The sequence below is a fragment of the Pelophylax lessonae genome (genome assembly GCF_965119305.1).
Source record: "Pelophylax lessonae genome assembly, chromosome: 9".
Lineage (NCBI taxonomy): Eukaryota > Metazoa > Chordata > Amphibia > Anura > Ranidae > Pelophylax > Pelophylax lessonae.
Genome location: NC_138776.1, coordinates 44,601,006 through 44,673,094, shown reverse-complemented (window position 1 = coordinate 44,673,094; position 72,089 = coordinate 44,601,006).

The following is a 72,089-nucleotide window of genomic DNA, read 5'->3' as shown; positions in this document are numbered from 1 at the left end:
CCCTTTGCTCAGTATTTAGTAGAAGCCCCCTTTTGATCTAATACAGCCAGGAGTCTTTTTGGGAAAGATGCAACAAGTCTTTCACATCTGGATTTGGGGATCCTCTGCCATTCCTCCTTGCAGATCCTCTCCAGTTCTGTCAGGTTGGATGGTAAACGTTGGTGGACAGCCATTTTTAGGTCTCTCCAGAGATGCTCAATTGGGTTTAAGTCAGGGCTCTGGCTGGGCCATTCAAGAACAGTCACAGAGTTGTTGTGAAGCCACTCCTTCGTTATTTTAGCTGTGTGCTTAGGGTCATTGTCTTGTTGGAAGGTAAACCTTCGGCCCAGTCTGAGGTCCAGAGCACTCTGGAGAAGGTTTTTTTCCAGGATATCCCTGTACTTGGCCGCATTCATCTTTCCCTCGATTGCAACCAGTCGTCCTGTCCCTGCAGCTGAAAAACACCCCCACAGCATGATGCTGCCACCACCATGCTTCACTGTTGGGACTGTATTGGACAGGTGATGAGCAGTGCCTGGTTTTCTCCACACATACCGCTTAGAATTAAGGCCAAAAAGTTCTATTTTGGTCTCATCAGACCAGAGAATCTTGTTTCTCACCATCTTGGAGTCCTTCAGGTGTTTTTTAGCAAACTCCATGCGGGCTTTCATGTGTCTTACACTGAGGAGAGGCTTCCGTCGGGCCACTCTGCCATAAAGCCCCGACTGGTGGAGGGCTGCAGTGATGGTTGACTTTCTACAACTTTCTCCCATCTCCTGACTGCATCTCTGAAGCTCAGCCACAGTGATCTTTGGGTTCTTCTTTACCTCTCTCACCAAGGCTCTTCTCCCCCGATAGCCCAGTTTGGCCGGACGGCCAGCTCTAGGAAGGGTTCTGGTCGTCCCAAACGTCTTCCATTTAAGGATTATGGAGGCCACTGTGCTCTTAGGAACCTTAAGTGCAGCAGAAATCTTTTTGTAACCTTGGCCAGATCTGTGCCTTGCCACAATTCTGTCTCTGAGCTCTTTTAGGCAGTTCCTTTGACCTCATGATTCTCATTTGCTCTGACATGCATTGTGATCTGGAAGGTCTTATATAGACAGGTGTGTGGCTTTCCTAATCAAGTCCATTCAGTATAATCAAACACAGCTGGACTCAAATGAAGGTGTAGAACCATCTCAAGGATGATCAGAAGAAATGGAAAGCACCTGAGTTAAATATATGAGTGTCACAGCAAAGGGTCTGAATACTTAGGACCATGTGATATTTCAGTTTTTCTTTTTTAATAAATCTGCAACAATGTCAACAATTCTGTGTTTTTCTGTCAGTATGGGGTGCTATGTGTACATTCATGAGGAAGAAGAATGAACTTAAATGATTTTAGCAAATGGCTGCAATATAACAAAGAGTGAAAAATTTAAGGGGGTCTGAATACTTTCCGTACCCACTGTATCGGTCGATCCCTAGTGTCTGGTGTCCGACCTGTGTTGTACATAACATCTCTACATGTTGGATTTTGTTTATGTTGTATTTACAATAAAATTTGACACTTCTTGCTACACTCATTGTAGGTTGCTTTTATATGTTTCTGTAACCATTCCCCGATGGCTGATTAGATTTGGTGCTTTATTAGAGCCGGTCCACACTAGCACGACTTGTCAGGCGACTTGTCAGCCTGACAAGTCGCGCTCCCTCGCGGTCCATTGACCGCTACAGGACCCGTTCTAATAGGAGCGACACAAGTCGCTCCGACTTAGAAAAAGGGTCCTGTACTACTTCGGAGCGACCTCGGAGCGACTTGCATAGACTTCCATTATGTGAAGTCCCTGCAAGTCGCTCCGAAGTCGTGATGCATGGTAATGCACAAGTCGCCCCCGAAGTAGTAAGGAGTCGTGTCGCCATAGTGTGAACCGACTCTTAGGCTACTCTTCCTATTTGCCTAATATTTCTTACAGGCCTGTCATCCCCCTGATCAGCTGGAATCAGCAACAGGCCTCCTCCAAGGGGGTTAAACAGATTTTGCATTCCCATATATATCTATGTGAATGCAAACCCACTTGAGCAGCTCAAATGCAGGACAGAAGGCGGTCAGATGCAAGTCAAATGTCAGTGAACTTTAAATGATCTCAGAATGTCAAACTGATGCCATTAACACAAGCCGAAGCCCACTGACACAGATCCATAAAGTGTTGCAGTTTTGGGGATGAGAGGACTAAGGAAATGCTTTCTGCTGCCTGCAGCAGACTGATGACATCATCTTAGCCTAGGCAAAGTCACTGGACTGGAGTTCAAGAACAAATTTATTGTGATAAAGGGTGGAGGTCTTCTGAAAATGACAATTTTGCTGTGTATTGTGACAAAGTTTATTCTTGGAGATCCGTAAAATTACCCAAAAATCCAATGTGGGCCTCAATCACAGAGGTGCTGAGACCCATAGTCTGTTATTGGGCCATGTTGTTATGCGTCATGGGTCACATCTGCAAGAATACAACCGCTCATCCCAGTATGACAGGCTTGTGGGTGAGCAGCTCTGAATGAAGACCGTGTGCATCCACATCCGCACATCTGTTAAAATTGGGGCTAGCGTCTGTGTTCATGCAGCTGCTGCGCCACCATAGGCTTGAATAGGCTAACTGCATGCAGCACCTGAAGGCTTAAACTGCATAAACATTCCCTACAGGTCTCAGAGTCCATGTGAATGTATCCTGAAGCAGGATGCAGCGAGATAACACTGCTCCAGTGAGAGTTCCCTTTAGAGCAGCCTTTCTTAACCTCTTCAACGTGGAGGAACCCTTGAAATAATTTTCAGGTCCCAGGGAACCCCTGCTAAAAATTACTATATTTCCAACTCATGATACATTGGTGTGATCAGTGGCGGCTGGTACTCCATGGGTCGGGGGGGGGGGCTTTGGGTGGACCACATCATAACCTACCCCCCCCCCCCCGAACCACACCAGCTCGCCAGCTTTAACCTTTAACCCCCCCATCGCCGGCTCACTTACATTACAGCGCCAAAGATGCCTGGCCCTATTAGAAGCCTCCCATCAGCTTCATCTCCGGTGGCGGCGGCCTCCCCTGGCAGCAACGGCGGTGGCTTCCCTGGCGTCTCCTCCCTCCTCCTCCTCATTGGCCAATAGCAAGGCCTCTCCATTTGGCCAATCGGGAAACAGGTCTCTTGACCCGCTTTCTGATTGGCCAGGAGGAGGATCTGTGTGACAATAGCGAGTTTTCATTCGCTAATGTCACACAACTGGGTGGGATCGGGGCGCAGTGCTCTGCTCCCTGGGCCCACCCTTTTTTTAGCCTGTAAAAGCCCCTGGCTCTAATCACATGGTTAAAAAAAAAAAAATCCCCATTGAACTCCATGCGTCCAGCGCCCTGCATGTAGTTTAGGGGGCCGGACGCATTGATAGGGGGGCGGCGCCCCTGCGCCCCACATACACCAGCCGCCACTGAGTGTGATGGTCAGTGGGATGAATGCTCCTTAACTTGTGTGCCTTCTTCCAGAAAGCTAAAAAGATCAATGGTGTCAGGGGGAACTTATCTGAGAGGCACAGATTGCTCATTGCTCACGGAACCCCTAGCAACCTCTGGAGGAAACCTGGTTGAGAACTACTGCTCTAGTGGCTAATTTACATATCTTGTTATTTATTACAATAACAAAATATTAAAGAGCAAATATAAAAAATTAAATTCACATCAAAAACCAATTTAAGGCCTCACACTAAAAAATAATCTACATTTTTCCATTAAGGCGATTCCTTTTGAATTTTTAACCAAGGAATTGGGACAAGTCTGTTGTGACAGTGAGGAATGTTGAGCAATATATTGAGAGCTTACAGAAAAGTCTGTGTAACAGTGTGATTCAAGGCATCAGAAAGTCTCACTGAGTGACTGACACAGAGTGAGTGTGAATCACTGTGTGGCTGAATCCGGGAGGAAGTTGTTCAAAAGCCTTATTTTAGTAAAGCTGAAATCCAGGATAAGGAAATATTGTCTAAATTCATTTGTCACGTGTAATCCTCCTTGAATCTCAGTGTACGTTGTGTATTTCTTCCAGATCTGTGATGTAACCCAGTGTGAGACTTTTCCAGTAATAAAGACCACTCACTGCTGCTTTCTCTGCTTGTGCAGGGTGACTGGTCTTGTCTCCGCCCCCCCCCCTCCCCTGTAAATTTCTTTAAGTAGCCTGTAGTAAGTGGAGCTGCTCTCATCTCTGCACAGCCTGTGTACAGCACAATCATGACGTCGCTGCTACATTTATAAAGGTAATATCTGGATTCGCTGCATACGAAATGGTTTTATATCCTCTGTGGCTATTGAGGAATATGCAATTTATATCCTCCGTGGCTATTGAGAAATATACAGCTGTGGCCAAAAGTTTTGAGAATGACACAAATATTTATTTTCACAAAATCTGCTGCTTCAGTTTTTTTTAATGGCAATTTGCATATCCTTCAGAATGTTAAGAAGAGCAATCAGATGAATTGTAATTAATTGCAAAGTCCCTCTTTGCCATGAAAATTAACTTAATCCCATGAAAAACAGTTCCGCTGCATTTGTGAAGAAGGCTTTCAGGGCGCACAAGAAAGTCCAGCAAGCGCACCACCAATGCAGAGCTTGCTCAGGTATGGCAGCAGGCAGGTGTGAGTACATCTGCACGCACAGTGAGGAGAAGAGTTTCAGAGGATAGCCTGGTGTCAAGAAGGGCAGCAATTTCAAAACTGTAAATACACAAATGACATGATACCAAGTTGTGATCCTAACGGATTACACTGTATCATGCCATTTCACCAAAGGATTTCACCTGGTGACTTTTCCAGTGCCCTGTCTGTGCTTTTCCAGTGCTTTGTGCGTGGAAAATAGAGAACGACCATGGCGTCCCAAAAAGCGTTCCTTTTGCACAAAAGCATTTTAGACGAACTGGAAAATAGCGACAGTGAAACAGAGTTACTTGAAGAACTGAGCGATAGCGATTCGTGCAAAAATTAGTCATCGGGTACGGAAAGTGACGACAGCGACAATTCTGATGTCTCTTTCTGGCACATCGCTCCGTTGGAAATTCTGAAGAATCATTTGATATACTTCCCAAATTTTCTTTAGTTTTGGTGCAGAATGAGTAGTTTGAAAATAATGAAGAATTTGATGAAACTACTCATTCTGCACCAAAACTAAAAAAAATTTGGGAAATATATCAAATGATTCTTCAGAATTTCCAACGGAGCTATGAGCCAGAAAGAGACATCAGAATCGTCGCTGTCGTCACTTTCCGTACCCGAGGATGAATTTTCCCACTAATCGCTATCGCTCAGTTCTTCAAGTAACTCTGTTTTGCTGTCGCTGTTTTCCAGTTCGTCTAAAAGTGCTTTTTTGTAAAAAGAACGCTTTTTGGACGCCATGGTCGTTCTCTATTTTCCAGGCACGAAGAACTGGAAAAGCACAGGCAGGGCACTGGAAAAGTCACCAGTGAAATCCTGTGGTGAAATGGCATGATACAGTGTAATCCGTTCACATCCGGAACCGGATACCGGATACAGTGTAATCCGGATCACAGCTTGGTATCATGTTATTTGTGTATTTACAGTTTTGAAATTGCCGCCGGTTCCAACCCCCCTGCGTCGCAACGCTCGCAGGGAAGGGAACCGGAAGACAGGTGCCCGCGTCGGCCAAGCCCACAGTGGGAGGATGGCTGGAGGACGGCGGGGAGGGCGGCGAGGAGGACGATGGGGGATTGCAGGGAAAGGTGAGTTTTACTGTGGAGTAATCCCGAGTGTGTCTTTTGGTACTCTATATTATTCCCGAGCCACACTCGGGAATACCACTAGGAGGTTATTATAATTTATGATTTCGTGTTTCAAACGTTATCATACCCAGGATGCCTACTAGACTCTTGTTCGGACAGATTTAAGTGAGTTATTCCTAAGAATTACAGGCTTAAAATCTAAAACAACATATTTCAATGCAAAACAATATACTGCTTTTAGCACAAAAATTCTGATATAATCAGACCGCCAGGGAGGTTAAAGGAAAATAATACTTTATATTGGATTTTGAAATTTACAAATGCGGCAATTTAGAAATTGGATGAAAGGTTTAGCACCGGGGAACACTTTTTGAAAGATAAAAAGTGCATTTTATATACAACTATTTGGATCAGATCAACATGAGGGACAAATCAGAGAGAATTTGTTTCAAATAAGGGGCAGTCCCTCTAAATCAGGGACAGTTGGGAGCTATGCCTGAATGTAGTTTGAATTCGAGGACACGCACCCACATTTGTCCAGGCATCCCATATGCCATTGCACGGTGTATGTTTTAAGTGATTTTCAAAAGTTGTAATTTAAAAAAAACAAAACAAACATGGTATACTTACCTGGTCTGTGCAATGATTTTACACATAGCAGCCCCCATTCCTCTTCTTTTTGGGTCCCCCACCGGCAGTCCTGGCTCCTCCCCCTGCTGAGTGCCCACAATAGCAAACCTCCTGGTATGGGGGCATTCGAGCAGGCTCCCCCGCTGGCGCACCTAGGTTTTTCCCCCTTCCGAGTACCCCCCCCCCCCCCAGCAGGCAGCTCGCTAAGAGGGGTACTCATGCGGGCTCACTGCCTGCATATAGTGACACAGACAACGGGGCTTTGCCATGCCCCTTTTCCCTCGTCATAGGAATTCATTGTCAGTAGCAGAAGGCAATGGCTCCTACAGCTATCAATCTGCCCTGTGAGGAGGGAGAGTGCAGAAAGAGCCACTGCTCTCGTGCACAGCTCTGGATTGAGATCAGGCTGAGGTAAGGGGGTAGGGGGTAAGTATACAGGGGGGTGAGGGGGGGATCCTGCAGCACAGAAAGTATTTTTTTCACCTTAATGCAAACAATGCATTAAAGTAGAGTGTGAGGGGCTTGCGCTTAGGAAACCTCGGTTCGGTGAATATAAATAAAAATAAAAATATAAACAATAACTAAGTAATAAATCAATAAATTAAATACATAAGCTGCTGCTAGGTAGAAAAGGTGATACCTTTCAAACAATACTGAAAAACTAAGTACCTGCGCTGCTTAAACCGAAACCATAAACATAAATATCAGTTGTGCTAATATATAAATAACATCATAAAGTGCTCGTGCGAATAACTGTGCAGCTGTGTATATAGATATAGTGTTACACTACATATAACAGCATAAATATTATAAATAAACTCATATGTGTGACATATCATATATCAAAAGTAATTATAAATATAAAGTTCATAACGATAAATATCTTCCAAACTGAATAAAGTGCAAGTCTCTTGTGCTACTATAAGTGCTCCGTGCTCAAGGTATATAAATAAAGTGCCGGTGCTCAGTCCTTGTGAGTTAGTGCTCCCCTCCCGGTCCCACACTCACCAGAAGCAGAGAGTAATATCGCCTTAAAAACTGGTTGTATAAGGTAACCGCCTCTTATGGATCACCAACGGATATAAGCTGTAGATCTCCTGTGCCTCTATATCCAGGTAAATATCCAGGTGATGCTCCCCAGTATCATGAAAAGAAAAGGGCCATCATCGTGCAGTATGTTCTAAAAGGTTTATTTTCCACGCAATAAAAAGATACACTTACAAGACATAAAGAATCAATCCGCCTTTAGCAAACCCACGGGACGCCAAACGAATGGCCGTGCGTTCCACCCGTGTAACCGGAAGCCGGAAGCCGGAAGAGGTTGCAGCCGGAGATGACGTACTACGTGTTCGGACGGCTTCAACACGTAGTACGTCATCTCCGCTAAAGGCGGATTGATTCTTTATGTCTTGTAAGTGTATCTTTTTATTGCGTGGAAAATAAACCTTTTAGAACATACTGCACGATGATGGCCCTTTTCTTTTCATGATACTGGGGAGCATCACCTGGATATTTACCTGGATATAGAGGCACAGGAGATCTACAGCTTATATCCGTTGGTGATCCATAAGAGGCGGTTACCTTATACAACCAGTTTTTAAGGCGATATTACTCTCTGCTTCTGGTGAGTGTGGGACCGAGAGGGGAGCACTAACTCACAAGGACTGAGCACCGGCACTTTATCCATATACCTTGAGCACGGAGCACTTATAGTAGCACAAGAGACTTGCACTTTATTCAGTTTGGAAGATATTTATCGTTATGAACTTTATATTTATAATTACTTTTGATATATGATATGTCACACATATGAGTTTATTTATAATATTTATGCTGTTATATGTAGTGTAACACTATATTTATATACACAGCTGCACAGTTATTCGCACGAGCACTTTATGATGTTATTTATATATTAGCACAACTGATATTTATGTTTATGGTTTCGGTTTAAGCAGCGCAGGTACTTAGTTTTTCAATGCATTAAAGTGGTTGTAAATCTCAGACATGAAATATGAACAAAGCATATATATCTATATATTGTGTACTCGTCTCAATTAAGAGCACTATCCCTAGGTTCACAATGATGGGATGCAGGAAACACATTGCATGCACTGCGTTTCCCGCACTGCATTGAAATCGCACGGTGTTCATGCAATCTGCTGTGGGTGTCAATGTTAAATTAACGATAACCCAAAACAGCTCGTAAATGCAGTGCAATTGCCAAAATCAAATCGCATGGGTGCGACACGATTCAGATGCGGCAAAAAAAAAAAAAAAAGGTTCCGCACCATTTTGGTGTGGATGTGGTGCAACTTGAGCCATACAAAATGAATGGCTAAAATTGCACTGCACGGACATTGCATGTGATTTGCAAAGAAGTGTGGTGTGATTCCTATGCAAATCACATGTGTTGTCCTGCACCGCACATGTGTAAACCCAGGCTTAAGCTGGATACACACTATCCAACCTTTGTTGTCAGATTTCCTGACACGTACGGATTGTCGGCCGTAAATATTCGGCCGACGACCGATCGACCGATTGTAGGCTTGTTAGTATGATGCTTCCGACAGCCGACAGCGCATTTTCGGCCGAACAAAATCTGTCGTGCAGGCATTAAAATTTTTGTTGGCCAACACCAGAACGGCCGATTGTTCGCCAGTCAGTACAAATTTCGGCCGACAGACAGCCGATTAGCAAGACTGGGCATGCTCAGAAAAGAAAAAAAGACAAGGAAAGTTAACCATCACATGACATCACTTCTGCAGTCGGCTGTTGTTGGCCGACAAAATTCGTGTGCAGTCTTTTGCAGTTTTCAACAGACACGACAGCCCTGGACAAAAGACGGCCGATCGTTCGGCCGACGATCGGTACTTGTGTACGGGGCTTAAGAGTCACTTCTGACAAGTTTTCTTGACACCAAGAGAAAAATGGTGACAGGAGAGGGAGTTCCAGCTGATTGACATCCTCAGCTCTGTTCCTGTGTGAAGGGTGGGGGGGGCAGGGCCAAATTAACGTAGGGGCTATTGGAGCTGCAGCTCCAGGCCCCTACCTTTTATATAGGCCCCGGGTTGGCCATATTCACTGTTACCGCTCTTCTGTCACTTGTAAACACAGAAGTCTGGCTTCTATGCTCGCTTCCCCAGGCAGCTCCCTCAGAACCTCCCCACACAGCGCGAAGGCCGGACAAGGAGGGACAGTTGCCGATGCATGGATGTGTTTATGGGCTTCAGAGACAGCATCCCATGTTGAATTAGGCATGCATGGCTGCACCCTTCCTCCTCTGGGTGCATGCCAAGGCACGGCCCTTAAGGCCCTTCAAAATCCTCAGCACCAAGCCCATGATGCTCTTAATCCGGCCCTGTGGGGGGGGGGGGGGTGTCTCTTCACTCTAATCAGCTCTAAGAGCTCTCCTCAGTGAGCTCTGCAGAGTAACTTCAGCTCCTTTTTATCTGAACTCTCAGACAAGCTTTAAAAATGCAGTGCCTTAAATTAATGTAGAGAAGAGAAGACTGCAGATAAACAGGTGCAACTTATATAGGAGACTTTGGTTTCATCTCTGTGTATCACCTGAGGCCAAACATTTCATTGGGTATATGTAAGGGTTTACAATCACTTTAAGGTAAAAAAAAAAAAAAAAAAACGTAAGGGTTTAGAACCACTTTAAGCTGGATATACATGACTAAATTTTCTTTTTTTTCAGATCCTCAGAGAGTTCTTTGCCATGTTGAACCTTCAGTGACCAGTATGAGAGAGTGAGAGTGATAACATCAAATTTAACACACATGCTCCTCATTCACACCTGAGACCTTGTAACACTAACTAGTCACATGACACCGGGGAGGGAAAATGGCTAATTGGGCCCAATTTGGACATTTTCACTTAGGGGTGTACTCACTTTTGTTGCCAGCGGTTTAGACATTAATGGCTGTGTGTTGAGTTATTTTGAGGGGACAGCAAATTTACACTGTTATACAAGCTGTACACTCACTACTTTACATTGTAGCAAAGTGTAATTTCTTCAGTGTTGTTACATGAAAAGATATAATAAAATATTTACAAAAATGTGAGATACTGTATATAGGGCAATGGACAGTGTTAGTAGGGCAGAGGTTGGTGTCAGCAGAGAAGTCGATGGGGTCAGTTGGTGTCAGTAGTTTCTTTTTGTTTTTTTACAATTTTATTTTTATAACTTTTTACAATATTTTATTTCAATAATTTTATTTCTTCTATGGGGGGATTTGGTGAACCATTAGGAGTTTAAAAAGACCCATGATATCTCAGGGAAAGTGACTGAGGACAGAGATAGCCCAGTCTTTTATCTGCAGCCAAGCAGCAGCGGAAATCTGCGCAGCACAGGGTGATTACGGTGTGCCCAGGCACACCTGGCACATCCTGTGCGCACGCCTATGCGTATATATACATGATCTGGCGCACAGGTGCCATCCGGTAGTAGTAGAACTGATATAGAGCGGACCTTATGTGGTTAAAACAAAGCTTTACAAGTTAGCCAAACCAGCCCAGAAATGAGTATGCGCATCCCAGGCTTTGCACAAAAAGAATCTAGAAAATACGAGTAAGGCTTCTTTCACACGGTCCGCCTCCGCAGGCGGATCCGTGTTGCTCAGCGGGGATCGATCCGCGATCCCCGCTGAGCCGGGCGGATGACTTGCAGAGCGGAGAGGTAGGAGTCTCAGCCCCCACTGCCCTCTATGGGGGATCGGAGGAGAGCGGACCGCTTGGCCGCTCTCATCAGATCCGCTCCGCTCCGATTACTGAACGGATGGAAAAATAGGGTTTCTATCCGTCCAGATTTCAGCACAGGATCGGATGCGGATGGCAGCGGGTGTCTGCGGAGGTGACCTCCGCTGACACCCGCTGCCCCATAGAGCTGCATGGAGGATCCGATCAGATCCGCCTAAAAAACTGACAGGCGGATCTGATCGGACCGCCCGTGTGAAAGAGCCCTTAGGGTACAAAGAAATTAGCCCATGCTTAAACAAATTTTTGATGCCGCAATACATACCTGTCGCCTGTGTTTGCATGTTACAAAGCCAAAATCATGTCTCAGTATATGGAATGCTGACGGGTGTGTCACCCTCGAGTCCTGTGTGATCCCATACCATATATGAGAGCGGGATAAGTGCACATTCCAAGGCCGTGACTCTCACTTATTAATACTCTGAGTATCACCGATTGTCACAAATGACTAAACTCAGAAAAATATCTGATAAATTATATTTTTGCATTATGAGACCAAGCCTTTGCAGGCAAAGTTAGGTCACCGAGCACCGTGATAAAATGTAGAAATCCTTTTTGCTTTTCACATTGAAAAGTAACAACAAATGTCAGAAATAGTGCGCAAATTAAATATATTGATCCTGCGAGCTACTATCAATGAAATTAAGTGAATATAAGCTGCTAGCATTGTTCACAATCCCGCTCATGTGCTAACTAAAGCCCCGTACACACGATAAGAAAATCTGAAGGGAAATTTCGTCCAACGACCGATCTGCTGATTTTCGGATTGTTAGTATGGTGCTTTCGACAGCCGACTCTGACTTTTCGGCCAAAAAAATCCTGATGTGCAGGCTATAAAATTTTTATCGTCCGTCAACACAACGTCCGATTTTCGTCTCATTAGTAGTTTTTTCGACGGAAAAAAATCTTAAGAGTTAGGGCTCTTTCACACGGGCGTTCCTTTTTTTTTGCCCGATCAGGTCCTTTTTTTTGTAACGGACACGGATGACACTTGTGTCATCCGGTCCGTATGTCCGTTTTTCATCCCATCTGTTTGCGGATGAAAAACTGACATAATGCATGTCTATGTAAATACGGATGTCTGCAGATGACACCACTGACATCCGTTTTTGCTTCAGTTCCGTTTTTTGAAAGGAAGAAAAAATAGGGTTCTCCTCCGTTCAAAAAAACTGAACTGAACTGAACTGACAAAAAACGGATGTCAGAGGATGATCATCCGATGACATCCGTATTTACATAGAGATACATTATGTCCGTTTTTCATCCGCAAACGGATGGGATGAAAAACGGACATACGGAACGCCCGTGTGAAAGAGCCCTAAGACTAGGCATGCTCAGAGAAGAAAGAACACATACAAAACAATCCAACACATGACATCACTTCTGAAGTTGAATTCTGTTGTACGGGAAAATTCGTATGAAAATAACCTCTTCACTTTCCACATCAGACTAGCATGCCACAAAAAACGGGCGACAGATCGTTCGATAATCTGATCGTGTGTACGGGGCTTAAAGATTGTTGGCCGTAAATTGTTGGCCAACGTCCGATCGGCCGATTGTAGGCTTGTTAGTATGATGCTTCCGACAACCAAGTGCAAATTTTCGGCCGAAAAAAATCTGGTGTGCATGCTATAAATTTTTTGTTGGCCAACAAAGAATGGCCGATTGTTCCTCAGTCAGTACAGATTTCGGCAGACAAAAATCAGATGAGCAAGACTGGGCATGCTCAGAGAAGAAAAAACACACTGAAAGTAAACCAGCACATGACATCACTTCTGAAGTTGGTTTTTGTTGGCCAACAAAAGTCCAGTGCAAGTCTAGAGCACATTTCAACCAACAAACAACACTGGACAAAAGTTGGCAGATCAGTTGGCCAACAATCTGTGCGTGTGTACGGGGCTTTAGGCTCCTTTCACACGGTCTGCTGTCCGGTGGGACCATTCTCTGCTCAGCGGGGATCGATCCGCCGATCCCAGCTGAGCAGATGGATGACAGGTGTCAGAGCCCCGCTGCTCTCTATGGGGGAATCGGATGAGAGCGGACCACCTGTCCACTCTCATTCGATCCGATCCCCTGGACGGATGGAAAATAGGGTTTCCATCTGTCCAGATTTCACAGACAGTATCGGATGCAGATAGCAGCGGACATGTCTCTGCTGACATCCACTGCCCCATAGGGATGCATGGAGGATCTGATCAGGTCCGCCTAAAAAACTGACAGGCGGATCTGATCGGATCGTTCGTGTGTAAGGAGCCTATATCAATACACAATAAATGCTTCGCTATGTGAATACTAAAGGACTGTATAAATCAGAATATAACAATATTAAAATAATAAAAAGTGCATACATATAGTGAAATATCATCCAACATATAGTGAAATATTGTGCAACATAAACGTGTAATCACCAGAAAAACAACAAAAGAGTCCATGCAAATGATTGCTTGCAAGGAAAATATGAAGAAAAAAAAAAAAACACACACACTGCTTGGTCAGCCGCGAAAATCCTTCTCAGTGCAAAAAAACAAAAAAGTGTGCCACCTCAATGTGCTTCCCCCCACCAGGAGTATTCTCACCTGGGGTAATGCGATCACCGCAATTAAGCATCATCCAAACCAGCCTTTTAGCCCACTGTTGGCTATATCCAATTTCTCCAACCTCCTTCTAGGCTCCTCTCATTACAGATTGTAGCATCCCCATATAATGAATGAAAGACAAAAAAAGCCAATAGTGCTTTTACCCTTTTAAAATGAGCATTTATTAAAAAAGATCACAGGGTACTCACTCTTTACAGGTGCTTGCAGCGCACCAAACCAACATAGGCACTCACAATCCAAAAATACATTGTTTTTTGGACAATCAGTGTAAACAGCAGCCTCACAGACAGACGTTGGTTCCTAGTTGTCATCACCGTCCTGGCCCCTCCCGGGCGGTGATCGCATTACCCCAGGTGAGAATACTCCTGGTGGGGGGAGCACATTGAGGTGGCACACTATTGTTTTTTTGCACTGAGAAGGAATTGCACGGCGGATCAAGCAGTGTGTGTTTTTTTTGCTTGATTTTTTTGCTTTATATTTTCTTTGCAAGCAATCATTTGCATTGACTCTTTTATGGTTATATGGTGATTGCACGTTTATGTTGGACAATATTTCACTATATTATTATTATATTATTATACAAGATTTATATAGCGCCAACAGTTTGCGCAGCGCTTTACAATTTGAGGGAAGACAATACAGTTACAGTACAGTTCAAAACAGGAGGAACTAGAGGGCCCTGCTCGTTAGAGCTTACAATCTAGATGTATGCACTTTTTAACCGCTTGCCGACCGCCGCAAGTAGATTTACTGCGGCGGTCAGCCCCTGCCAGGCAGAGTGACGTTAATTAACGTCACTAGCCTGGGAGGGTCTGGGGAGCGAGCACGTGCCCGCGGAGGCGCGCTCCCGCGCGGTCACGGACCCCCCCGCGCGTGTGACTGGCGGACCCGATGTCCGCCAGTCACTCCGCGATCGGCGGGGGAGAGGGAGAAAGTCAGGCGGCTTGTGTAAACAAGCCACCTGTCATTCTCCTCGGTGTAAAGACACTGATCACACGGATCTACTATGTAGATCCGTTTGATCAGTGTCCTTACAGTTCAAGCCACAGCCAATCACAGTAGAAAGCACGCCCCTAGGGACACACACAGCCCCTCCCTCCCAAATAAAGTTAACCCCTTCACTACCAGTGTATTTTTACAGTAACAGTGCATACTGATTACAGAGCACTGATTACTGTAGAAATGTCACTGGTACCCCCAAAAGTGTCAAAAATGTCAGTCAAGGGTCCGATCTGTCCGCCACAATGTCGCAGTACCTCAAAAAAAATCGCAGATCGCCGCCATAAAAAAAAAAACAACAAAAATGACAAAAATCTTTCCCTTTGTTAGTAAACGCGATACCTTTTGCGCAAACCAATAAAAATACGCTTTTTGCGATTTTTTTTTTACCAAACATAGTAAAAAATTTCGATTTTTACATTTTTTTTGGGGAATTTCATATAAAAAAATGTGAAAAATATTGTTATTTTTGCAAAATTTACGCTCTTTTTTTGTTTATAGCGCAAAAAGTAAAAATCGCACAGGTGATCAAATACCACCAAAAGAAAGCTCTGTTTGTGGGAAAAAAAGGACGTCAAATTCGTTTAGGTACAGCGTCGCACGACCGCGCAATTTTCCGTTAAAGTCACGCAGTGCCGAATCGCAAAATACCCCCTGGTCTTTTAGCAGGAAAATCCTCCGGGGCTTAAGTGGTTAATATTTTAACATTGTTATATTCTGATTATACAGTCATTTAATATTCACATAGTGCAGCATTTATTGTGTATTGAAATGTCAGAAATAGTCCTGGTCCTTAAGTGGTTAACCACTTTAGCCCCGGAAAAAGATTTGCCCCCTTTCTGACCAGGCCCTATTTTGCGATTCACCACTGCATTACTTTAATTGACAATTACCAAAACAAAATTTACGTCCTTTTTTTCCCACAATTAGAGCGTTCTTTTGGTGGTATTTGATCACCTGTGCAATTTTTATTTTTTGCTCCATAAACAAAGAAAGAGCGACAATTTTGAAAGCAAAAACAATATTTTTCACATTCTGCTATGACATTCTCCAAAAAAAAATTTTTAAAATCCCACATTTTTTTTAACATTTTAGGCCAATTTGTATTCTGCTACATATTTTTGGTAAAAAAAAAAAAAAAAAAAAATCGCAATGAGCATATTTTGATTGGTTTGCGCAAAATTTATTGCGTCTACTAACTACGGGGAATGGTTTATGTCAATTTTGTTGTTTTTTTTTTTTTACTAGTAATGGCGGCGATCTGTGATTTTTTTTTTGCGGGACTACGACATTGTGACAGACAAATCGGACCCCTAACTGACATTTTTGACACTTTTTGGGGGACCAGTGACATTACTACAGTAATCAGTGCTAAAAATATGCACTGTTACTGTAATAAGGACATTGGCGGTCCATTTCTGGTTCTACGCACCGCTTTGGCGAATGAATACAGTTCCGACCACCTTTCGCTAGTACTGCTGAGTTTCTTGTATTACATTAATTAAGATGAATATGTTGTAGCATACCATTATCTTTATTGGCTAACGAATGTTTATAGACATGTATTTCTGCTCCTATCTCGCTTTGTCATAGATTTGCATGCTCTATGGTGATTTTTGCAGATATTGTGCATTCGATTTACTGATATGTCTCTGTATATGGTATATGGTTTTTGTTTTCTTGTTGTTTACCTGACAAAATTAATAAAAAAGAAGTTTAAAAAAAAAAATGACACTGGCAGGGAAGGGGTTAATACTGGGGGTGATCAAGGGGTTAAATTTGTGCCTAATGCTTACTGACTTGGTTAGGGGGTTCTGTGACAGGCACAGAGATCGCAGTTTCAGCATAGCTGAAACTGCTGATCTGTCAGTGAGAAGACCCGCCTGCTTTGTTTACATAAGCAGGCGGGTCTTCTCTCTGTTTACCGGACGATCTTGGGAGGAAGACGACAATCGCCGCCTCTCCTACCACGGCCAGACTCCTGCTGTGTCTAAACACAGTGGGAGCGTGCTTCCAGCGCCACGCGCACCGCCGAGGACCCTTCCCCTCCAGTCACGTAGTACTACGTGACTGGACCCAGGGGAGCCACAAAGCCACGGTAATATTACTGTGGGCAGTGGTTAAAGAAGCAAAATACATTTAGGTGCTTTAACCCCTTCCCATCCGCGCTGCAGCCGTATATAGGAATATATACGAATTTTCGGGAGGCCGTTTTTAAACGGCCTCCAGTGACACGCCCCCCCGCGCGCTCCTGCGAGCGCGCATCGGGGGGAATCTGTGTCGGCCGTGTCCCTTGGACACGGCCGATCACAGATCGTGGTGAATGGCCAATCACAGCGGCCATTCACCACGTGATCAAGCCGTCCAATGAGAGATGATCTCATATGTAAACATATGAGATCATCTCTCATCGCCGGCGCTCCTTCCTCACACAGACACTGCAGTGTGAGGAAGGAGGGGGAGCCGACAGCCGCTGGGGACACAGACAAATGTAATCAGGGCACTGATCACCAGTGCCCTGATTACTGAAGGTAAAAAAACACACACACTGCCCCCACCATCAGTGCCCACAGTGCCCGCCATCAGTGCCCCCATCAATGCCCACAATCAGTGCCCATAGTGCTGCCAGTCAGTGCCCATCAGTGCCTGCTCATCTAGGCACTGATGAGCACTGACTGGCAGCACTATGGGCACTGAGTGTGGGCACTGATGGTGCTGCCCATCAGTGCTCATCAGTGCCGCCCGTCAGTGCTCATCACTGTCACCCGTCAGTGTCCATCAGTGCCATCCGCCAGTGCCCATCAGTGCCGCCTATCAGTGCCGCCCGTCAGTGCCGCCTCTCAGTGCCCAGCAGTGCCACCTCTCAGTGCCCAGCAGTGCCACCTCTCAGTGCCCAGCAGTGCCATCTCTCAGTGCCCAGCAGTGCCACCTCTCAGTGCCCAGCAGTGCCACCTCTCAGTGCCCAGCAGTGCCGCCTATCAGTGCCGCCTATCAGTGCCGCCTATCAGTGCTCATCAGTGCGGCATATTAGTACCTCCTCATCAGTGCCCATAAGTACCACCTCATCAGTGCCCATAAGTGCCACCTCATCAGTGCCCATCAGTGCAGCCTATCAGTGCCCATCAGTGCCGCCTCATCAGCGCACATCAGTGAGGGAGAAAAATTTATTTTCAAAATTTACTCGCAGAAAATAAGAAAAACTTTTTTTTTTTTTCAAAATTTTCTATCTTTTTTCTTTTTTTTTGTAAAAAATAAAAAACCCAGAGATGATTAAATACCACCAAAAGAAAGCTCTGTTTGTGTGAAAAAAATGATAAAAATTTCATATGGGTACAGTGTAGCATGACCGCGCAATTGTCATTCAAAGTGTGAGAGCGCTGAAAGCTGAAAATTGGCCTGGATGGGAAGGGTGTTTAAGTGCACAGTAGGCAAGTGGTTAAAAGAAAAGGAGTGCAAAGTCTTACAGTTTATTTTCTTTAGAAAGCAGCCACAGCGAGAGTAGAAAAGCCCGCCAGCCTGCTGCAGTGAAGGATGCTTGCTCTCTGAGAGGAAGCAGTGGTCTCTGTGCAGAGGTCCAACACCCTCCTGCTGAGTCAGAGCTAGAGATTTAGCTTGAGGCTAGGTTCGTATTTGTGCATCCACGTTACCAGACCTGCAATGGTGGCATTAATTCTTTATGGCTCCTCCACACATCTGCTAATGCATGTGTTTCTGCGCGTGCCAAAAACATGGTGACGCTGCACCATGTTTTTCCACGCGGCACAATTTTGCAAAAAGGTCAAGGACTTCTTTTGTGTGTGTTTATTGTACATATGACAGTCTATTGAAATGGATAGGTTGCCTTTACACGCACCGCGCGGGAACGCGCACGTGCGCTCTGTTGTACCTACACGGAGCCTGAAATGACATTAACAAGTTAAAGGTTCTATGAGATTTTATTGATTTTTTTTACATACACTTTAGAAAGATTGTACTTTCACTAAAAATCTCTCATTTCAGATATAATACCTGCAGAATGTGACACTGCAAGTTGTACAAATTGTTCTGCAGCACAGTGCTGCGGTGACTCAGTGTATGAACGCCATGTGACATGTACACGACTGAGAGGAACAAAAAAACCTCAAGAACTTTCTATAAGTAGAGAGATAATCTCCAGATCACGTTGTTTTTTAAAGAAGTAGAAATATAATGCAAGTATTAGGGAGAACTCCAGATAAAACTCGCTGCTGACTCAAAAGTATGTCAAGAAATATATATTTTCCCATTTACTTCATTTTAGTTTGTTTAGTTGAATCGCCGCATAAATTAGTAACGAATTTTGTTGAAATTTGTTTAATTTCGTTTCATATACTAGTTTTCTAACTAATTCCTACGTTTTGGAACGATTTGAATTCGGGGCATGCGGGGTCGATGATGTCGCAGGGGGCAGGGCTGCCCAGCAATGTTGCTGGGTGGCCCCGCCCCTTAGCTATTTAAGAATTGTCAGGCGGCGAAGCAGGCACATGACAGAGGCCTTAGTCGGGACCTAAGATTTTATTTTTTTTGTTTTTTTCGGGTCAGCGGTGTAGCAGGCGTTGTGATTGACAATAAATCTACATTGGAGGACTTTTGTTTTTGCTTGATTTTTTATTACACTTTTTTGGTGAATGAGTTGGGGTACAATGTACCTCATACGCATATACATATGGGGGGCTGGGATCTGGAGGCCCCCTTATTAAAGGGGGCTTCCAGATTCCGATAAGCCCCCCACCTGCAGACCCCTACACCACCGGACAGGGTTGTGGGGAAGAGACCTTTATCCCCTTTAACACAAGATAAGTTGCCCCAAATCACCCCCCCATGTTGGGGTGCTCGCTTGTCTCTCAGCTTTCCTGGCATGCCAGGCTGCATGCTTGGATAAGGGTCTGGTATGGATTTTAGGTGGGACCCAAGGCTGTTTTTTTTGTATTACATTTCGGCATGGGGGATGTCCCCTCCAAAACCATGCTAGACCTGAAGGGCCTGGTGTGCATTGGGGAGGGGGGTTGGGGGACCAAAAACAGATTTTTTTTTTCTGACTTTTTTCATTGCTGGCATTCTTTTGTTTACATTTCAGCTGTCAGTGGGGAAGCCCGCTGACACCTGATGAGTCATTGGTTATTAAGGATGCATCCCAGCCTGCTCCTTAACCAGCTATTCTTTAAACAGAATTGGCTCAATGGCCCAAATCATTTGGTGGAGGGGGGATTATGGTGTGGGGTTGTTTTTGTTGGGCTTGGCCCCTTAGTTCCAGTAAAGGGACCCTCTTAAGGCGTCAGCATAGCAAGACATTTTGGACAATTTCATGTTCCAAAGTTTGTGGGAACAGTTTGGGGATGACCCCTTCCTGTTCCCACATCACTTGAGGAACTCAACTGGCCTGACCTCAACCTGATAAAACATCTTTGGGATGAATTAGAGTGGAGACTGCGAGCCAGGCCTTCTCTCCAACATCAGTGCCTGACCTCACAAATGTGCTTCTGGAAGAATGATCAAACATTCCCATAGACTTAAGGGCCATACACACTATAAGATTTTCTGAAGACTTTTTCCTTCAGATTTACCTTTTCTATGTAATGCAAGGGCCTGCCAGATTGCATACAAATTGAAAGTGTTTAGGTTTGACCTCATATTATATGGTTTTGGTAAATTTGAAGGAAAAGGTCTTCAGAAAATCTTATAGTGTGTATGGCCCTACACTCCTAAACCTTGGGGACAGCCTTCCCAGAAGAGTTGAAGCTGTTATAGCTGCAAAGGGTGGGTCAACTCAATATTGAACCCTGGATACACACTATACAACTTTTGTTGGTTGATTTCCTTTAGATTTACCTTCAACTATGTAGTGCAAGGGCCTGCCAGATTGCATACAAATTGAAAGTGTTTAGGTGTGACCTCATATTATATGGTTTTGGTAAATCTAAAGAGAAAAATCTAAAGAAAATGGTATACAGTAAACCCCCCTCCATTGCGGGGGTTACGTTCCGGACCCACCCGTGAAAAGTGAAAATTTGCGAAATAGAAAAACCCTATTAAAATACACTGTAGGCATGTTTTATTTTACTATCACTGTACTTTTAAAAGCATGTTAAGGTCTTTAAACACACTTTTAAAACAATAGAAACTCATTTAAACACATAAAAGATACTGAGAGACAGAGCAAGAGCTATGAAAAACACAAAAATATTTCATTTTTAATGATTTAATTAGTAAAATAACATTACAGAAAAAAAATACAATATACTGGGACGGCAAAAACTGAACCGCGATGGAGTGGGGGTTTACTGTAGTGTGTATCCAACTTAAGACTGGGATGCCATTAACCACTTAAGCCCCGGAAGATTTTACCCCCTTCCTGACCAGGGCCTATTTTGCGATTCGGCACTGCATGACTTTAACGGACAATTGCGCGGTCCTGCGACACTGTACCCAAACAAATTTGACGTCCTTTTTTTCCCCACAAACAGAGCTTTCTTTTGGTGGTATTTGATCACCTGTGCGATTTTTTTGATCATGCGCTATAAACAAAAAAAGAGCGTAAATTTTGCAAAAATAGCAATATTTTTCACTTTTTTTATATGAAATTCCCCCAAAAAAATGTAAAAATCAATATTTTTTAACATTTTCGGCCAATTTGTTTTATGCTACATATGTTTGGTAAAAAAAAATCGCAAAAAGCATATTTTGATTGGTTTGCGCAAAAGTTATCGCGTTTACTAACAAAGGGAAAGATTTTTGTAATTTTTGTTGTTTTTTTTTTTTTTAACGCGAAATGGCGGCAATCTGCAATTATTTTTTTTTTGCGGTACTGTGAAATTGTGGCGGACAGATCGGACTCTTGACTGACATTTTTGACACTTTTGGGGTTACCAGTGACATTTCTACAGTAATCAGTGCTATACATATGCACGGTTACTGTAAAATTACACTGGTAGTGAAGGGGTTAACTTTATTAGAGGGGGAGGGGCTGTGTGTGTCCCTAGGGGCGTGATTCTAACTGTGATTGGCTGTGGCTTGAGCTGTAGGAACAGTGATCAACGGTCCTACATAGTAGAACCGTATGATCACTGTTTCTACACAGGGGAGAATGACAGGCGGCTTGTTTACATCAGTCGCCTGACTTTCTCCCTCTGCACCGACGATCGCCAAGTGACCGGCGGACATCGGGCCCGCCGGTCACACGCGCGGGGGGGGGTCCATGACCACGCGGGAGCGCGCCTTCGGGGGCGCGCGCTCGCTCCCTAGACCCTCACAGGCTAGCGACGTAGATCTACGTCACTTTGCCTGTGAGGGGCTGACTGCCGACGTAAATAGTTGTGCGGCATTTGGCAAGTGGTTAAAGTTCATGTGCGTGTAAAGGCAGGCGTCCCAATACTTTTGGTAAAATATTGTACAGTCAAGTAATGATTTTTCAATAGTGCCTTTCAAACTGAGTGTTTATCTGGGTTTAGATGTAGTTGATTTTGCTGCATTTAGAGAAAATAGAATTCTGCATGTCAAGGATCTGATTGGAAACTCTAAACACAGGTAAAAGCAATTAATTGCGGCCTGTTTTAAATCAGGAGCATCAAAATGTAGGAAAAGATGATCTTAGGTTAATATAAAAGCTGTATATACTTCCCAGAGTGTTTAGAAAAGTGAAGTGTGGGGGTGTCAATGTAAATGAGGTCTTAAAAAAAAAAAAAAAAAATATATATATATATATATATATATATATGAAAATATGACTCACTGCAAGTTGTGTTGCTCTCAAGAAGATTGTTGTGTTAATAGATAATTCTTATCTGCCTGACTGAATCTCTCTTGCTTTTCTGAGTGATTCATCACATTATCAGTGATCAGAAGTATCCCTGCTGATAGACATTTTTCTGATCTTTGGCGTGCTGACAATGACGCCATTCTTAGAGATGTGCATTCCTGTGTTATCTTGTCCTTTGTGTCGCATTATGCTGTGCATTAGTTATGACACACTGACACTTGGGGTCCCAAAACAGTGAAACGAAATGAAATTACACTGACGTCGAAGAAAAATAAAATACAGACACTTGGGAGTGGGGGCACTAGACAATAACCCTGATATTTGGAGTCCTAGAATGACGACTCAATTACATTTGGGTGTCCAGAACTGACACATGGGGGGGGGGGGGGGGTCATTGAACAATGACCTAACCTACCCTTTGGTCCCCTAGTGCAATGACATACTGACATTTGGGGGTTTCATAACAGTGGCACACTGACACTTGGGGATTATAGGACAATGACCCACTGAGATTTGAGGGAGGGGGTCACAGAACAATGACAGTTGGGTGTCCAGAATAATGACACAATGATACTTAGGGCTTACAGGACATTCTGGGGGAGGCGATGGAAAATAACACACTGATGTTTGGGGTTCTAGAACAATGACTCAAAAACATTTGGGTGTCTAGAACTGACAGTTGTGATGGGGGGGGGGGGGGGATACCAGAAAAATGACCCGTCTTACTTTTTGGCAACCCAGTGCTTTGACATACTGATACTTGGGGTCCTAGAACAATGACACACTGATACTTGGGGGTTACAGGAAAATGACACACTGAAATTTGTACTGGTGGTCCCAGTAGGATGACTCACTGACAGTTGGGTGTCTATAATAATGACACACTGACACTTGGGGATTCCAGAACTATGACACACTGACAATAGGGGTCCTACAACAATGACACACTGACGCTTGAAGGTGGGGGGTCCCAGTACAATGCCACACTCACAGTTGGATGTCCAGAATAAGAGCACACTGATACTTGGGGGTTACAGGAAAATGACACACTGACAACTTGGTTTCTGAGAACAATGATATACTGACATTTGGGGGTTTCATAACAGTGACACATTGACACTTGGGGATTATAGGACAATGACACACCGAAATTTGGGGTGGGGGCCTAGAACAATGACACACAGACAGTTGGGTGTCCAGCATATTGACACACTGACACTTAGGTCTTACAGGACAATGGCGTTCTGACATTTAGGGGCAGTAGAAAATAACACACTGATGTTTGGGGTTCCAGAACAGAGACTCAAAAACATTTGGGGGTCCAGAACTGACTGTTGGGATGTAGGGGGGGGGGGGGGGTACAAGACCAACAAACCAACTTACACTTTGGTCTTCGAATGCTTTGACATACTAGAACTTGGGGTCCTAGAACAATGACACAGTGACACTTGGGGGTTACAGGAAAATGACACTGAAATTTGTAGTACGTGTGTGTGACAGTTGGGTGTCCATAATAATGACACACTGACACTTGGGGGTTTCACAACTATGACATACTGACACTAGGGGTCCTACAACAATGACACACTGACAGTTGGATGTCCAGAATAATGACACACTGATACATGGGGGTTACAGGACAACGGCACACTGATACTTTGGCATACTGAATTGTGCGGGTTACAGAACTAAAGCCAATGTGTACGAGGCTTTATTGTTCTAGGAAACCAAAGCCTTGTTGTTCTGGACACCCAACTAGCAGAGTGGCCCAGTTCTGGAACCTCCAAATGTCAGTGTGTCATTGATTTGGGACCCCCCGGTGCCAGTTTGTCATTGTTCTGGGCACCCTAATGTCAATGTGTCATTGCTCTAGGACAATGGTTCTCAACTCCAGTCCTCAGGACCCACTAACAGGCCAGGTTTGCAAGATACCTGAAATACATCACAGGTGATATAATTTGCTGCTCAGTGATTGCAGTACTCTAGACTGCATCTCCCCAAGGTAATACTTAAAATCTGGCCTGTTAGTGGGTCCTGAGGACTGGAGTTTTGAACCACTGCTCTAGGACCTCAAGTATCAGGGTGTCATTGATCAGGGCCTCCCCTCCGCTGTAGTACCCCCCCCCCCCCCATGTGAATGAAGCCCAACACCTTTACACATGGAGGTCACAGAACAATGACACATTGATATCTGGGGGACACTCTGAGGTCCAAGAAGACTGACACTTGGGGTCCAACAACAATAACACACTGACACTTGGAGGTCACAGAACAATTACATACTACAATTTGGGTGTCTAAAAATGTCACACTGACACCTGGAGGTTACAGGGCAGTGACATAGTGACACTCTGAGGTCCGAGAACACTGATACATAGACACTTGGGGGTTACAGAACAATAACACATTGTCCAGAAAAATGTCATAATGACATAAAAAATGACTTAGTAAGAACACAATGGCATTTTGCACTGGTGTTGTCATACAGTGTGGCAGATATAGGGTGTATGGATGGAAGCTGACTAGCGGAAGCCTTATTTTAGACCTTAGCCGCTCAATGTTTACTTCTCCAGCAAAGTCTTGCACATTGATTGACAGGTTGGCATTACATTACTTTTGCACACTGGGATTTCAGATCGAGCAGAATTTATAAATAGTCAGGCACAGTCGGCTGCATGGCTTGTCTCAGCGATCCCCGAGCGCTCTTCCTCTGCAGAGATGAGTGAGTCACAGGTTACTGGGAATTTCACTGTCAGCCACCATAATCCCACACATCCCTGCCTGATGTACAGAGCTCTGAAAACACCTCCAACTTCATCAAATCTTCCAGAGATCAGGCTAATGTATCAGAGGCTTCATTCTCCTTCAATAGATAGCATCATTCCCAGCAACAACGGATCCAACCCAATGTTCTTCTGTTGTAGGAAATGGAAAAATTGACTGATTTCAGGGCAATGCGACTGTTGTTCCTTCATGCCATATTTTTCATAAACTACCCCTTAATGGTAAATAGAAGTTATGTAGGGGTCTTAAGCTGGCCATACACTAGGCAAAAAATCATTCAAACTGATTTTCGAAAAAACGAAACATTGGCCCCAAGAGCAGACGATCTTACCATCATGTAATGACTGAATTTCGAACGATAAATTATTCAATGGACGTTTTTCGCTCAGTTTGTCACATATGCCTAGTGCAAACATTTCGGCCAAGAAACACATTAACCTTTCAATTTATCGTTCGTTCGGGAGAATTTTCCAAAATGTTCCTTTGATTTTTCGGCTCTGAAAAGTTAAAAACTATTTTCTATTTGTGCCCATTAACTGGTCGAAAAAAGAATGAACGGACCAAATGACAGATTTTCGAACGATTTTTTGGGTAGTGTATGGCCAGCATTAGTATAAGGGTAGGGCGTGTGTTACAGTAGTCAGATGACACCTCCTTCATATGTTCCCCATTAACTCCTTGGGTGCCAAGTGTGGGTCTCATAGAAGGCCTACTCCGAGTGGGTTCTTCTGGGCTATGCCAGACCATGAAATGGGTCATTTTCTATAGCACAGGGTTACACCTTGCCCAAAGGCATGTTCATCAATGCCGACACCAGGCGAGGACCAAGGTCATGTGAAAGTCAAACAGTAACCCTTTCATGTCTAAAAATAACCTCCATTAGTGGTGTCTGTGTGAGTATAAAAAGGCTCATCGCTTGTGCTCTGTTGAGTTTGGTTGGACACAGTGGCGTAATCACCAGGGTCGCAAATGTACTTTTGACCAGGCTCTGGTGGGGGGGAGGGGCCAAGACAACAGAAGGAGGACCGCTGTAGAACATGTGACAGAGTTCTGCTACAGGAGTGAAAAGCCCCGGGAACACTGGGAAAGGCCCCAGGCTCAGAGGGAAGGGCCCCAGGGTTGGAGGGAAGGACCCTGGGACCCGAGCAGAGAGAACCAAGGATCAGTGGAAAGGGCACTGGTATTGGGTAAGGAGGGCCCTTCATGTTTTTTTTTTTTGCATCGGGGCCCTGAAGGTTCAAGTTACGCCTTTGGTTGGACAGAAACTATGCTGCCAATGTTGGATGGTGGACTGCAGAGTATTTCAGCCCTACCATTCTGCGACAGTATCCTGGATCCTGTGGGACAGTGTCCAAAATCTCAGGGCTATCCAACCGGATCCGAGACACTTGGCAACTATTCTATAACATGCAATACTGTAGCCATTTAAGCTCCAGTTCACACAGCCGTGACTTGTCCTGCGACATGAGAGTTAAAAGTCGCATTCAATTAACGGCAATGAAACCATTCTAATCAACGCAACTCAAATCGTTCTGACCTAGAAAAAGGTTCCTGCACTACTTATAGAAACATAGAATGTGTCGGCAGATAAGAACCATTTGGCCCATCTAGTCTGCCCAATATATCTGAAACCTATGAATAGTCCCTGGCCCTATCTTATATGAAGGATAGCCTTATGCCTATCCCATGCATGCTTAAACTCCTTCACTGTATTTGCAGCTACCACTTCTGCAGGAAGGTTATTCCATGCATCCACTACTCTCTCAGTAAAGTAATACTTCCTCATATTACTTTTAAACCTTTGCCCCTCTAATTTAAAACTGTGTCCTCTTGTGGTAGTTTTTCTTCTTTTAAATATGCTCTCCAGGGGGGGGCGTGGCGACCGCTGGCTAAGATGGCCGCTTAGACCTTGAGCTCCGGCGTGTACCCGCTCTATTCAATCTCCACAGCCTACTACAGAGACGATCGCAGCCCATCTGCACCATTTTCGGGCGTCCGAAGTCCCGCTGCATCCACCGATCATGGCAAGGAGGAAGCTGGAGCAGCCTGTCGTGCGCAAATTATCGGAGTTTTTCAAGCCGGCCACCGCCGGTCTTCAACAAAATGGCGCCGGCACCTCTCCTCTGCCTCAGCGCGTCCGCCTTCTTGCGGCGGCGCGCACCGATGACGCGGCTCCTCCTACGGCTCCAGGGCTCTCCACCCAGCCGAATCCAATGCGGCCATCTCGCTCCTCGGACTCCTCGCCCTCTACACCCTCCACACAAAGCCCGGCTAAGTCCCGACCGAGGTGGGAGGAAGCTCTGCCGGCCCTGGAACACCCGGACATGGAGGTGAGCGCTGCTGCCAGCCACACTACCCACGCTGAGGCCTATACCCCCTCACCTGATCCCTTTGCATCCCTGGTGACCACAGGCAAACCTATTACGGACACAGCCTTAAAAGACATGATGTCTATGTTCCATGCTTCCCTGCAAGCCAATATCTCTGCCTCCATAGCATACTGCCAAAGAGAACTGCATGGGATGGGAGATAGAGTACATACCATTGAGGAGAAAATGGGAGAATTTACAGCGTCTTATAATACCCTTGTAGACTCCCACACAGCTCAACAAACTGACATTCGCCACATCCAAGCCAAACTAGCGGACCTTGAAGACCGTTCACGGCGAAATAACTTGAAGATTCGCGGTATTCCGGAGTCTGTTCTCCCTAACCAATTGCCTACCTATGTGAGAGATCTTTTCCAGAAATCGGTACCTGAGCTTACTAATGCGGACTTGACAATTGACAGAATCCATCGCATCCCCAAGCCCTCCTTCCTCCCACAAGAAGTTCCCCGGGATGTTTTGCTTAGGATACACTTTTTTCAGGCAAAGGAAAAGATTCTTGAGACTTTCCGACGCAGGGACCGCCTGCCTGAACACGCCGCTACTCTCCAGGTACTCCCTGATTATTCCCAATATACGCTACAGCAACGACGTAACCTTAACTCTGTGACTAAAGCCCTCAGGAATCACAAAATCATATATAAATGGAAGTATCCAGCCAAACTTTGCATCACCTACCAAGGATCGACGTCCCAAATAACTACGATTGACCAAGGGATACGCCTGCTACAGCAATGGGGTATAGTCCCTGAGCCTCCAGACCATTCTCCAAGCAGCAGCGCCCCACTTTTGCTACTCACGTCCAACCGGATTGGCAACTCGCATCCAGATCGTCCAGATCATCTAACCGTCACAAGTGAATTCACCACATATCATCCTGACGGGTACGCCCGGCTCCGCTGTCTCTGATGGACACCCAACACCGTGTCCATGAACCCCGCAATCTCCGCAATACAGATTGCTCACCTGGTCCCCATGGGCCAAGTTCTTTTTACCTCCCCCTCCCTCCTTGTTTGTCGTGTCTTTTGTCCTATGTTTTGTCTATCCCCTTTTTTTTCTCTCTCTCCACAACTCCAGGTAGAGACTCCGGTTTTGCATCCATCCGCTACACACGCAGCTGGACTTCGCTCACTATCTCGATTCAACTCTGTTCTTGTCACGGCTTTAATTCCTCTGCTGAGTTCTTCATCGCCTGCAATCGATCTTCAATGACCGTCTCCTACTCAGGTACTTTTTTCCACGGTGCTGCTCATATCCCTGTTGGATTATGGCCTTGCCCCTTGTCCCTCACTTTCTATCCACCACTGATGGACTTGCCTCTATGCCCAGAAGGACTGCCTCTCTTCACTGACCCCGGCACCTCTGTGTCCCCTTATCCACCCCCATGACGCCCTTGCACTTCCTCTCACTGAACGTTAAGGGTCTCAACCACCCGGCTAAGCGCTACTCCTTGTGGCAAGAAGCACTTTCTTCCAAGGCGGACATTCTTGCAGTCCAAGAGACTCACTTCAAGCTGGGATCTACCCCCAAATGTTCCCATCAGGAATTCCCACACGTCTTTCTAGCATCATCCAACGAAAAGAAGAGGGGGGTGTTGATAGCTGTCCGTACCTCGGTGTCCTTCGCTTACTCCAGGGTGGTGCAGGACACGGAGGGACGGTACCTCATTGTTAATTGTACTTTGGATGGCTGCCATTACACGTTAGTTAATGTATATGCGCCTAACACTCACCAATTACGTTTTCTACGTAAATTATATGCTAAGGTTAAAAAATTAACGGTGGGCAAATTGATCATCTGTGGGGACTTCAATTTGGTGCCAGACCGCGTCATGGACTCCTCCTCCAATCCTAAATCGAAGTTGCCTTCACTAGCTGCTTTAACACATGACGAAGGACTCCATGACGTGTGGAGGTACCAACACGCGGAAGAAAGAGGTTATACTTATTTCTCACCCTGTCACAACACTTACTCCAGGATCGACTTGTTCTTGGTAGATTCTGCCACTCTGCCCCTAGTAGTTGACACTGACCTTTCCCCTATCACGTGGTCCGACCATGCGGCAATACACATGACCATTTCCACCGGCCCTGCAAACCCATCCTCCTATATTTGGCGTTGTAACAACTCCATCTTATCTGACCCTGACTCCCTTAAACATTTGCAATCACAAATGAGAGAATTCTTTGAGACCAATGACACACCAGATGTCAGCCCAACCACCCTCTGGAACACCCACAAGGCGTTCGTCAGGGGAATCCTCATTCAGCTGGGCTCTCGCCTAAAAAAGAGATATCAACAGAAGTTAAAGGACCTCACTGCAGAAATTCACTCACTGGACACTATCAATGCCACCGCACCCTCCCCCGCTAATGCATCCAAACTCACATCCTTGAGATTAGACCTCCGGCGTCTCCTTATTGACCATCACGATAAAATGTTGGCCCGACTGCGTTTACAGTATTACTCGTCCCACAATAAGGCAGGCAAATTCCTGGCCTCTCGGCTACGTGCCAAACGAATAAAATCCAGGATAGACTCTATTACCCACCCACACACTGGCGAAAAATTAACCCACCCCCAAAAAATTGCTGATGCCTTCGCAGACTACTACGGATCCCTATATAACCTGCGTGATGACAAAGACACCCCCCAGCCCAGCGCCTGTGACATAAAATCATTCCTTGACCGCCTTGATCTACCAACACTCTCTACAGACTCCCTTGCCTACCTGAACCGCCCTTTCTCAACCCAAGAATTGGCCAAAACTCTTAAAGCCCTTCCCCTCCGTAAATCCCCAGGTCCGGACGGCCTGACAAATGAGTATTATCACACCATGCAAGACACCCTAATTCCCCACATGCTCCCTTTATTTTCCACGGCCATCCAAACCGGTACTCTTCCGTCAGAAATGCTCCTAGCTAATATCACCACCCTCCCCAAACCCGGTAAACCACCATCCACACCCGCGAATTTCAGGCCCATTTCGCTATTAAACACTGATGTAAAAGTCTATGCCAAATTGATAGCCAATAGACTAGCAACAATTCTCCCCACACTAGTAGGCATGGATCAGATGGGTTTTGTAAAGGGAAGACAAGCTCCGGACGCTACCAGAAGAGTAGTCAACCTGATCCACCACGCAGAGCGCTCTAGAACGCCTTCTCTGCTCCTCTCTATAGACGCAGAGAAGGCGTTCGATCGAGTCCACTGGGGGTACATGGAATTGGTGCTGCAGAAGTTCGGCTTCTCGGGCCCGATCATGTCCGCTATACTCTCCCTTTACTCTTCACCATCGGCTAAAGTCCTATCAGCAGGAGTCCTGTCTAAACCATTTTTTATAACAAATGGCACCCGTCAAGGATGCCCCTTATCTCCTCTTGTCTTCAACCTGATCATTGAACCACTAGCAGCCTCCTTTAGACAAAACTCCCTGGTCTCCGGCTTTAAAATCAACCGCTCGGAACATGTCATTACACTATTCGCTGACGATGTGATTCTTAGTCTCACAAACCCTATAGTATCCCTCCCGGCGGCCCACGACATACTACAAAATTTCAGTCATCTCTCATATTACAAAGTCAACTTTAGTAAGTCCGTTATTCTCAATATGGGCGTACACAATACAACGCGTACTCATCTACAAACCACTCTCCCTTACACATGGTCTACGTCACCGCTCCGCTATTTAGGCATTAACCTCACGTTTCCCTCGGCCAACTTAGTCACCTCCAATATCAAACCTCTGATCTCGACTATCTCCGCAGACATAGCCAAACTCACGTCGGCAGATCTTTCATGGACTGGCAGGATTGCTGCATTTAAGATGGTCTGCTTACCCAAAATTTTGTATCTCTTTCGTACTCTCCCAGTCTACATTCCCCAGAAGCTCATCAAACCCCTTTCGTCGCTCCTCCGCGTTTTTGTTTGGCAAAAAAAGAGGGCCAGATGCTCTTATGCCCATTCGACTCGCCACAAATCGGTTGGAGGCATTGGTATGCCAGACCTTCTGGATTACCATTCTGCGGCCCATCTCACCGCCCTTCGCCAATGGTTTTCCGAACGCTCTGACCTCCCGTGGGTTCCCATAGAAAAAGCGCTCTCTAATGTACATGCCCTTAGCGATCTGCTATTAGCAGATAGCTGGAAACAGGTACCCCTCCACACGCTCCCCCTACCGACTCAGGCTCCCCTATTGTCATGGAGAATGTTATCCCACCACCTTCCAGGTTCTGCGACACCTGTCAAACTACCAATCCCCATTGCCACTTTGAATGTCCTCCTCCCTTATGTTAACCTCTCCAAATTCCACGCAGCTGGCATCACCTTCGTATCACAGCTCTACCAGGGTGACACCCTTAAACCGTTCGCAAAGCTTGCCAGTGAATTTTCCCTCCCAGTACAAGCTACCCTTGCATACAACAGCATCTCCAGTTTCCTGCGTAAATACCCTCCACCGGTGATCCTGGTATCCCCTCAATTATGGCAATTCTTCACTAACCCCTTATGCTCTACAAAAGGTATATCCCTATTCTACAATACCATCAAGCATAAAAATACGTTCCGCAAGTCCCCACATATGATTTCCTGGGAAGGTGAACTCAAGCAAACCTTCTCAGATGCTCAATGGCAAACGGCCTTCCGTGCTACTTATAGAGCCTCCAAATGTGTATCCCATTGGGAACAGGCGCAAAAAGTGTTGACTCGCTGGTATCTAACCCCGTACCGACTTTCCAAAATTTTCGATACCCAAAGCCCCCTCTGCTGGCGTAATTGTGACCAGGTGGGCACAATTCTTCACATCTTTTGGCAATGTAGAAGTCTGACCAGTTTTTGGGGAAAGATGTTCGAAATCATATCAGATGTCACTGGCATATTAAGAAGCACAGACCCGGCCTTAGCACTCCTCTCCTTGGGCATAGACTCATTTCCACCCGCCATGCATACTGTTATTACCCATATACTAATTGCAGCAAGGACGATTATAGCCAGATGTTGGAGGCAGCCAATCGCTCCTTCACACTTTGAGGTCATTAGACAGATTAACCTCCAATTCTCTTTGGAGAAAGCTTATGCCTATGCTGTTCTTCAAAGCCCTAGGTTCCACAAACACTGGTCATTCTGGATGCAAAGCAAATACTTCACCAACCCTTGTTGACAGTTCGTACTTACATGACAGGAATTACCTAGTTCTGTTGTTCCATTTACCTCTACACCAGTTGTTATACTCTCGCATTGTTCGTATTGTATAATCTTTGTTAAACCTACTGATTGTACCAAGATTGATGCAAACCTACAGTGGGTACGGAAAGTATTCAGACCCCCTTAAATTTTTCACTCTTTGTTATATTGCAGCCATTTGCTAAAATCATTTAAGTTCATTCTTCTTCCTCATGAATGTACACATAGCACCCCATACTGAATGAAAAACACAGAATTGTTGACATTGTTGCAGATTTATTAAAAAAGAAAAACTGAAATATCACATGGTCCTAAGTATTCAGACCCTTTGCTGTGACACTCATATATTTAACTCAGGTGCTTTCCATTTCTTCTGATCATCCTTGAGATGGTTCTACACCTTCATTTGAGTCCAGCTGTGTTTGATTATACTGATTGGACTTGATTAGGAAAGCCACACACCTGTCTATATAAGACCTTCCAGATCACAATGCATGTCAGAGCAAATGAGAATCATGAGGTCAAAGGAACTGCCTGAAGAGCTCAGAGACAGAATTGTGGCAAGGCACAGATCTGGCCAAGGTTACAAAAAGATTTCTGCTGCACTTAAGGTTCCTAAGAGCACAGTGGCCTCCATAATCCTCAAATGGAAGACGTTTGGGACGACCAGAACCCTTCCTAGAGCTGGCCGTCCGGCCAAACTGAGCTATCGGGGGAGAAGAGCCTTGGTGAGAGAGGTAAAGAAGAACCCAAAGATCACTGTGGCTGAGCTCCAGAGATGCAGTCAGGAGATGGGAGAAAGTTGTAGAAAGTCAACCATCACTGCAGCCCTCCACCAGTCGGGGCTTTATGGCAGAGTGGCCCGACGGAAGCCTCTCCTCAGTGTAAGACACATGAAAGCCCGCATGGAGTTTGCTAAAAAACACCTGAAGGACTCCAAGATGGTGAGAAATAAGATTCTCTGGTCTGATGAGACCAAAATAGAACTTTTTGGCCTTAATTCTAAGCGGTATGTGTGGAGAAAACCAGGCACTGCTCATCACCTGTCCAATACAGTCCCAACAGTGAAGCATGGTGGTGGCAGCATCATGCTGTGGGGGTGTTTTTCAGCTGCAGGGACAGGACGACTGGTTGCAATCAAGGGAAAGATGAATGCGGCCAAGTACAGGGATAGCCTGGACAAAAACCTTCTCCAGAGTGCTCTGGACCTCAGACTGGGCCGAAGATTTACCTTCCAACAAGACAATGACCCTAAGCACACAGCTAAAATAACGAAGGAGTGGCTTCACAACAACTCCGTGACTGTTCTTGAATGGCCCAGCCAGAGCCCTGACTTAAACCCAATTGAGCATCTCTGGAGAGACCTAAAAATGGCTGTCCACCAACGTTTACCATCCAACCTGACAGAACTGGAGAGGATCTGCAAGGAGGAATGGCAGAGGATCCCCAAATCCAGGTGTGAAAGACTTGTTGCATCTTTCCCAAAAAGACTCCTGGCTGTATTAGATCAAAAGGGGGCTTCTACTAAATACTGAGCAAAGGGTCTGAATACTTAGGACCATGTGATATTTCAGTTTTTCTTTTTTAATAAATCTGCAACAATGTCAACAATTCTGTGTTTTTCTGTCAGTATGGGGTGCTATGTGTACATTCATGAGGAAGAAGAATGAACTTAAATGATTTTAGCAAATGGCTGCAATATAACAAAGAGTGAAAAATTTAAGGGGGTCTGAATACTTTCCGTACCCACTGTATGTACTATGTAATGTACATCGCACCCTTCCCCTCCCCCCCCCTTTTTTTCTTTGTTCCCCCCCCCCCCCCCCCGTGTACTTTGTTATGTTTTACTTGTTTTTCTGAAATTTCAATAAAAACCATTGAAAGTAAATATGCTCTCCTCCTTTACCGAGTTGATTCCCTTTATGTATTTAAAAGTTTCTATCATATCCCCTCTGTCTCTTCTTTCTTCCAAGCTATACATGTTAAGGTCCTTTATCCTTTCCTGGTAAGTTTTTTCCTGCAATCCATGTACTAGTTTAGTAGCTCTTCTCTGAACTCTCTCTAGAGTATCTATATCCTTCTGGAGATATGGCCTCCAGTACTGCGCACAATACTCCAAGTGAGGTCTCACCAGTGTTCTGTACAGCGGCATAAGCACTTCTCTCTTTCTACTGCTTATACCTCTCCCTATACATCCAAGCATTCTGCTGGCATTTCGTGCTGCTCTATTACATTGTCTTCCCACCTTTAAGTCTTCTGAAATAATTACTCCTAAATCCCTTTCCTCAGATACTGAGGTTAGGACTGTGTCAAATATTCTATATTCTGCCCTTGGGTTTTTACGCCCCAGGTGCATTATCTTGCACTTATCCACATTAAATTTCAGTTGCCAGAGTTCTGACCATTCTTCTAGTTTTCCTAAATCCTTTTCCATTTGGCGTTTCCCTCCAGGAACATCAACCCTGTTACATATCTTTGTGTCATCAGCAGAAAGACAAACCTTACCATCAAAGCCTTTTGCAATATCACTTATGAAGATATTTAACAAAATTGGTCCCAGTACAGATCCCTTAGGTACCCCACTGGTAACATGACCTTGTTCTGAATGTTCTCCATTGACTACAAGCCTCTGTTGTCTGTCACTCAGCCACTGCCTAATCCACTCAACAATATGGGAGTCCATGCTCAATGACTGCAGTTTATTGATAAGTCTTCTATGTGGGACAGTGTCAAAAGCCTTACTAAAATCTAGATATGCAATGTCTACTGCACCTCCACCGTCTATTATTTTAGTCACCCAGTCAAAAAAATCTATTATGGTGAGATTTCAACATGACTTGCATTGACTTCTGTTAAAGAAGTTGTATGCAGGCTGCGATAAAGTCGTGAAGGGATGTCAGATTCAAAGTCACGTAAAAATTTGCGTGACTTTGAAGCTGCGGCAGTGAGAACAAGGGCTAAATGTCACCCAGATAGGGTTTACTATGTATCAATTTAGGAATATTTATATGTACAAACTATTCATTGTAGGAAAATTATTCAGGAACAGGTGAGCCAATGTCTTGTTTTCAAAGGTCTAGGTGACCTCCAAGCTATCATTGTCTCTGCAATGTGATATCACAGCTCTAAAAGCTTAAGAGGGTAGCACAAAGCTGTGAAGGATGGAGCAGCTCGGGGAGGACTCAGCGGTGACTAAGGCCATGGCACTGGAAACAGTGACGTCATCGGTACAGAAGGGACAGCAGATGACACAATCTTAGCTTTTTAGATGGAAAATATTTAACATCCCCATGTGATGGCAACGTACGTTACCCTACAAGATACCAGAGTGCCAGCTGAACAAACAGCAAACTCTTCATTGTAGATTGCAGCTACCTGTGCCCTGTTGTGCATCACTTTCTGTCTCGGGAACAATGATGAATAACGCAATAAAATGAAATTAACTAGGTGAACTCCAAATTTAACAAAGGTTAGGATTATAGTTTTTGTCGCAACATACTGGGAAGCCTTTCAGGATCGCTGGCATAATAAACTTTTGTGTAATGAAGGGATGAGGATGCTGATCAGTGGGGATCCAAAAGCAGTTTTAATTTGTCATAACAAGGAAAAAAACAAGGATTCACACCAAGGGTGCCGGGATAAGGATAGAGGGGCAGGAGGGCATGCGCCACGGGGTGCAGTGTTTCCATGAAGGGGGAGTGTATTCCTGTGGCTAGCTGTGCAATTTGGCATGTTCACCCTGGGCACTGGATGACCTTATTCCAACACTGTTGACATCACATTTCAGGGGGTTATACCCCCCTTTACCCTTCATCAGGGGTTAGTGAAACACATTTAAAGTGATTGTAAAGGTTATTTTTGTTCTTTTTTTTTTTTAAATAACAGTCATGTTATACTTACCTGCTCTGTGCAAGGGTTTTGCACAGAGCAGCCCCGATCCTCCTTTTCTGGGTTGCCCTGGCGGCGCTTCTGCCGGCGCTTTTGGCTCCTCCTCTTCATCGGATGACCCTATGGAGAGCCGCTTTCCATGGGGGGGAACCCGTGCGGCGCGCTCACGAGTCCCGCTGCTGCGTCCATTGACATAGACAGCAGGACTTGGCCCCGCCCCCACTCCTGTGTCACTGGATTTGATTGACAGCAGCAGGAGCCAATGGGTCATTCTGCTATCAATCTATTCAATGAGGACTCGAGACAAGGCTGGGCTCGTGCTCGTCGCTGGAATGATCTGGTTCGGGTAAGAAAAAAGGGGGGACTGGGAGGCAGCTGAAGCACAGAAGGTTTTTTCATCTTAATGCATAGAATGCATTAAAGCGGAGTTCCGGCCACAAAATCATGCCTGTAGATTTCTTATCCTTACCTGAGCAATAATTGGATATTTTTTTTTGCTTACTTACCTTATTAGAGAGGATAATATACTCACCTTACCATCCACTTCCTCCTTCCTCGGCCCGCGCCGTCACTTCCGCTTTGCAATGATTCCTGGGAGCTGAAGGTCATCGCTCCCAGGAATCAATGCGCCTGCACCGGCCCCGACGTCAGTTCCGGTGTAGGCGCGTCATACCTTGCTAAACAGCTTCTGGGCATGCCCAGAAGCTATGCAGGGATGACGCTGCAGACCTGGAAGTGACGGCAGAGCCGGCACAGTGCATCGTGGGATCGAAGAGGACGGAAAAGGACGCAGAAGAGGATCGCGCTGGCTTCAAGCTGCCCACACCTGAGATGGCAGCGCTGGAGAAGAAATTTTAAAAGTAAGTATTTCTTCTAAAAGGTAAGTGTGAACCGGGACAGATCAGAGGCTATCCATTGTGGAATGTACTAGCCCTGACTGTCCGGGGGGTATGTTCATTGAAATTTTTTTTCTTAGGCCGGAACTCCGCTTTAAGGTGAAAAACCATGAGTATTTACAACACTTTTAAGTTTGCTCTTTTAGATTTTCTGGCAGCCATTAAAAACCTGACAGATGATTCAGCACTAACTACAAAAGCAAAAAAAAAATAAAAGTTTTGACCTACATACAGGTACATCTCATAAAATTAGAATATCATCAGAAAATAATTTATTTCAGTGATTCAATTCAAAAAGTGAAACTCATATATTTTCTACAGATGCAATACACACAGAGTGATATATTTCAAGCATTTGTTTCTTTTCATTTTGATGAATATGGCTTACAGCTAGTGAAAACCCAAAATTCTGTATCTCAGAATATTAGAATATTACATGATTAGGGTATAACCGAGGCCCACTCTTGATTTAAAATGAACCCACTGCCCATTCTCTTAAACTCTAAACAAAATGCTAGTGACAACAGACTTGGAGAAAAATTGTGGCCTAGTAGGCCATTTTATTAACACATAACCAAAATAACATTTCTTACAACAGAAACCATAAATAATCAGTATCACATAAAAGGGTTGTTGGTCTTGGGAGGCACCAAAAAATTCCAATTAAAACGGTATCAGCATCAAAAATCCAACGGTCCCCAGCCGCGCAACACCAGCTCGGGAACAAACACACTTCACCACTGATACCTCCTTGTTACCACTTCCCGGTTAATCCACTACTAACCGGGATACACTAGAGGGCTCCATACCTTAGATGGGTCACCCTATGCACTGTACCAAAAGCTGTTAAACGCCTCCAAAGACCCCCAACCGCCACAGCGCACAGGTGTGAAGCCTTACACCTGTGAGCCCCGCCACACTCGCAGAGCCTGTTGAATACCATCCTGAATACCAAGGGCCCACAAGTCGGTCCCTACAGCATTCAGGTACACCCCGTCACTCCGCAGGTAACGCCACGTGTCCACCCAATTTCTGACCAAATGACGATCATGTCGGGAAAGGAGGTGCGCAGCCGAAGAAAATCAAATTTGATATCCCGGATGAGATGGCGCATGGACCAGATTCCCAGGTCGATGCCTCCAGCGTGCAGCACCAAGATGCCCGGCGCTCTATCCAACCGAGCAAAACGGTGCACTTCCGGCAGGACCTTGCACCACAGCAAGCCCGGCACACCTATCCATCTGACAGTGGCCTCCGCCCTAGAGAAACCCAATTGGCGCCCATTGGGCCGCACCTCCGCCCACCTGGCCCCTCAAAACACATACGAATGTCCCAAGATCCATATAAGGCAGGCAGCTCCCTCTGTAACGAAAACAGCAAGAAAACATGACAAACAAACCAATCACAGCACAGTCCCCCCAAAAACCCCTTACCACCTACAGCAAATGAGGACAAACGTACAGCTTAAAACGGTTAGATTCCCACCTGCCAATACGTTTTAAAACCGATTCATCCACTCCCCACCTGGCGGCCTCGGTAGCCGCCACGATGCGGAAGGAGTGCGAAGAGTAATTGCCGGCCTCGTAACCCAGAACGGAGAGACAACGCCGAAACACTGACCCAAACTGAAACCTGGATAAGGACGAGCCGTCCAGATGCACCAGGAAAGAACCCCCAACAGGCGGGCGTGCCCCCAGAAACTTTTGCACCACGGATACCGGGCAAAGGGGGGAACCCCCCACCCGGTACAGGCGCACATACGTACCTCTGCCGGCTTGGCCGGTTTTGGAACGCTTAAGGAAAATCACCACAGAAGAGTCAGAACAACTTACCTCCCCGGCCAGCAGGCCACCAGGAACCTTTTTGGCAGGGCTGACCAATTCCCCTATACGGAACGCCCCAAAAAAGGCCAAAACAAAGGCTGTCATGAACAATAAGGCCTCATACCCAGAAGAGCACGTGCGACGCACCTGACCTACCAACTCCCCCAGCATACCAAACTAGATAGGTCGACGGCCGTCAGGCCGACGAGAACCCCACCGATAACCCTTCAAGGCCTGCCGAATCACAAAGTTCTTCGTAAAATCAGGAAAACCCCACATTTTGAACAAGAAGGCCAAACCCGCCAGCTTACGGCTGATGGCCGATGTCGACACCCCTTGCTCAAAATTCAAACAAAGGAAATACAGCAAAAGGGATGGATAGTCCATACTCACCATACCTACTCCGACCTGCTCCAGGAGGCCCGCCCATACCTTGGAATACGCAGTCCACGTGGCCTCACTCAGCGACCGTCTGACCAAACCAGAGGCGATCCCAACGCAATGCGCCACAGTTCCGGCGGACAAGGCTCCCCCTGTTGCTCTGCAGCCGGCGCCAAACTCCCGGAACCTGTCCAGCTGAAACCGAGACAAAGAATCAGCCACCGAGTTAGACACTCCAGGCAAATGAACAGCATACAAGAAAATATTCAACTGCAAGCAACGTAAAACCAAGTGACGTAACAACCTGATAACCGGCGGGGATGAACCAGAAAGCCGATTGATAACCTGTACCACGCCCATGTTGTCACAGTTCAGACGCACCTTTTTGTCACCGAATTCCACCCCCCACAGCTCAACCGCAACCACCACGCGAAAAAGTTCCAACAGAACCAGATTCCGCAAGAACCCAGCCTCCCGCCACGCCACCGGCCAACACTCCGCACACCACCGTCCCCCGAGGTAAGCGCCAAAGCCAGTGGAGCCCGCAGCATCCGTGTACATCTCAAGATCACAGCTACTAACCGGGCCCCTCTGCCAAAGCGAACGACCGTTATAGGACGTCAAGAACACATGCCAGACCCGCAAATCTTCGGCATGCTCCGCAGTCAGCGTAACATAGTGATGAGGCGACCGGACACCGGCCGTAGCAGCCGACAAGCGGCGGCTGAACACCCGGCCAATCGGCATAACGCGGCATGCAAAGGCGAGCTTGCAGAGGAGAGACTGCAACCGCCGAAGTGGCACTTTACGCTTACCCACCAGCAGGCAAATCTCCGCTTTAAGGTCGAGCAGTTTGTCCTCAGGCAAGCGACATTCCATGGCCACCGAATCAATAATTATCCCCAAAAAACTGATCTCCTCCTTCGGGCCCTCCGTCTTGTCCGCAGCCAATGAAATGCCAAAACGGTCCGCCACATGCTGGATAGTGGACCGCAAAATGCCGCACAATTTGGACGATGGAGGGCCAACACACAGAAAATCATCCAAATAGTGTATGACCGAATTGACCCCGGCCACCTCCCGCACCACCCATTCCACAAAGGAGCTGAACTTCTCAAAAAACGCACAAGAGATCGAACAACCCATGGGCAAGCATCTGTCAACATAAAATGAACCCAACCACTTGCAGCCCAACAGGTGAAAACTGTGAGGATGGACGGGAAGCAACCGAAAAGCAGCCTCGATGTCCGTCTTCGCGAGCAGCGCGCCCTGCCCGTAATGACGCACCCAAAATATGGCCGCATCGAAGGAAGTGTAAGACACCGCACAGGCCCCCGGATCAATGCCATCGTTGACTGAACCCCCTTTGGGAAAGGACAGGTGATGAATCAGTCGAAACTTGCGCGGTTCCTTTTTAGGCACCAAACCCAAAGGAGAGACCACCAAGTCGGCCAAGGAGGGCTGGGAAAAAGGCCCAGCCATGCGACCCAACGCAACCTCCTTCGCCAACTTGTCCGACACCACCCCTGGATTGAGCTTCGTCGACCGCAAGTTGTCCCCCACAGGGGGAATACGGGTAAGAGAGCACGGAATAAGAAAGCCAACCGAAAATCCAGACTCCAACAAACGAGCAGCCGCCCGATCAGGATACTTACTTAGAAAAGGGCACATACTTTCCACTTTGACCGGCGTCCTCCCTCTTGTGCTGAGCGTCTCCGGAAAGGTTCTTGCCCTGCTTGAAACAGGAGAGGGGGTGCGCACCTCCACAGCCTGAGCACTCATGCTTGAAGCGGCACGAGGACCCAAACTTGCACGTTCCCTCATTAATTGCCAACAGAAACCCCGTCGCTTAGCGGCCGGCTGTCCAGGGGAGCTCTGACCACCGGCCGTGCATGGAAAAAAGGACGACGACGCCCGCGCTGACGTCATAAGGCGCATCCACAGACTGATGTCCTTATGATCCCAGCGCAATGAAGGGCGAACAGCCTTGCGCTGGCGGAATTGCTCGAAGCCAAGCAACTCCACCGTAAACCCTGTGCGCCTCCCCAATCGCATCGAGATAGCAAAACAAGGCAGAGCAATGCTCCGGATGTTTTTCACCCACCACACTCGCAAAGATGGCAAAGGCCTGTAACCAATTACCAAAAGTGCGCGGAATCAGCCTGAACCGCCGCCGCTCCTCATCCTCCTTTTTGGATTCCTCCGGTTTCAACCGATCCAGGTTAAACTTCTCCAAGGGAAGCAACGTAAAGATTTCAACATATTCGTCCTTACAAATTTTTTCCCGGACCTCAGACTTGAGGTGCGCCCCAAGGGGCCCTCAAAGCAGACATACACCTCACATTTTGCCGCATCCGCGATCCGAACAGTGTCCGCATCCTTACCTGCAGTCTTAGGATCCGCAGCCTTGTCCCCCGCCGTCGGCGCAGGCGACGCCACCCCCGGCGACAGCCCCTTGGTCCCAGCAGCATCAGGCACCGACCCAGGCCCCACCGGCACCGCACTAGCAGTCGCCGACCTGGGGGGCGTCCCTTGCCCCCAAGCCGCTATCGGCGCCCCGCTGCCAGCTCCCCCCCCCCATCAAATCGCTGCACCAAGGACCGCAGACCCGCCAGCAATTCCCCATGGCCCGCAGCCGCACCTGACGCAGCGGGCCCTCGGCCAGCTATGTGGGGAGCAGGGAGCACCCCCGACCCACCAATCAGACCCCCAGACCCCCCGGCTAGGCCCCGACTCTAACATCCCAGACAAAGCATGTAAAGCAGACTGCAAAGAAGAAGAAGAAACAGTGAATGACTCACCAGGCTGAGCAGGGCAAGGCCCCACCGCCGCAGATCCGGCATCCCCGCTGGCGAAGGTCCAGAAGCTCCTCCCTCCTCCGAACCGGACAGCTCTCCCTCCGATCGGTCGTCCGACCCCTCTGGATCCACATCTGGAATGGGGCTGGAAGGCACCGAGGGGCCTGGCCGATTGCCTTTCCCCCCCTGCCACCGACATGCAGACGATCCTCCTTCTGCTCGCCTGGGCCTCTTCCTACTACTTTTCCTCCGTCCACTGCAGATACCGCCGAAGCCGTCACCGCACTGGGCATGCGCAGGATGGAGTCGCCGGCCGCTCTCTCCGACTGGCCGGAACCCGCAAGCAGCCGTCTCCCACGCCAAGCCGCCCCGACCGAACGTCCCTCACAGTCCGGAGCGGCCGCAGATCCTGGAACCATCCGACGATCAGGCGGGGGCCCAGGGGAGAGGTGTGGGCGGGGCCCCGCCTGGAAGAGCTCCGCCGTAGATGGGGATTCCTCCCAGAGGCCCTGCCGGCTGCAGCAGGAGATCGCTGGGACGGCGAGCCTGGAGGGTCCACAAATGGGCTCCCTAATCGGCGCTCAGCCCTGGGGGACACAGGAGGGCTGTAACGCTCCGGCGTCCGTGACCGCCGAGCGCGGGAATGCCGGTCCCCCCCCCCCGCGGAGGTCTCCCCCTCGAGCAGCGAGGAGACCTGAGCCTGCAGCCCAGACGAACCTCGCGAAGAGGCGGCCTCCCGGAGCCGGCTAAACAGTAAGTCCAAGTCCTCCATCACAGATGGCTGCCGGGCCAGAAATCAGGCGATACAGTAGGGATTCTTAATTCTCCAACGGTCCACGCGGTACTGCTGTGAAACTACAAGCCCCCCCCCCCCCAGTGTTACTGTGCCTGTAACCCCACCTACCCTGAATTGCCCAATCCCCACACTTGACCTCTGGCTGCTCCCCCAATAGTTAACCCTTCCTGTTAGTGTCCCCTGTCCACCCCATCATGAGGCCCTGCGCTTATTTTTTATTTTTTTTGCTTCGGGCCTGTCTTAGGACCAATAAAAAAAAAAAAAAAGGATTTTTAATACAGAAATGTTGGCTTACTGAAAAGTATGTCCTTGTACAGTATAGTATGCACTCAATACTTGGTCGGGGCTCCTTTTGCATGAATTACTGCATCAATGCGGCGTGGCATGGAGGCGATCAGCCTGTGGCACTGCTGAGGTGTTATGAAAGGCCAGTTTGCTTTGATAGCGGCCTTCAACTCATCTGCATTGTTGGGTCTGGTGTCTCTCATCTTCCTCTTGACAATACTCCACAGATTCTCTATGGGCTTTAGGTCAGACGAGTTTGCTGGGCAACCAGGCACAGTGATACCATGATCAATTAAACCAGGTATTGGTAGTTTTGGCAATGTGGGCAGGTGCCAAGTCCTGCTGGAAAATGAAATCAGCATCTCCATAAAGCTGGTCAGCAGAGGGAAGCATGAAGTGCTCTAGAATTACCTGGTAGGTAGTACATTGGACTTGATAAAACACAATGGACCAACTCCAACAGATGACATGGCTCCTCAAATCATCACAAACTGTTGAAAATTTTGCATTTTATTTGGAAATCAAGATCCCAGAGTCTGGAGGAAGAGTGGAGAGGTACAGAATCCAAGTTGCATGAGGCCCAGTGTGAAGTTTCCACAGCCAGTGATTATTTGGGGAGCCATGTCATCTGCTGGTGTTGGTCCATTGTGTTTTATCAAATCCAAAGTAAGCACGGCTCTCTACCATGAAAACTTTAGAGTACTTCATGCTTCCCTGTGCTGACTGGGGGCCCTTTTGTTAAAGGCAGCTTCCAGATTCTGATAAGCTCCCAGCCTGCAGACCCTCACAACCACTCATCAGGTTGTGTGGAAAAAGGTCCTTATCCCCATCAACATGGGGACAAGGTGCTTTGGGGGGGGGGGGCAGAGCCTCCCCCCCCCCCCCAACCCCAAAGCACCTTCCCATTTTGAGGACATGTGGCCTGGTATGGTACAGGAAAGAGGGGGGCACTCGCTCGTCTCCTCCCTTTCCTGACCTGCCAGGCTGCATGCTCGGATAAGGGTCTGGAATAGATCTTAGGGGGGACCCCACGTCATTTAAAAATAAAAATAAATGTTGGTGTGGGGGTTTCCTTCAAAATCCATACCAGATCTGGAGGGCCTGGTATGGATTTGGGACCCCATTCCATTTTGTTCACATGTTTTCATTGCCAACAATTGTTTTTTTTACTTTCAGCTGTCAGCAGGGAACCCCGCTGACACCTGCCAGCTCCCTAACAACCATGTTGTTTAGTGGTTGTTAAAGTGATTGTAAAGGTTTTTTTTTTTTTTTTTTTGGGCTCCTGCTGCTATCAATCTATTCAATGAGGACCTGAGACAGTGGCTGGCGCTGCTGGGCTCATGCTCATCGCTGGAACGTTCAGGTTCAGGTAAGAATAACGGGCGGACTGGGGGGCAGCTGCAACCTAGAAGGTTTTTCACCTTAATGCATAGAATGCATTAAGGTGAAAAACCTTGAGACTTTACAACTCCTTTAAGGACGCCAAGTGATAAATTACTACAATACTGCATGACTTTATAAAATAACATATGCAACATTTTAGTAGCGTTTTTTCATGGATGCCAAAAAACTTTTTGAAAAACGCTGTGCGGTATCTTACCGTATACTCGGATGCAGTAAGATACTGTTTTGTGAATGGAGCCTAATGTCACACTTACCTCTTCTAGGGTCCAGCGCTGGGTCTCCTCTACAACGCGTTTCACCTGGAGCATCAGCGCCATGACCACTCAGAGTCAGGGGAGATGTCTCTTGATTGGCCATAACACTGATCAGGAGAGCTGCTTTCTTATTGGCTGCAAAAACACAAGGAGAAAGTTGGCATTGGATTATAATTTTCTAATGGCGCTTTGACACTGCATGGAACCGTAACGGTTCGGCACGCTTTTGTGATTTTCCACTGCTGGTACCGCATGGTATAGTGTCTGAACGGTTCGGTACGGTACGGTATAGGTTTGCTTTTCCACTGCATGGAACCGAACGGTACGGTACGGCTCTGAAAAAACAGTACCTACTCGATTGTGGTTCCAACAGGTACCAAACTGGTACCATATCCCACAATCCTTTGCATGCAGTCACTACTAGCCACTGATTGGTCAGAGAATCCCACCCACCCCGTTGTTATCCCACCCACTTAACTTTAGTACTACTTTAGTGGAAAAGCAAACCAAACCGTTCCAACACCGTACCATGCGGTACGAGCAGTGGAAAAGCAAACCGGGCCAAGCAGGGCCGAGTAGAGCCGAGTCGGTACGAGCCGGTACTTGCAGTGGAAAAGTGCCATAAGAGTCACTGAAACTGTCACTGGGCACACTGGTTTCAGTTCAGCAGCAAATGGGGACTCCCCTCAGCAAAAGGGAAAGGACCCAGAGTTGAGAATCCACACCTTTACATTCCTAAGAGAGTGCAAAACAAACGTCCAAGATTCCCGGGTAATGATAAAATTGATTCATATCATAATAAAGCCAATGTGTTTCGGGGGGCTAAGCATATTCTCTCTTCGTCAGGGCATAGAAACTTTGACAGTGCTTAAATGGACTCAGGTACATAAATCTGCACTGTGATTTACTGCTTGGAAAGTTTCATCGGGGCAGGTTACACCAGTGTTAGTGAATGCAACAAGGAACCTGATTGGTTGCGGCCTTGGCGCTCTCAGTAAATTGCAGAAGTACCGGTAGCCACGTGTTGGAGAGGAGGCCCAGCACTGGATCCAAGGAGAGGTACGTGTGACAGATGACAAGTATAAAGTCTAATAATGAAAGCATTATTCAGTAAGAGAATTCCACCATCCTCATCTCCTGCCTGCCATAGTCGCTGTCTGCTTATGCCTGAGTAATGTGATCAGAAATATGTTACCTCCTACGTGTGACCGGTATTTAATGAGACACTCATTTCCTCCAGCTGATCCAGACTGAGGAATTTAAATGTTATGGATTATATTTACCAGTATATAGTGGTTGGAACCTAGAGGCCAGAGCCTAGCAGAAATTGGGAGGACATACAAACTCCATGCAGGCAGTGTTTCTGAAAAGATTAAAAATAGTCAATAGAGTGCATGTAGACAAGTGATCGGCATCACTGAGATTCAACAAAGGACAGAAAAAGATAAAAAAAAAAAACAGGTATTTTATTTTTAAAAAGAATGACAGCTGTCTATAATATACAAAGCTTCAAAAACGAAATATCACTAAGTGTACATATACTTTAACCACTTTAGCCCTGGAAGGTTTTACCCCCTTAATGACCAGGCCATTTTTTGCGATTCGGCACTGCGTTGCTTTAACTGACAATTGCACGGTCGTGCAACGCTGTGCAACGCTGTACCCAAATAAAATTGATGTCCTTTTTCCCCCCAGAAATAGAGCTTTCTTTTGGTGGTAATTGATCACCTCTGCGGTTTTTCGTGCACTATAAACAAAAAAAAAAAGCGTAAATTTTGAAAAAACACCAATATTTTCTACTTTCTGCTAAAAAACATTCCGAATAAAAAAAATTTAATAAATCTAAATTTTTTATCAATTTAGGCCAACTTGTATTCTGCTACATATTTTTGGTAAAAAAAAAACCCACAAAAAGCGTATAATTGGTTTGCGCAAAAGTAATAGCATTTACAAACTACGGGATAGATTTATGGAGTTTTTATTTTTTTTATTAGCAATGGCGGCGATCAGCGATTTTTGTCGGGACTGCGACATTGCGGCGCAGTTGGTTTTCTTTCTAAAGTAGCCACAGCCTGTGTAATGAAGCCTGTCCCCTCCCAAACAGCTGCAGAGTAGGACCCTTGCTCTGTATGTGAAAGCAGTGGTCTCTCTGCAGAGGTCTGACACACCCCCTGTGGAGTCAAAGCCAACTTTGCTGATTGCACAGATATTGGTCTGACTTATGGGCCATACACACTATAAGATTTTCTGAAGACTTTTCCTTTAGACTTACCAAAACCATATAATATGAGGTCAAACCTAAACACTTTCAATTTGTATGCAATCTGGCAGGCCCTTGCACTACATAGAAAAGGTAAATCTGAAGGAAATCTAACCACAAAAGTTGGATAGTGTGTATCCAGCTTTAGTAGAGGGTGTCTTGGACATCTCTAGAGAGTACATGAAACGCTTTCCTTCTTAGGCTTAAAGTAGAACTAATGGCATTTTTGTTTTCATTTTGGAGAGCAAGGGAGGGCTATGACCCCTGTCAGCATAGGCGTGCGCACGGGGTGTGCCTGGGCACACCCTAATGCCCAGGCACATCCGGCCACCCCAGGGCTTTTTTGCTGGCCGAATGTGTGGGATCTCCATTTCAGCACCTCTGCTAATGGATAATTGCAGCGCTGGGAGTGGGACTATTATTCAGTTGGCTGTGTAACTTATCTGAATGCACCCACTGGCCGCGGAGTAAGCAGGCAGGCGGCGGCATTTTCCAATGCTACCGCTATAGTTCTGGCTACAGCATTCCTGACAGAAGAATATCACTCCTCCACCTGCTGTCAGGGGTGCGGTAGCTGGAACTATAGAGGCAGACCCCTGTGTCTTTATCTTCTAAGGTTCCTGCCCACTGCCACAACAGGGCCGCCACTGGTTGCCAAAGCCCACCACTGCCCTGGGTCCACCGCTGAGAAAAGTATTGGTGGCTAGGAACGCCCCAGGCAGTGGAGGAGGATGTACCTTTCTCCTCTCTGCTCCGCCTTCGAGTGCTCTGCTTCCCGGCTTCCGCCCTGCAGACAATAGAACCAACTGAGGTAAGGGGGACCCCGGTACTAGGATGTGTCACTAGTAAGGAGAGAGTGGGGGCACAGACTCTGGCAGTGGCAGGATCGGTACAGCACTGCAGCAGGCAGGGATAGAGAGTGTCCAACTCCTCATTCTTAAGCCCCGTACACACGTAGCGATTGTCGGACGTAAAGATTCGGCCGCCGACCGATCGGCCAATTGTAGGCTTGTTAGTATGATGCTTCCGACAGCCGACAGCGCATTTTCGGCCGAACAGAATCTGTCGTGCAGACTTTAAAATATTGTTGGCCGTCACCAGAACGGCCGATTGTTCGCCAGTCAGTACAGATTTCGGCCGACAGACAGCAGATTAGCAAGACTGGGCATGCTCAGAAAAAAAAAAGTCAAGGAAAGTTAACCATCACATGACATCACTTCTGCAGTCGGTTGTTGTTGGCCGACAAAATTTGTGTGCAGTATTTTGCAGTTTTCAACCGACAGGACAGCAACGGACAAAAGACGGCCGATCGTTCGGCCGACGATCAGTACGCGTGTACGGGGCTTTAGTCACACTGTATGTGGGGCACTGGAGAGCAGCTGAGAAATTGGAGCCCAGCCTGCTATGCTGGGATTTGTAGTCCCAAGGGGGGGGGACAAAGGTCACACATACTGGGGGGGGGGTGCGTAGGTGCTGCTGGTCATATAAAGTAAAAGGCTCTGTGCTGTGAGGGGGCTGCTTTGCCTGACCTGACCCCCCTTTTACAAATACTTATTGTCTGCCACACTGGTTTAAAGGTGAACTCTGCAGACTCTGGGATAAATGAGTCCCCCCTTACAGTGTATTGACTTTGGTGTAAGGGGAAATGCTGTAGACTCTGATGTAAAGGAGGACTCAGAGGGGGACACTGTGGACAGTGTGGAATTTTGTAGGGCCTCATTCACAAATGCTTTATTTTCTGAAGAGTGATCCACAAACAGATCGCTCTTTAGAAAGCATTTAAGAGGTGGTGAAGAGGCATTGTATCACCTCAACACCACCTGCTTTAACCCATTGAACTCCACACTGCACATGGTTGTGGGGCGCTTGCAGATTGCCACCATTCACTTGAATGGGTCACAGTCAGTGGGTGCAACACCTGCTGAAAGCAACAGGGGGGTATAATTGCAGCTGTTGCGTGTGAACATGCCCAGCCGCTGCCTCTACAGCTAAAAGGTGATAGCAATTGAGGGGCGGTAAAAGAACAGTTTTACTACCCCTCAACCACTAGTGTAAACAATTAAATGTTTAATTAAAAAAATAAAGTGTTTTAATTAATATTTTTTTTAACACTGAATAGTGTTAAAAAATGTTTTAATACATTTTGAAATGTTTTTTCACATTTATTTATAAGGGTGTGTGTGTATAAATATATATATATATATATTATATTCACATACACGCCCGCATGTGTGTTTGAGCTTTGGGGTGCACACCCTAATGCAAAAGGCTGCGCACGCCTATGCCTGTCAGATTTTTTGTTCGCCATCTGTGTCCCCATTACAGAGATTTCCCTTCACTTTCTGTCCCATAGCCAAACAATGTGCAGGGAATTCCTCTCAGTTCCTAAGGGAATTCCTTGGGGACCCCCAGGTCAACAGAACGAGTGCCCCCATTAGAAGATTTGCCCTCTATTACTTTTATGAGGACAACCCATAATTTGGGATTTTCTTTTACTTTCACTTTCAATGATAATGGTAAACAGGACAAATAGAGAGGATGAATCTCCCTAACAGGGGATGTAGACATTGATAAAAACTGACAGGTGTTCTATCCCAATCCACTCTATCCATAACGTAAAATAAAGTTTTGCCTTTAGTTATACTTTAAACTTCTTGCACACTTTTTGCTTTGATGTAGCTGGAATGTAATTAGCTGGTTTAAACTGAAAGTTCAATTGACCTTTAAAATTGAAAGCCAGAGATGAAAGTTTCCCACAACATATGTTCATTCATATAATGTTTTAGTTTTACAGCCTACAAATATATACCGATATAAATATACTAATGGGGGTGTGCTCTCACTGTGTCCCTAAATCTGAGTGCCACATCCCGATATGAGAAGCATATTTGAGGATTCCCCTTGGGGTGGGACTTTGAAGGTCACTCAAAAGATATACAAAAAATTGTATTAAATATATATTGGTTTTATTACAAAAATAGTAAAAAGTAAACATACACAAATGACATTGAAAACTAATAAAATTATTGGCAAAACTGATATTGATATGAAGGTGTGCAAATCACTCAACCAATTATTCCAAGCAAGATCCGACGTTTCAAGGTAAGAACCTCTTCTTCAGGGATTTTTTGGGGAATAATTTTATCTGTAAGTATTGAAGAAATATATCAAAGCAAACAAGCAATTGTTGATAATATAAAATATAACAACAAAATATTAATATGAACATGTTTTTGAGTATAGGCATACACTCATTATAGAACAACATTGTAAGTAAAAAAACGTTGTATACACTTACATGGTTGAAGGATGCATGAACACCACAATTGTTTTGCCATAGATTAAAAACATGGAACATTAGCAACACCCACAGAGATCATCGTCAGCCTTGTCTATGAAAGGGAGGTTTGGTATTTGGAGTAGGTCCAAGAAGGAATATAGCATATGATAGAAAGTGTGCAGACCAGAGGGGGCCCAAATTGCTCCAGCTGGAGTCCAAATTGGCTCAACCAAGGGGGCGGGGGTCAGTCACAGTAATGCTGTAAATAGCAAGGAAATACAATGAATAAGAAGTAAAAAATAAAAAAAAAATAAATAAAAATAAAATACAAAAATGTTTGTTTTATCTGGGTGCAATGTACAGAGAGTACAATGATGCGACAAAACCAAAAATATGCACGTATATACAAATACTACATATATATATAAAGGCAATAGCCCGATAGATATGTGTCTAATGAATGCACATGTAGCATCTTACTAGGATCAGGCATGGTTGATAGCACTGCTAAAAAAAGAAGCTAGTGCATAGAGTCAATTGGAGCCTATGCTCTAGCAATTTTATGACTATAGAGGATAGCCAGTGAAACTGGATATGTAGAGATGAAATATAGTCATGACATAGGCTAAATGTGCATATTTATATATGAGTAAAGGTAGGTAAATCCCTTTAAAATAATGAGAACTGACCTTAAGACAGCAGACTCCAAGGCAAACTTCCTCCCAGCAGTGGATGTACTCAGTACTCCATGCTGGGAGTGGTGCCTAAATAGGAGCGCAGTCCGATGAGAGCAATCAAGCTGATTGCATCTCCGCCCCCTGGTGGCCCTGGGCTCCCTGAGCGGCGCTCGCCAGACCCGCCCATAACCACGCCCCGATGACCACAGGAAGTGCGTCACCGGAACGAAAGGCCAGAGGCGTAGCCGGCGGGCGTCTCCCACCGGCACGGGATGTGACGTCGCTGAGGCGCACGAATGCGTGCAGCGGCGTGTCCCGGAAGTGGAGAGGACATCCGGAGATGTCAGCAGGGAAGGTCCCCACCGCCAGGAATCTCTGGGTCTTGTATAACAGACCCGGACCCCGTGCCGGGTTAGAGCAAAGGGTCCCCGAGGATGCACGAACATATCTATATGAAAAAATGTCAATCAAACAGATGCATGTACTATATATAATACATGCAAGTATTAGAAACAGAGATGCCTACATGTTGTAACCATAATAACACCAACTATTATGATCTTGGGCTATTTTGTGCTGTAGTGGTGCCAATTGGCCACTTGTTGATAGGTAGCCAAGCATATATTCAGCTGCTCTAGTGACCAAAAAGAATATATATAATACATATTAGTATCAAGGCTGAATCAAAGAGGCTGTAGGTGGTGTCAGTTCCATGTCCTTTTACAAAATATTTCAAATAAATCCATTGCATTGCATAGACAGAAAGATGTGGGTAGTCAGGTGAATATACAGAGTATCCAAGCAGCTTGGTAGGGAGAGCGTACTGTGTGAGAAACTCTGGGAGGAGGAAGATGTCATCTCTCCATACCTCCAGAGGCAAACCCCTCCAAAAAGGGTCTAAACTACACCATGTCGTTAAGGCCTGGGGGTTCCGTTGCCCTTAGCGAATGGATCCATCTCAGCTCCATTTGGAGGAGGCGCTTGTTCCAGTCGCCTCCTCTGGGGCTGGGATGGATCCGGTCGAGGGCCAAAAACTTGATCTTAGGGAATTTGCCCCCATGTGCACTGGACACATGGCGGCCCAAAGGCAAATCGGGGTCACGTTTACGCATACTTCTGATATGCTTGTACATGCGTTTCCAAAATTCTAATTTAGTTTTTCCAACATAAAAACAATTATTGTTTTTAATATATGCTTGGCTACCTATCAACAAGTGGCCAATTGGCACCACTACAGCACAAAACAGCCCAAGATCATAATAGTTGGTGTTATTATGGTTACAACATGTAGGCATCTCTGTTTCTAATACTTGCATGTATTATATATAGTACATGCATCTGTTTGATTGACATTTTTTCATATAGATATGTTCGTGCATCCTCGGGGACCCTTTGCTCTAACCCGGCACGGGGTCCGGGTCTGTTATACAAGACCCAGAGATTCCTGGCGGTGGGGACCTTCCCTGCTGACATCTCCGGATGTCCTCTCCACTTCCGGGACACGCCGCTGCACGCATTCGTGCGCCTCAGCGACGTCACATCCCGTGCCGGTGGGAGACGCCCGCCGGCTACGCCTCTGGCCTTTCGTTCCGGTGACGCACTTCCTGTGGTCATCGGGGCGTGGTTATGGGCGGGTCTGGCGAGCGCCGCTCAGGGAGCCCAGGGCCACCAGGAGGCGGAGATGCAATCAGCTTGATTGCTCTCATCGGACTGCGCTCCTATTTAGGCACCACTCCCAGCATGGAGTACTGAGTACATCCACTGCTGGGAGGAAGTTTGCCTTGGAGTCTGCTGTCTTAAGGTCAGTTCTCATTATTTTAAAGGGATTTACCTACCTTTACTCATATATAAATATGCACATTTAGCCTATGTCATGACTATATTTCATCTCTACATATCCAGTTTCACTGGCTATCCTCTATAGTCATAAAATTGCTAGAGCATAGGCTCCAATTGACTCTATGCACTAGCTTCTTTTTTTAGCAGTGCTATCAACCATGCCTGATCCTAGTAAGATGCTACATGTGCATTCATTAGACACATATCTATCGGGCTATTGCCTTTATATATATATGTAGTATTTGTATATACGTGCATATTTTTGGTTTTGTCGCGTCATTGTACTCTCTGTACATTGCACCCAGATAAAACAAACATTTTTGTATTTTATTTTTATTTATTTTTTTTTTATTTTTTACTTCTTATTCATTGTATTTCCTTGCTATTTACAGCATTACTGTGACTGACCCCCGCCCCCTTGGTTGAGCCAATTTGGACTCCAGCTGGAGCAATTTGGGCCCCCTCTGGTCTGCACACTTTCTATCATATGCTATATTCCTTCTTGGACCTACTCCAAATACCAAACCTCCCTTTCATAGACAAGGCTGACGATGATCTCTGTGGGTGTTGCTAATGTTCCATGTTTTTAATCTATGGCAAAACAATTGTGGTGTTCATGCATCCTTCAACCATGTAAGTGTATACAACGTTTTTTTACTTACAATGTTGTTCTATAATGAGTGTATGCCTATACTCAAAAACATGTTCATATTAATATTTTGTTGTTATATTTTATATTATCAACAATTGCTTGTTTGCTTTGATATATTTCTTCAATATTTACAGATAAAATTATTCCCCAAAAAATCCCTGAAGAAGAGGTTCTTACCTTGAAACGTCGGATCTTGCTTGGAATAATTGGTTGAGTGATTTGCACACCTTCATATCAATATCAGTTTTGCCAATAATTTTATTAGTTTTCAATGTCATTTGTGTATGTTTACTTTTTACTATTTTTGTAATAAAACCAATATATATTTAATACAATTTTTTGTATATCTTTTGAGTGACCTTCAAAGTCCCACCCCAAGGGGAATCCTCAAATATGATATAAATATACTGCTCAAAAAACTTAAAGGAACACTTTATAAACACATTAGATCTCAAAAGGGAAAAATCTCACGCTGGATATCTATACTGGTATGGACTGGGTAATGTGTTAGGATCTATACTGGTATGGACTGGGTAATGTGTTAGGATCTATACTGGTATGGACTGGGTAATGTGTTAGGATCTATACTGGTATGGACTGGGTAATGTGTTAGGATCTATACTGGTATGGACTGGGTAATGTGTTAGGATCTATACTGGTATGGACTGGGTAATGTGTTAGGATCTATACTGGTATGGACTGGGTAATGTGTTAGGATCTATACTGGTATGGACTGGGTAATGTGTTAGGATCTATACTGGTATGGACTGGGTAATGTGTTAGGATCTATACTGGTATGGACTGGGCAATGTGTTAGGAATGAAAGGATGACACATCGTTTGATGGAAATGAAAATTATCAACCTACAGAGGGCTGAATTCAAAGACACCCCGAAAATCAAAGATGCAGCAGGTTAGTCCATTTTGCTGAAATTTAATTGCAGCCACTCAAAATTGTACTCAGTAGTTTGTATGGTCCCCAACGTGCTTGTATGCATGCCTGACAACGTCGTGGGATGCTCCGAATGAGACGAGGGATGGTGTCCTGGGGCATTGCCTACCAGATCTGGACCAGGGCATCACTGAGCTTCTGAACAGACTGAGATGCAACCTGGTGGTGTTGGATGGACTGAAACATAATGTCCCAGAGGTGTTCTATTGGATTTATGTCAGACGAGCATGGGGGGCCATTCAATGGTAGCAATTCCTTCATCCTCCAGGAACAGGTATACTGTTGCCGTATGAGGCCGGGCAATGTCGTGTACGCATAATAAACAAGCAAAAAATTGGGGGAGCAAACCCTGAACATGTATATCTAAAGCCGGTGCAGCATTGGACCAAGCAACATGTATATTAAAAAAGAATAGCGCAACCATGCAAAAGAAATGACTATCAAATATGGAGACAATCCATAAATAAAAATGGTGATTTAGTTCCACCATATGGCCATATCGTGCTCAAGCCCACCACTGCGTCAAAGTACCCCATTATCAGTGGGTCCTACACTATCCATAAAAAAGGGGTGAATCCAGCCTCTCCAACCCTTGGAGACAACACTCCTTGCTGGGAAGGTGTGCTAATGCACTGCAGGGGACTCCTCCTATATCTACTGTATCTATTGGTGTCCTCTATCAAGTAGATATAGGAGGAGTCCCCTGCAGTGCATTAAAATTTTGTTTTATTTTATTTTTTTTAAATAAATTACACTGTTTCTTTTTTTAAAATTGAATCTCTTTTATTGCTATCAGAAGAGATGAACAACATCCCTTGTAATAGCATGGGCCATAACAGATCTCTCTCATCTGCCCTCCAAAGCATCTGATCAAACCAAGATTGGTTTGATCAGATGCTTGTTAAATCCGGTAACGGCTTGCTCACATGACACAGAAACCTGAAATTAAGAAATCCTAGTTGCTTCAGTTTGCTGACTTTACACAGTGGGAGGAACGACATGAGTATCTCTCCCTGTGCCCCAGGAACCTCCTTCCGCCACCTGTAAAAGTAATCCAGTGGCTTTTTAGCCGCTAGTATTACTTTTACATTGAAGGGAATTACTGGCCCTAAAAAATTATATCTCCATCATCGCTTGCAGCGATGACCGAGATATCACCCTTCCAATCCAGCGACGTACCGACAGCAAGTGGTTATACCTTTGCAGGTTCAAAATGATCGAGTATATTAGACTATAGCAAATCTAAACCTATTTTTTTTTACTAAACCCAGGAGCCTGCAGTCACTATATCTGGTCTCCCACGGGACACAGAACATGAAAATGCTATTCTTTTAGTAAATATAAACTGCTGAATACCTTTTTTAACCAGAAGTATATAGCAGTCTTGTGACTTCTACCAGTTTCTGGTTAAAGCTTGCTGGAGGAGTTTTCATTCTCCTGTCCTATGAGGCTGCATTACCCCTGACCCTCTTTCTGGGCAGTGCTGATTGGCCCTGTGCTGATCACATGCACCTTCCCAGAAAAAAAAAATCTCTAGCAATACACATCAAACTGAGCATGTGCAGAGTGCCCCCGAAGATCTGTTCTATCCGGAGATGGATTGGGGACAGTGGAAGAAGAGCAGGATCAGAGAAGACAGGATCAAACCGCCTTTTTTACACAATGCAGAGGATTAACCCCTTAGGTTCCACAGTGAGTTTAACAAACATGCTTTACTGCATATACAGACTAAATTTACTGTTGTGGATTTAGTAAGGCTCCATTTACACCTGAGCATATCAATTTACTGGCGTTTTTAGGGCATTTTTGCAAACTTTCTTTGCAGTTTTTACAAGCTTTTTTGTAAAGCATTTCAGAAGTGTATTACAAGCGTTTTACAGCTTCAGGAATTTTAGCCAATAGAAAGCACTAGGGGGAGGAGAGGGAGAGGAAAATAGGGGTGGAAAGCTGCTATTTGAGTATTTTATGAGAGTTTTACAAGCGTTTTTCTGTTTAAGTCAGGCTTTTCATTTGAAGTCTACAGGGCCAAAACCGCTTGTAATCTGCCAAAAAGAACTCATGGACTTGTTTGAGCTTCAGGCAACAGAAATGCTCAGATGTGAACAGGGGCCTTTGAAATTAATAGAATTTTGCTTGTTGTTCGTTGTGGAGCTTTAGAACTGAGCATTTTTACAAGCTGAAATATGCTCGGGTCTGAACAGGGCCTAACACTTTAATGCAAATATGTAGGACATTAAAGAGTTTTATTCCACTGTAAAAAATTATATATACAAAAATTGCACATAGTCGTAATAAATTTTCACGTGTGCCCGCAGCCTCGTCCAACCCGCCGACAAAAGATATTTGGATAGTCATCCAGGGCCAGAAAAGCCCTTCCACCTGTTTTATGCCTCCTCTTCTGTCTGTGATCCTTGTGCGTTTTTTGTTTGACAACCAGCCCCATGAGCCTTATCCCTCGTCATCTCTGCTAGTCAGGAGAAAGGGTGACTACATCCACTGCCGTCATTGTGACCCAAATTCCTGCTCTGACCCCCTCCCATCCACCGGAGCAAGCACACACGCAGAACAAAAGCCAGATCTGGCTAATGTAATGAGTATACTTCTTATTTTATACATTAAAAGCCCACCTCCTCCGCAATCCTGCGGGCTTGCTTTGTGTAAGTGCGCCGTAGATGCTTGTTCATGCTTAATACATCCCTTTTACTGCAAATAATGACTTTCTGGAATTATACGTTACTTCCAAGGGAGGACTTAAAGAGGACCTGTCACATGTGAGGACACAGCGCAGTGCGGGGAGGCAGGCTGAAAGGGGACCTGTCACAATGACTTTTTCATGGCACTGTCAAGGCCTTTTTTCCCCAGATGTTGACAAAGCTGGGAATCACAGGATGGCAATCCAGAGAACGTCTGTCATGCGAATATTATGGAGTGCGAGTCCCCAGAGAGGCAAGGCTCTCGTGGACATTGCTGGATCGAGAGGGGGCTCGACTAAGTATTACAGGGGGGTGGGGGGTGCTGCCGCACACAGAACGTTTTTTATCTTTATGCATAGAATGCATGAAGGTGACAAACCTTGTGCCTTTATGTAGTATACCACTTTTTGTGACTTTTAACTACAGGTAAGCCTATAATAAGGCTTAACTGTAGGTACAATTAATATCTCCTAAACTGGCACGGTTTAGGAGATGTTTGCATTGCATGCAGCCGCTAACGCGAGCGGCGCATGCGCTCTGAAGGTCCTTCAGAGTTCCTTGCCGGGAAGTGCCGGAAAATGACGTCATCGCGGCTCCAGCCACTCACAGCGCCGGAGCCGCCGAACCCGGAAGAGACGCCGATGGATCATGTCAGCTCCCACCGGGGGTCCGTGTCGGGGCTTTATTCTAAGGTAAGTATTTCATAATGAGCTAGTATGCGATGCATACTAGCTCATTATGCCTTTGTCTTTCAGGGTTTTTTTTTTTTTTAAGAATACTACCGCTTTAAGGTAGATAAAAACCCAATCACTAAAATCTCATAGAAGCTTTAGCCTGGGTTCACAAATGTGTGGTGCGGGACACGGCATGTGATTCAGGTATCATACCGCATTCCTATTTATATCACATGCGATTCTTTTCAATGTGATTTGAGCCCATTCATTTTGTATGAGAGACACTCTGAGACACTCTGGAGGAATGAGAACAGGAGTCACAGCAGCATTGTTAGTTTAGGGGGTTGAATTAGCGTTAAAGGGATTTTAAAGTCTGAAGGTTTTTTTTTTTATCTTAATGCATTCTATGCATTAAGATAAAAAAAACCTTCTGTGCGCAGCAGCCTCCCCTGCACCCCCTAATACTTACCTGAGCCCCATCTTTATCCAGCGATGTTGCAGGACTGTCTTAGCTGCCCGGGACTCCCCTCCAAATTGGCTAAGACAGCAGCACGGTGCGATTGGCTCCGGCTGCTGTCAATCAAAGTGAGTCAGCCAATCAGGAGAGAGAGGGGGGCGGTGTCAGGTCACGGCTCCGTGTCTGAATGGACATAAGGAGCTGTGACTTGGCTCAAGCTGCTTGCTGTGGGGGGCACTCAACAGGAGGGAGGGGCCAGGAGCACCGAAGAGGGACCCGAGAAGAGGAGGATCCGGGCTGCCCTGTACAAAACCAACTGCATAGAGGAGGTAAGTATAACAAGTTTGTTATTTAAAAAAAAAACAAAAAACAAAAAAAAACAAAAAAAGAAGACTTTACAATCACTTTATTTGTATTAATAGATTTAGATACACTAACATATTAGCTAAGCTAACTAAGCAAATCATTTTTTCCTTTTGGGATAAAGGTTTTGCATGAATAAATAAAAGCTGATCATTTTATTCACCCCTGCTGGTGGTTTGTCTCATCCATGTAAACTAATACATTCTGTTGGAGAGCTTGTTGCTTTTGAAAAACAACAGACTTACTGTCTGGATCACCAGAAAAAGAAGAAAGAAAAGCCTATAAAATAAAACCAATGCAGCCATCACACCTAACAATTCTGTAAGTTGCAATATAATAAATGTTTGCTTCTGGGTTTAATACTGCTTTAACAAACAAAACAATTCATAGAGAAGATAACAAGAATAGCACTTTAGAGGCACCCACACAAAACATCATCACGACATTGACATTTCTTATTATCACATTAATCATTTTTACATTCAATCACTTACAGCTAAAGTGGTTGTAAACCCTTCCATATACCCAATAAAGTGACTATTCTCAAATGATACAGAGAGATGAAACATATCCTCCTACATTTACCATCCACTTACAATCAGATCATAAAGAGCACAGGAAAAGTAAAAGTAAAAAAATGTCTGGACATCCATTCTTACTGCGATTATCTCCAGATTTTACAATATTAATGAGCTACCCTGAAAAAACAACAGCCCATCTCTCAAGATTGCTAACCAATAGATCAATAATTTTAACCACTTGAAGATCAGGTCTGTTTCTGACATTTGTTGCTTACCACCTAAAATCAGTAATTTTTGCTAGAAAATTACTTAGAACCCCTAAGCATTAAATATATATATATATATATATATATATATATATATATATATATATATATATATATTCTTTTTTTTTAGCAGAGATCCTAGAGAATAGAATGGTGGTTGTTGCAATATTTTATGTCACACTGTATTTGCGCAGCGGTTTTCCAAACGCAATTTTTTTAAAAAAAAAATACACTTCAGTTAATTACAGTAAAAAAACTAAATGGTAAAGTTAGCCCAATTTTTTTGTAAAATGTGAAAGGTTATGCCAAGTAAACAGATACCTAACATATCACGCTTTAAAATTGCGCACACTCATGGAATGGCGACAAACTTCAGGACTTGAAAATCTCCATAGGCAGTGCTTTAAAAAAAATGTAACGGTTACCAGTTTAGATTTACAGAGGAGGTCTTGCACTAGAATTATTGCTCCCATGCTAACGATCACGGCGTCACCTCACATCTGTGGTTTAAACACTGTTTACATTTGCGGGCGCAACTTACGTACGCGTTTGCTTTGGCGAGCAAGCATAGAAGGATGGGGTGCTTTAAAAATACATTTCTATTTCTTATTTATTTATTTATTTATTTTACACTATCCCCTTAACAAAACAAAATTCTGATCACTTTTGTTGCTGTGATATCCCTTGTGACAGTAATAGGCAGTGAAAGGTACTCTTTATGGAGGGATCTGGGGTCTAAAAGACCCCAAACCCTTCCTCTGCACTTGAAACTATTAAAAAAACGCCAAGAACGGCATTTTTGAATACTTTGGATTTTTTTAAAACTGGCGCCATTGGCTGCTGAGTTAACCCGGAAGGGACTTTGTGACATCACTTCCGGGTTACAACATCAGAGACCCGATCAAAGTCGATTCCAATTTTGTTTGGGTCTCCGGCCAGCCAGCGGGGTGCCAGCTGGTGGCTTGGGTCTCATGGCTGGACAGGAGGGCCTGGCAGAGCCGCGGGAGGGGGGTTGGGGGGGGGGAAAGTCCCTTCCAGCTGCCTGTAGGAACAGCCAAGCCTTAGCCGCATTGGTTGTTATTACAAGAAAGCTGACCGTCGGCTCTAAAAACCGGTACCGGGGTACCAGCTGCAGGCATCACTCTGGGATAACCATTTACAGGTACGTGATTTTGTGGCAAGTAGTTAATATATAGCAAAAACAAATATACCATGCCTGCCCAATAAATAACATGACAACTGTTGGATCCAAAGATGGGGGTCTTTGGTGTCTGCTAGAAATGCACCGATACCGTTTTTCTACCGGTGAGTACGAGTACCGATACTTACAGTCAAGGACTCGCCGATAATGATACCTTTGCGGTGCGATTTGAGCCCATACAAAATAAATAGGCTCAAATCCCACTACAATGACTTGCATTTGAACATTCCTGTTCAAATTGCATGCGATTCTTTGCAGTGAGATTTTAACCCATTTGTTTAGTTTGGGCTCAAATTGCACTGCAAAGAGAGTGGTTTCAGGCATCGGAGCATTTGCATGAGTACCAGTACTCCGATACCAGTATCCGTATTGGTACAGGCGCAACCCTAGTGCCTGCTAATCTAAGGGTTAAACGTGATCCAATTCAGTCCTCAGCTTCACCCCACTGGCTCCAGGGCAGCTCCAAATTGACCACTTTCTTGATCAGAAAATTGTAGAAAAAATACAGCTTTCGAAGTAATCATACGATAATCTGCACAAATTAAATATTGATCCTGCGAGCTACTATCTATGAAATTAAGTGAATTTAAGCTGCTAGCATTGTTACAATCCCACTCATTTTCTAACTAAATCAATACACAATAAATGCTGCTGCGTTTCGTGAATGCTAAATGACTGAACAATCAGAATATACCAATATTAAAATAATAATAAAAAGTGCATAAATATAGTGAAAAATTGTCCAACATATAATGAAATATTGTCAAACAAAAACGTGCAATCGCCATATAACAACGAAAGAGTCCATGCAAATGATTGCTTGCAACGAAAATATAAAGCAAAAATCAAGAAACACACAGTGCTTGATCCGCTATGCAATTCCTTCTCAGCAGTGGTGGCTGGTGTATGATAATTTGGGCGGGTGGTAAATCCACCACCACCAACACCCCCAGCGGGACGGTAGGACGGCCGGCCGGTAGGTAGACAGGCAAATACACCACTTCCCCCCCAGCAGGGCAGAAGGCCGGCCAGCGGGCAGGCAAATACACCACACCCCCACCCCAGCGGGACAGCCAGTGTCTTGTCGGATAGTGCCTTCCGTCGGATAGTGCATCCGACGGACTGCTCATGCGGTAAATGACGTCACTCCAGCTGACTGCTCTGCTCAGCTGGGGTTGACGTCATTATTGCGCTTGCGCAGTCCCCGTCAGATGCATTTTTCGACGGGAGAAGGATTATAAGACATAGCAGCGAACAGCTAACTGAGAGGAGGCGGGGCTGCGGGACGGAGTAATCGAGGAGGTGGGACGGAGGACGGAGTACTGTATATTAAATAATAGTAATAAAAAATAAATGAAGAACACCGGCCATGCGTCTCCTCCCTCTTCATGGCCAATGGGCAATAAAATCGCTTCTCTTTTCAGCCAATCAGGAAAGGGGTCTCATGACCCGCTTCCTGATTGGCTGGGAGGAGAATCAGTGTGATAATAGCGAATATACATTCGCTATTGTCATACAACTGGGTGGGCTCAGTGCACCCCGAGCCCACTGTTTTTTTAAGCCTCTGGCTCTAATCAGATGCTTCCTAGCCTCCAGGGGTGGGGCCAGGATGGTGACGACACCTAGGAACCAAGGTGGAGCTGGAGGCTTTTATTTTGTTTTTTCAATAAAAGATCACATTACCCCAGGTGAGATAGGAAATGACTAGAAAGAGGCTGCAGGAGATCAGCAACTCTGAGATGCACTATGGAAAAAGGTGAAAACTGCATTTTATTAAGCAAACATCCTTCAGTTAGGGTTTTTAAGTACTTTACAGTGGACCTGTGGTTGGCCCACATAGGACAAAGCATCAGGATAACTTTGACTTCATTCTTGGGGCATCTTGCGCTTGATTTATGTAAATGCAGGAGAAACTGATCAGTGAAGTACAGCGTTTGTTACGAATTGACATGGAAAGTGTACATGTGCTTACACATTTTTAGATGCATTCAGAGTATCTAATCTGCCTCCGGACGCACAGATTTCTTTTTTTTTTTTTCAAAACCCAATTAAATGAATCACACCAGAAAAGCACAAGGAAACAAAGAGTATGAATGATACTATTTGAAATCATTATATGCATTTATATGAGTTTAGAAATGATCTACTATATATATATATATATATATATATATATATATATATGCATATAATTCCATGTACAGGTATGTGATTGCCCATGTGAATGAGGCCAATGCCACCCTGGTATCCTCCCCAGCTGCATCTGCTAGCCCTCCCTTTGCTCCATGGTCGCTCCATTTGTCCACTGGAATTGGAGGAGCCTGGAGCTTCCACAGGGCTGAGGGGGCCCTTCCTACCCCCACATGACAACGCTGTGTGCCAGAATGCCAAATTGGCAGGTACTGTAGCCACGCTGTCACATGGGATGAAGGAGAGTGAGTCTCTTGCTCTCCCATAGTGGAAGTATCATATAATTTCTTATTTACAGAGTAGTATGGGAGCAAAGGGAAGATGAAAATGTTCTGCTATTGGGGACAACCTTAACCACTTGCCTACTGGGCTTATATACCCCCTTCGTGCCCAGGCCACTTTTCAGCTTTCAGTGCTGTCGCACTTTGAATGACAATTTCGCAGCCATGCAACACTGTACCCAAACGGGATTTTTATCATTTTTTTCATACAAATAGGGCTTTCTTTTAGTGGTATTTAATCGCCACTGGGTTTTTTATTTCATGCTAAATAAACAAATAAAGGCTGAAAATTTTGAAAAAAAAAAACAAAAAACTTTTTTATAGTTTGTGATAAAATTAAAAAACAGGAAATCTTTCTCCTTCACTGACGTGCGCTGATAAGGCTGCACTGATGGGCACTGATGAGGCGGGACTGATGGGCTTTGATGGGCACTGATAGGCTGCATTGATGGGCACTGATGAGGTGGCACTGATGGGCATTTATGGGCACTGATAGGTTGCACTGTTGTGTGCTGATAAGGCAGCACTGGTGGGCACTGATGAGGAGGCACTGATGGGCACTGATAGGTGGCACTGATTGGCACTGGTAGGCAGCACTGATAGGTGACACTGATGAGGACTGGCAGCACTGGTGGGCACAGATTGGCAGCACTGGTGGGCACTGTTGGGACTGCACTGATAATCAGTGCCCCTTTTAGAGAAGCCACTTATCAGCTCTCTTGTGCTCTCCTCATGCTGTCAGCATAAGGAAAGGAGTGCCGATAACTGGCTTCTGTTTACATCCGTGATCAGCTGTGATTGGACGTGGCAAAGAGCTGCTGATTGGCTCTTTACCCCAATCTGTGATCAGCAGTGTCCTCTGGCAGGTGCAATCATGTTACGTCATCATATGACGGTGTCCCAGAACTAGTGGTTAAAGCGATTCTGTTGCTGTGCCCTGCGCAGGGTTTTTTTAACTCCTTCCTGCCCAGTGCTGGTGTCCTTTACCTGGGCTATTACGCCCAGAGTCAGAAAGGTCTGCTTGATCACTTCACCAGTGTGATTGCCTTTCATAGCGGTCACATGATCAAAAACCCGGTCCCGACAGCTCTTGATCAGGAAGTGTTAGCCACTATTTAAGCAATATCTCTTCATGTATGTGCATGGTTACGACTAAGCGGACGTTTATCCGTGAAACGCGTCAACTACTATGCGTTCATCTCTTGTCTCTGACTATATTATGGATACACTTTGAATTGATTTTATCTTTTGGATACGAATAAAACAGATTTGATATTTTTCACCTTCAAGTTGGAGTGCGGCTATTTCTCTCTATACATGATAGTTGCCTGCACTGCGGATCCTTGCTGCACCTTATTTTGATGGTTGGGATTACCTTATCACTGGAGCGGTTCTTTTTCCCTTTCTGCTGATCTGTCACTTCACCAGTTTGATTGCCTTTCATAGCAGTCACATGATCAAAACCCGGTCCCGACGGCTCTTGATCATTACTAGAGAACGGTAGCTGACTTTGTAAGCATGGTCTCTGTGCTTGGAGCATGCAGTGAGCACGCCCAAATACCCATATGAATGGTGTGTGGGTATTACAGCTCACCCTATTTGCCACCGAACCTCTGCTTTACTTGGGAGGCAAGAGGTTAAGGGACACATGTATTGAAAGAAATTTCAATTTCTTCCATGGCAGGGGTTCTTTAATAACATGTAGCACTACCCCTGCTGGAGCCACTGGAGAATGTGGTCTTATTTTTCTTCTCGGAGCACACGCAGCCAGGTGCACAGCCTTTTCCGCATTCTTCCAAAATTCAGTCATGGGGTTTCTTTTTGTGTTTTTATTGAGGTACGATGAACTTGGATAGGTAAGGGGAGAATGGGATACGCACAAACTCCTGGCTGTATTGGACATCCTCTAGCTGCACTGCACTGCATTTGAGAAGAAATACCCCACTGGATCTCTAGGCTGAATGTGTAGTCCTGTACTCCTTCTAGAGTCTCAAAGCACCACACTGTCACACTCTGCAGTGCTGGGGTATTATACTCATTAAGCTACAGTAGCCACAGGGTCATTGTTGGCCTCCTGCTGATATCCACCAGGCTCTTCCAAGGGAGAGAGATGTAGACGCTATTAATCGACCGATATAGTTTTTTAATGTCGGTACCGATATTTTGGTCATTTTGGTCATCGGATATCAGTATCGGCCGATATTTTTGGACATTAATATTTTTTTTTTAATATTTACAGGTACTGTGGTGGAGGGATATGGGGGTCTAAAAGACCCCAAACCCCTCCTCTGCACTTAAAAGCATTCAAAATGCCAAGTTTGGCTGTTTTGAATGCTGTAAGTTTTTTTGAATTCGGTGCCGCCAGTACCCGGAAGTGATGTCATGTCATGACATCAGGTCCGGGTACTCTGTGGCGCCGAATTAAAAAAAATTGAGACCCGGTCAGAGCCGAATGCGGTGTCTTCTCTTCGGCGGCCCTGCAGGTAGGATGCCCGAGTCTCCCGGTGGGACGGGAGCCACGGAAGGCGGCGGAAGGGGGGGGGGAGTCCCCTCCCGCTCTTAGGAATGACAGCCGAGTGGCTATGGATGCCGGTATCAGGGTGATGCCTCTAGCTGCAGGCATCACTCCGGTACAAGCACTTTCCCGAAATATCGGCAATATCGGTAAATCCAAAGGCCGATTCCGATATATCGGGGAAAGTGCATATCGGCCACCGATATATCGGTGTTGCCGATAATCGGTTGATCACTAGTAGACACCAATGCTTCTGGACAACCTGGACTCTCCCCCACAGCTTCCTCTTGGCTTTCTCCCGTGAGCTTTCTCCTGACCCAACTGGATCCTTAAAATAGGCCCCCCAGCATAGCCTAGGTGGGATCTCAGTGTCTTTAGGCTGGCTTCCTTCCAGGCTTCTACACCAGGGGCAGAGCCCCTGCACAGGGTTCTCCTACTGCAAGACTGGACCCAGGAACACTGCACTGTTTCAAGGCCTCAGACTACTTATGGGCCCTCCCTCCACCTTCTGGGCACACCTTCCCAGGGATTGGTTGAAGTTCCATCAATATTCAGACTGCCTGTCATGCCCTCCTTCCCACTATGCTTCCAGAAGCCTCTAGAAGACAGGGGGAAGTAGCAGAACACCAGTCTGTGAAACACTGAGCAGCCCTGAGCAATCAACCCCTGCTCCACACTTTACAGAGGAGCTAAGCTAAATTTTCCTAGCAAACTACAAATTGCATGAAAGGCCTTGTAATTGAGAAGACTGACCACGCACAGGAGCAAAAACTCACCTCTCTGTACCTATTTTTTTTTTCCATTCTAAGAAAAGGTGAACTATTTTGAATTTGTTGCTAAGATTCTACAGACATGACAGTAAACCCCTGAAGGCCAGTATAAATATTTTGCCCTGTGCGCTCTTCCTGTGCCCTAGAAACGGTTGACAGACCGCTCAGCGAGATCTGCTTGTCAGTGAGTGACTCATCCTGATTGTCCCGAGGTGAGATGATTGTGCGCTTTCAATTCTTGAGCATAATTCACGCCGTCAGCCCTGTTCCCATTGTATTCGGAGCATTACTCAGGATCAGAAAACACGCATTGTTCACATACTTTGTTTATGAGGTCGCGGCGTTATATTTAGCAGCTCAGTGGGAGGAACAACTAATCATTGAAACAATATTTGTTGTCGTCCAAGTGTAAAAGGTTCCTACGCAGAGACACTTAACGGCCGGGACCGTCATTTCATCAGTTTACCTAAACTTGGACTGCAGGGAAATAACTAAATACACACAGGGGAGCTGTTGTTATTTTTATTTCTGTCCATCCAGTCCTTTGGTTTACACTGCCTTGCTAGATAGCAGTGCTAACCTGGTGACCTGTTGCTGCAGTTAAGCAAAACAGCATTGGTCTCCTCCCCACTCCCAGCCTGTGATTGGACAATGAAATAGCAGAACAAACCCGTATATTATCTCCCTGAATGGCCCTAAGTACTCTTTCTTTCTCTCCCAGTTTGAGCGTTGCTGTATAGAGCATTAAAGCGGAGTTCCGGCCTCAAAATCGCTGAAAAAGAATTGGATAATTTCAGTTTTTTTTTATTTACTTACCTTGTTATTAAAGAAAATATACTTACCTTCCTTCCTCTTCCTCCCTCCCCGGCCGCGCCTGCGCCGTCTCCCAAGAGTCAATGCGCCTGCACCGGCCCCGCTCGTCAGTTCTGGTTCAGTCGTATTATTCCCTGCTGAACAGCTTCTGGGCATGCCCAGAAGCTGTGCAGGGATGACGCGCCTGCACCAAAAGTGACGAGCGGGGCCGGTGCAGGGCATTCTGGGACTCCAACGTCACTGAAGAGGACGCTCTGGCTTCAGCTGCCCACACCTGAGATGGCAACACTGGACAAGACATTTTCAAGGTAAGTATTTCTTCTAAAAGGTAAGTAAACCCGGGGACAGTTCAGAGGCTATCATTGCTGAAATGCACTAGCCCTGACTGTCCCGGAGGTATTTTTATAAAAAAAAAAATTTTTGAGGCCGGAACTCCGCTTTAAGGATCTAAAATGAGGATCTAAAATGAACCCAAATTCTGTTATCTAAACAAGTTGAAATAAAATTGCACTGATGTTTTTATTGATCACCTAACCATCAGCCCAGTGTCGGGACAAGGTCCTCCAAAGCCCAGGGTGAACATGCCAAACAGCACCCCCCTGCAAGATGTATGAGCCTTATGTGTCAGCAAAAACACAGAGTACTGATCTGCAAGCTTATCCCCCAAGCATGAATTCTCTCTCCTCCCAGTACAAATCTGCTCCCCCTGCTAAAAATCCCCCCCTCTCAGCACGAATCTTTGCCCCCCCTCAAAAAAATGACTCTTCCTAGCACAAATCCTCAACCCCTAAGATTTCCCCTCTTAGTACACATCTTCTCCCCCCACTTCAAATCCCCCCTCCCAGTACATATTCCCCCCAAATCTCCCCTCCTAGCATGAACCTTCTTTCCTCCCCATCCCCCTTCCCAAAATAAATCCCCCTAAATCACCACTCTTAGCACCCCCCCCCAAATGTCCCTAACTAGAACAATACATAACCCCTGACCGCCCCAAAAATTCCCTTCTTCCAACACAAATCCCCTCCTCCCCATTCTCCTTGTGGTGCCCCTCCACTTCACATGATATCACAGCCCCCAGGGCAGCCGCCCCTCCTGCCCACCCCTTGTCCTGGCCCTGCATCAGCCAATCACAGTGGTCATATGAAAAACCCCACCTCAGCCTCATAGACCCAAGATCCACTTAAAGGGACATTTGGAGGCGGAGACAGAGTTCCTCAATATGTAGCTACAGTGATTGGCTGTCACAGCAGTCATGTGATTGGGAGCCCGTCCCACCGACTCATTTATAAGTAGGGAGCGGAGGCTGCTGATGACAGCTTGGTCAGTGTGCTGGGAGCTCACTCTCAGCACGCAACAGCAGAGCCCTAAGGAAGCATGTATTTGCAGCTGGGTGTTAGGGCTTACTCACAGCGCTGACACATACACTCGCCGGTCACTTTATTAGGTACACCCGTTCAATTGCTTGGTAACACAAATTGTTAATCAGCCAATCGCATCGCAGCAACTCAATGCATTTAGGCATCTTGACATAGTAAAGATGACTTGCTGAAGTTGTACGTTCAGAGATGGTATTCTGTACACGTTAGTTGAGTTACTGTTGCCTTTCTATCACTTCGAACCAGTCTGCTCATTCTCCTCTGACCTCTGACAAAGTGAGTGACTGTTGGGCGTAGGATCCTCTAAACTTGCACATCATGGGGGGGGGGGGGGGGGAGTTGGGCCCAGATTGGCATCTTTGCCCTGGGCTCTGGATGACCTTGTTCCGGCAATGCCCCCTAGGCAGAGGGGAACACCCAAAACTCTAAAGTGGGTTGTCATAATTTGAAAAATCTCACGACTGAGGTTCCCGAAGAGACACAAAAAAGTGCAAACAGAAGGAGCAGTGCTACAACCCATACAGCTCACCAATAAAAGTGCACCTGGGTGTCCGATCAACAGCCCTTTAACTGAGTACTTATGAAAAAAGAAGATCCGCACACTGGTAGTTGCTCTTAAAAAATCTTTATTTTTATTCAGGAACCACAGAACACAACTGCTGATAAGATCAGTTGACGCATTTCAGCCTATGAGGCCTTAGTCATAGTTACAACTAAGGCCTCATAGGCTGAAACACGTCAACTGATCTTATCAGCAGTTGTGTACTGTGGTTCCTGACTAAAGATGAAGAGTTTTTAAGAGCAACTACCGGTGTGCAGATCATCTTTCTACATACACAAAAGTCATCAGGTGACTCAGACTTCCAGTCCCATCTATAGCTAAAATATCACTTTTGGGTGGGCTTACTCTTTAATTATCTGTTACATAATCTCCAGGTGGGAGTGTAGTAAACAAGAACCTGCTGTGGAAAATGCTTGCAGCTCTTCGGGGACTGAAGGCACTCTGCACAGTTCCCGAGGCTCCAGAGACGCTGACGTTGTGCTGAGATAATTTTAGTTTCTGCGTGGAAAAATTACCAGTCAGGAATGCAACTGAGTCATTTTCGATGTTTGGTTTCATTTTGTAATATTTCCTTACGACTTTGTATGAATCTTGCGAACGAAAACTGCCCTGGGGTTGAGGCTGCATGCCAAGGAGGCAGAACACATACGGGATAAGTGAAGGTGCCGCAGCGTTATTTAATCAGGAGAGCCTGTTTATCTAGTTCTGGTATGTTTCATTTGCCAAGTAATATCTGTCATCGCAACAAGTAGCCTCATTAAGGATCATCACATAGAAATGGAGAATCATGTCACTATTTTGGGGTGACCGCATTCCTTTTAAATAAATCATGTTTGCTTCTAAAATGCATTCAGAGGCTCCAGTAAAAATGTAAAGTCCAGCCTTCCCTTCGGGCTCCTCTGTTGGACTGAAAAGGCTTACTCTGATTTAATTTTGAGCTTTTTACAATGTGCATTAGAAGATGCAGCCCCCCTTATTTGCTTTCTGCGGGACCTCCAGCCTTTCCTCACTAGCCTGACTGTTCCTGACCTGCCCCTTTCTTTCTGGATTTCAGTCCTTCAACCACTTCAATACAGCGCACTTATACCCACTTCCTGCCCAGACCAATTTTAAGCTTTTAGTGCTCTCACACTTTGATTGACAATTACTCTGTACCCAAACAATTTTTTTTATCATTTTTTTTCACACAAATAGAGCTTTCTTTTGGTGGTATTTAACCACCACTGGTTATACTGATATAGGCAAAAAAACAGTGAACATTTTGAAAAAAAACAAAAACAATTTTTTTAGTTTATATTATACAATTTTTCCAATAAGTAATTTTTCTTCATAAATTTGGGCCAAACTTTATACTGCTACATATCTTTGGTAAAATTAGCCCAAATTAGTGTATATTATTACTGATGGCGGAACTATGTGACAGGTCACTGATGGCGGGCCTGTGTGACAGATCCAGATGTGGTCACCGATGGCGGGCCTGTGTGACAGATCCAGATGTGGTCACTGATGGCGGGCCTGTGTGACATGTCCAGATGTGGTCACTGATGGTGGGCCTGTGTGACAGATCCAGATGTGGTCACTGATGGCGGGCCTGTGTGACAGATCCAGATGTGGTCACTGATGGCGGGCCTGTGTGACAGATCCAGATGTGGTCACTGATGGCGGGCCTGTGTGACAGATCCAGATGTGGTCACCGATGGTGGGCCGGTGTGACAGATCCAGATGTGGTCACCGATGGCGGGCCTGTGTGACAGATCCAGATGTGGTCACTGATGGCGGGCCTGTGTGACAGATCCAGATGTGGTCACCGATGGTGGGCCTGTGTGACAGATCCAGATGGGGTCACTGATGGCGGGCCTGTGTGACAGATCCAGATGTGGTCAGTGATGGCGGGCCTGTGTGACAGATCCAGATGTGGTCACTGATGGCGTGCCTGTGTGACAGATCCAGATGTGGTCACTGATGGCGGGCCTGTGTGACAGATCCAGATGTGGTCACTGATGGCGGGCCTGTGTGACAGATCCAGATGTGGTCACTGATGGCGGGCCTGTGTGACAGATCCAGATGTGGTCACTGATGGGGGGCCTGTGTGACAGATTTTGCTGTGAGAAATCCAGATGTGCTGTGAGAAATCCAGATGTGCTGTGACAGATCCAGATGTGGTCACTGATGGCGTGCCTGTGTGACAGATCCAGATGTGGTCACTGATGGCGGGCCTGTGTGACAGATCCAGATGTGGTCACTGATGGCGGGCCTGTGTGACAGATCCAGATGTGGTCACTGATGGCGGGCCTGTGTGACAGATCCAGATGTGGTCACTGATGGGGGGCCTGTGTGACAGATTTTGCTGTGAGAAATCCAGATGTGCTGTGAGAAATCCAGATGTGC